Source organism: Acipenser ruthenus, chromosome 11, assembly GCF_902713425.1.
Source record: "Acipenser ruthenus chromosome 11, fAciRut3.2 maternal haplotype, whole genome shotgun sequence".
Taxonomy (NCBI): domain Eukaryota; kingdom Metazoa; phylum Chordata; class Actinopteri; order Acipenseriformes; family Acipenseridae; genus Acipenser; species Acipenser ruthenus.
The window spans coordinates 37645238-37717326 of NC_081199.1; the positions used below are offsets into that span (position 1 = coordinate 37645238).

The 72089-nt window shown below is 36.3% G+C and overlaps 2 protein-coding genes across 5 annotated transcripts; one reads left to right on the forward strand and one right to left on the reverse strand.

Moving 5' to 3' along the window:
* The first annotated feature begins 746 nt into the window (after positions 1–746).
* Positions 747–28227, forward strand: LOC117426479 (ly6/PLAUR domain-containing protein 6-like). 3 transcript variants are annotated; one of them, XM_034044072.3, is made up of 6 exons: positions 749–971; positions 8260–8372; positions 21872–22054; positions 24561–24659; positions 25520–25650; positions 26340–28223. In XM_034044072.3, the coding sequence occupies exons 3-6, from the start codon at positions 21937–21939 to the stop codon at positions 26505–26507; spliced, it is 516 nt and encodes a 171-aa protein (XP_033899963.3). In that variant the 5' UTR covers positions 749–971; positions 8260–8372; positions 21872–21936; the 3' UTR covers positions 26508–28223. The 3 variants fall into 3 exon arrangements, with proteins under 3 accessions (XP_033899964.3, XP_033899963.3, XP_058889831.1); XM_034044073.3 differs by lacking the exon at positions 8260–8372 and having other exon boundaries at positions 747–971; positions 26340–28224; XM_059033848.1 differs by lacking the exons at positions 749–971; positions 8260–8372 and adding an exon at positions 22577–22799 and having other exon boundaries at positions 21966–22054; positions 26340–28227.
* An 18176-nt stretch (positions 28228–46403) lies between these two features.
* Positions 46404–51904, reverse strand: mmadhcb (metabolism of cobalamin associated Db). 2 transcript variants are annotated; one of them, XM_034043752.3, is made up of 8 exons: positions 51800–51904; positions 50818–50855; positions 50497–50641; positions 49957–50171; positions 49285–49393; positions 48887–49017; positions 47768–47854; positions 46404–47531 (listed from the first exon to the last, which is right to left on the reverse strand). In XM_034043752.3, exons 2-8 carry the CDS (start codon positions 50824–50826, stop codon positions 47337–47339), a joined length of 891 nt encoding a protein of 296 aa, XP_033899643.3. In that variant the 5' UTR covers positions 50827–50855; positions 51800–51904; the 3' UTR covers positions 46404–47336. The 2 variants fall into 2 exon arrangements, with proteins under 2 accessions (XP_033899643.3, XP_033899644.3); XM_034043753.3 differs by lacking the exon at positions 51800–51904 and adding an exon at positions 51618–51742.
* Between the last annotated feature and the right edge of the window lie 20185 nt (positions 51905–72089).

Below are 72089 nucleotides of genomic sequence, written 5' to 3' on the forward strand. Positions count from 1 at the left end.
TAAATGCTGTAGAATTAAAACTGGAGGTGCTTAAATATGCATATTGCTGGGAAATTGTATACCTGGTAGTTGTAATAAAATGCTAAATCCTCTGTAGGTTCCAAAACAACACCTGGACTAAAAGCTTATTAATCTTAAAGCAGCAAACTTCTATCCCCACTTGTCCTTATTTGCTTACCCTCGTATTTCTATCAGCTGATACTATCTGTACTTTACAACAGTTTACATCTGTTAACATGTTTTGTAGTTTTATCCAACGTTCACAGATAACTATTAATATTGGCAAAAAGTATTAATAACTAAATGGCAGCGAATAGAAACAGAACCTAAATTTATCACCATGCATTACAAATTAAATGACGTGTTGTATATGTAAACGGAATTGTATTTAATTATTAAGATATACATTACTGATGAGAAATGTGAGCAAGGAACTTTTCTTTGCTTACACATTTTTGTGTAACCCAGAAGCAGTGCAAGATAAGCTGGTGGGCACAGAGGCGTCCGTTACGTTAGTACAATAAAACATGAATACATAGGGGTGCCCAAAATAATTCCAAGACTGCAATGACTCATTTGTCTCTTAAAAAAGATCTAATCAAGACACATTCTTAACCCAACTCTCTTCTCTTTGCAGGGAGTGTGATGGGCTGCAGGTTCGTGGGTGTGTCGCAAGATCCTGGATTTCATAGCAGATTGTGCCAAAGGCATCAGTTATCCACCAATACGGACGCTCTCCTCCAGCGATGGTCACGCCTTGTCAGGATCCTCATTGGTTAACCTTGAAAGCAGCCAGAGAGCGATTGATGATTGCGTGCCCCACTTGAATGACAGACTCTGAAAGTAAAAAGCAGAGACACCTCAAATAATAACCCATAACAAAACCAACGCACGCAGAAGTGGATGTTTGTTTTGACCCGTGGAATACTAGAAGTAGTATAAATAAAGTTGAAAATCAGGGGCATTTGTAGGTAAGTCATCGTAATGCATCTCAAATAGTTTTATGTGTGGCAGGATCGAGTAAACGCCCGCGATGTTACTTATTGTTTGCATTGTCTGTGTAGGCTATAATGCATCTAAAGAACAATGGACTCATATTACTCAGTTTATTTATATTGAGTAAACACCTTTCTTTGATAATTCAAGTTAGGCGGCATGGAGATACAAAATACAACAATAAACTTGTTATTGTGTTTTTCTTGGCAACCTCAGATTAACTATATTAATTAATAATTGATCAATAGATTTTATTTATTTATTTATTTTACGCAATATTTTGTTGCGATCGATACCCATACTACATTGTGTAGACGTTTACTTTTTGATAAAGAGACGAAGGTTACAATACACTTTTTTTTGTGCGTCTTTACGTTTGATGAATAAAAACTAAGATTTGTAAGTGAATTTGTTGAAAGATGGGATGTGCAGTAACGGGAAGGGATACAATATTCTCTCAATATGCATGTGGAACAGATGTGTGGTTTTGTATAGGCTATGTTTTGGAATTCATATATTCCTTCTAAAATTGTAACTGTGTGTACTTGTGTGACCAATAAGCATGCACAGGTTATTGTGACAGTTAACAAAAGTGAAAAAATAAGCCTGAAGTGTACGATGGGCATTGACATCATAACAGGTCGCATGCAAATACAAATCATATTAAAACAGTTTAACACAACTAATTAAGTACTGTATTATTACATTTGTAACGGTACATTTTTTAATGTGTATAGTACAGAATGTATTCACTGTTATGTCTTTGTATGAAAGTAAATATTCTAATGAGAAAACAACGAGTTTCCTATATAATGTATGTAGGTGAATTATTACTGCTAAATAACTACATATGTTGCCCTTCATCTTTGTTCTGACTAAAAGGGCCATATTAACAAATCATATCCCCATTTTATGTTTGTGCGATGACGGGGTTGAGAGTGTTCTTGCAAGATTATCTGGCTCCTTACTGGAATTTACAAAAAAACAGTCAACATGGGATAATCTGTAAAATATGCCACAGCACTGATATCTCAACACAGTCAAACTAGTATTAAGTACCACCAGTATTGAAATCACCGGGACATATAGATATGTTAATGAAGACCACTTTTACACAGTACCATCGGTCCTCATTATAAGCAGGATTGGCTATACTGTACTACCTTTTTTGTGTCTACTCTACAGGAATTATTAGATTTAAAACCAAATAGACCATCTATGCTATGTTCTTAATAAAACTATGTAGTATTTGCGAGAAATGCAAATAGTTGATCTATGTCTTTCATCATCAGTAATTGGGTTGTTCAGGGTATAGAACGCTTCATATGAACACCATATGCTTACCAGAGCTTCATTGAACCTAGTGTTCAGGGTCTGTTGTAATTTTTTAATAAGCTGATTTGGGTAAGGAATTAGTCATTTGAACAGCTTAATTTTGGAAAGTGCTGCACATCATAAAATGTGCTGGATCGCAATATTCACTGTACTGTAATTAAATGTGATTTTGAATGGTAAAGTGGGACTACAGAGAAATGTGTGGTGTCTGAAGCTGTTACATATACAGTGAGTGATTTAAACCATGTCCGCACAGTTTATATCAATAGCTCATCTGTACCTCATTGAACAGGGAACACAGCATACTTTACTGCCCCTAATATACATAATTGGCGAATTTCTGATTCATATAGCCTGCACAATATCACATAAAAAACTGGCATAAGTTTTAAGTTTCTTATATGCCAAGTATTCTAATCTATAACCTTATTTGATAAACAGAGCAGATGGAAGTGGTCTCAGCATGTTACTGTACCAGACAATGAGGGTCAGCTTCGTATACGAGACACGGTGGCAGGAATTTTAATGTAAATATATCTCTGAACAAGCAAATTTGCACGTATAAAACTGATATTTACATTTCTGTGATGGAACATCAAATCACAATACACTCTGTCTGAAGCTGAAGCCTGAAAATTATACATTTCTTGGTGTTTTCCTACCCACAATGATGGTAAAGCTCAATTTTCTATGTTTTGAACTTCATAGCCGGCGTGAAATTTCACTGGTCTGATTACAAACGCATCTAACTTGACTGGACGCTGGGAATCTATGTTGTACATATGCCTGTCATTATACATGTCTAACAAATTGGAAATGTATAGAATGGCAGCATATTCATTTAGAATGTATTAAATTACACAAATGCATCCCGTGTTCAAAGAAAAATGTATTTGGTACTTAATGGGTTAACATGAACCCTAACCATAACATCATTTATCTGGCATTTATCAATCAATCAATCAAGCAATCAATATTTATTTTATATAGCGCCTTTCATAGTGGACCACCACCACAAAGCGCTTTCCAAGATAGTGAGGAACAATGCATAATACATTTTATGTGAAAATGAGACTTTTTTTTATTGTACTTTAAATCTTGTCTGAACTGACAGCGATAATGAGAAGAACCAGGACGTCTTCCATGTGAAGTGGTAATGGTTCTTGTTCTTCATGATTTTAATTAAAATAGTAACTTTTCATGTTGATATTTAGGCTCTCCACATTTTTGAAAATGATTCTTTTAATATTCCAAGAGAAGCTTTTTTAAATATAATATATTTTTGCTATTAACACAATTAGTACATTACTTTCAAAGCAAAAACATCTTTTGTTTTTACAAAATGAGACAACTCATAAGGTCAATTTATGTACGCATGTGACTTGTTTTGCTCATTGATAAAAAGGTGAATGGACATCATTTAGGTTTCATGCACCAAGCCAGAATACTGTGTGTCTAGTGAGAGGATGCATGTCAGGAGATGACAGATTTATGAAAGTGTTTAAAAGCAGTGGTCACACATATAACTCATTCATGTCTTGAAATACATCCTAGTAGGAAGCGTGGGAGCTACACAAACAGACAGCGGTTTGATGCATAGCACCTACAGAGGAATAATGTGGAGCAGCTGATAAGTGAGAAGTGTGTAGCATGCCGGTTGTATATTGATTCTGGACTGCTGTAAAGAACAGCTTATACGGCAGGATTTTTGTAGAGCTGTGTTGATAAATGAGAACAGTGCACAGGCAGCAGAGCGCTAACCTTTAAGCAGATGTTGGAGTCCCTGAGGGGGCATTCCAGACCTATTTAGCTTTTACTTATCACAATATGCTATACCTTTACATGGGATCAGCCAGTCTGAAGTACAGTACATTACTTTCAAGGGGTTTGACCCCAATTGTACATGGATTTTCAGTCATTATGAAAGTAATAATACATAGATGTGTATTGAGGATGTTTATAACAGCATGGCATTTGGATCAGGGTCCAGTTTAGCCTCAAGTGCTGTATACAAGGTGAATAGATTGCAGCTTGTAAGCTCAGGTTTTAATCTAAGCACACCTTTTATATTTTCTGTTTCTTTATGTGTGATGATACCCTCATGTGGATGGTTGCCTTGTGAGGGAGGCAGGCTTTTATATGTACTTCAAAGCAGAGATGGACAGAGCGATATACAGTAAACACCCACTTACAGTATACCCTCATTCCATGCCATTGGTAGTTTTTGATGTTTTAAAAGGCAAACCACTAAATGTGGCTAAACGTTTTTACTTGACAGCTCAAGCACTTAACAAGAACATTCTTTGAATTTATAATAGAAATACCCAACTAATGAGATGATAATTCCTTAAATGACGGTTAGAATTTTTTCAGATACTCTGTGCACTACTGTGCAACACAAAATGCATGGCATAAGACCCTAAGGTGTATGGAAGGTATATTTAGGTCAATTAAATTTCCAGATACATGTATCGCCTGCTTACGCTGCTCTGTTTTGATAACTGATAGGACAGTTATGGGGTGGTCTGTTGCCTTTTAATCCCATTCATTGCTAGAGCTCAGGAGACTCTAAAACAGGGTCAGCTCAAAGAGTTCAATGACACTGCATCCATGTTGGTGAACAATGCATTACATTGGAAGCCTCAGCAAAGTGACAGCACTTCTTTCAGTGCAGTGTGCAACACCACTGCAAAACAGAATCATGAAAATATTTTTCTTTAGATGTGGGCGTTGGTACATCACAAGGCATAAGTGCACTGCAAAACAGAGGTAAAAAAAGAAAAAACACCCACACAATACTCTACCAGCAGATACACTGATAAAGGCAGAGTGGTTATCATACCTTGGTCTGGGCTATGTGACCTTGTAACCCACTCATTAACACAGTGTGCGAAGTACAAGGATCGACAACAGTGTTTTTCTCAACAACTCTTTTTAATGAATAGAATTCCAGACCATCCTTACAGAAATTAGTGGAACTTCTTCCAAGTGGTTTTGTTTCCATAAGTCAAAGATTTTAGAAGCATACTGCTACTGAGTTAATTAAAAAAAAAATCTTGATAAGCTATTGATATTCCTTTTTATTGCCAAGGATTTTTGGTGTCTTGTACTTTTAAAGTGATTGTGTTCATTTTTTTTATTTTGATTGCTGCTGTAGGCTGAAAAAAGGTCTCTTTATGTATTAGTGCATGAACATGACATAACTGTAGGGGATTTAAATACTGGAAAAAAATATGTCTGTCACTGGAGGTTACCCCCAATGTATCATTATGAGCAACATGTAAAAGGACTGCTGGTTATCAATTACAACAAAGCATGACCTTGAGTAAGAAAAAGCTCTGACCCTGTGCTTTAGCTGGTCTTCAGGGTGAATTCCTGTAGCTCCAATCAGTTTGAGATCTGCACAATTCCAAGTGATAAATCAAGCTTCCAGAGTTCAGCTGTGCATTGCAGGAAGAGGCTTGCTTTTACAGTTCTGGTTCCTGTAGTGTGGGGCTCAAAGCAGTGACAGTAATTCAGTGACTACTGTAGTCATTCTAAAAATCTCTGTGTGAACAGTGTGCCTTACCAGTATTATCCCGAGGATGAACATCTATTTTGGCTGACCTGGTATTTTTTTTTTTTTAATACCCAGTAAGAATTTGTCTACTTCCACTTAGTAAAAGCAGCCAGTCTGACATGAAACTGATGATTAGATTTAGGGTTAAACAAGTCATCTGGCAGTGAGTCAGACTACTAACCCAAACCAAAATCCCCAGTTTACAGCCATAGGGTTTGTGTTTAGTTTAAGTTAATAAAATTGTGTCTTGATTTACTTGTCCAAGTGGTTTTATACCCATTTCATAAGGGGGGAACATTCAGACGCCTTGTGGCGTTTCTAATTCTGGTGCTAATTAGCTTTATTTTGCGTGCAGTTTTTTTTAATTTTTTTTTTTACAGATTTATAGAGCAGATGGATTTAATTTGTAAGCAACCACACGCAAGGTTAAAGGTCCTTTGCACCCTGGTGTGCACCTGCTGTTGTTTTATTTCAACACTTGTAAATATACAAATCAAGCACGTATGAATAGTAAAATAAAAATATATATTAATTCAATTTTTGTTTGTATTTGTGCTTGTCTGAATGTACTGGTAATTCTGACCATCTTGATGCTTTTAAAAAAATATTTAGATCAAAGCGTAAGATGCACAGTTAATTGAGGAACTGCTTTGTACTCCTGCATTTCCAAATGAAACTGGGGAATTGATGCAGAGTAGAACATATCAGCTTCCAGGCTTGGTACTTCTGTAATTAAGCCGAAGACTGCCTTTAAATTCAGACATTAAAGGGTTTTCTGTGAGCAACCACTTGGGTAGACAATCACTTGGGTTCATGCAACTGAACTGAATATATATTGTTTAAATTATTTATACATTCTGTCTAGTGGCGGTCTTTGTAACTAAAACACTAAAAGGTGATGATTCTCAGTACAAGTCTGGGCAGAAAGCTGGATGCATACAATAATACTTTTAAGCACATGGAAGAACTCCCAGGAGTTAATACCTGGGCTGTTTGGTGAAATGTTTAACCTGAAACCTCAAGCACAAGCACCCTGATAGTGAAGATTTCTCCTCTTCTGTTTAAAACAGACATATTTACTAACATTTCAGCTCTCCTGCATTTATCTCCAAACAGACTTTCCTTTTTCAAGTCTGAATACCAATGATGTTCAGATGGAAGGCTTGCTTTAACTGTAGTTATCCACAAAGAGCATTATCTTCATATGTAACAGTATAGAAGTAACCGACCGCACTACTAACCTGTAACTGGTTTTATTATCTCATTGAAATCACTGAACTTCCCAGTGAACACTTTCTTTAGATTGTATGTTTTCTCTTTTTCAAACTCCCTGTATTCTGCTTCGTCATGGTCCTTTTGTGTGATTTTGTCCCCTATTTTAAAAATATTTTTTTCCTTTTCCCTTTAAATTTAAGTTATAAAATAATTACATATGTGTACTGTTATTTTTTTCTAATTTCCTTTTCAATGAACAAAACCTTCCCTGAACAATTGAAATTGTTATTTCATTTCCTCAAGACCACCATGTGTTATTCTACATCATTATGTCATGAGAAAGGATGCACATTGATCAAGAGTTCTCAGAGCAACTGACAACTACTTTAAGATGCATTGGCTGTGCAGTGGATTTGTATTCTGGGGAGGTCATAGCAAGGAGATCTTGATTAACTGCAGGACACTTTTAGCTGATATCTACATAGTTAACATAAGTGGATGACACTTAAAATAACCGTCTCCCTATGATTAATTACTGTAGGGTTAGAATAAGGTTAAGATTTTAGAGGAATTAGTGTGTTGAGCTTTCTCGTTTTAATTTTGGGGAGAAAGACTTTTTAGATATGTAATTGTCAGCCAAACTTATAAAGAGGGTGTTCTTACATTGTAACTCTGCCTGCTATTAGACTGTTGTGAAAGCACAAAAGAAGAATATTGGCTGGTTTCGCAGACCCTGATTAGCTCTAATCTTGGACTTCCTTACTTCAGATTAAGTATAGTAGTCCAAGATTAATGCTAATCAAGGGTTATGACATCAACCATAAGTGACAGAAATTTAGCTTGCTAACAGTATGAACCCAAATGACCCGTTCTTGGATCTGTTTGTCGTTTGCTCTAAAGCAAAGAACATAAATATAAGCTGTCCATAGTGGAAAATGCACAGGTCCCAACAGGAAAGATGTGAAAAGGGTTTCCCTTTAGTAGCACATTGTGTCCAGTCAGGTTCCAAGCTGCAGGAAAAGCCTAATTAGCTCTTTTGATTTCTAACACGTCCATGGCTCTCACGAGGGTACAATTCCCCTGGCACTCTCTGGGGCTGTAACAGTATAGCACTACTTTGAGCCTGACCATCATTCTTCTTTTCATATCTGCAGGGAATTCAGATGCCTTATGAACCCTTCAGAAGGATTAAGCCTCCCGTCTTTTAAGAAAGGATTCGACCCTCAACAGCTGGCTACAAAAAAGTGACTGTAAAGGCTGCAAAGAGGTCAGTGATAATGAATTCTTGTTGCCCGGACACTAAATTTAAAACATGGTCCTCTTGAGCTAGTTGGAAGTTGTAGACAGAACATCCTGTTGATATCTCAATCCTAACCCTGGAACTTTCAGTTGTGTCTAGCTATGAGACCACCATGTGATTCCTTATAGAAAGCAAGGGCTTCGCTAAAGCGGAATGCCACAGGTCAGGATCTGACACTAACACATCTAACTGTGTCACAACGGTTACTCCAACACAGTTAGTCTATAAACCGATGAAAAGTAAAGGTTGGTTCGACAGTTTGTGCATTGAGGATCTTGCAAGATAAAGGTGAATAAGGAAGCAATAGTAATTAGAAAAAATACATGTACTGTACAGTACCACTGTTTATAAAAACAGCAGTTAGTAGGAATTTTTCATTATTTCTCATGCCATTATAAAAGGCATGTGTTTTTGATTTTTTGTTTGTTTTTTTTAATTGTCATGATATCTCCTCTTAAAGGTTTGCATAGTAGTTTTGCAGTTTACTATGCTTATACCCCATATTTACTATGATTATCTATGGATTTTACAATGCTTTACCATGCATGTGGATATGGGGCACTTCCTCAATTAAATAAAGATTTGGCTGCCAACAGTGAGAAAACATAATAGTACAAAATTCGAATGGACTTAAAAACATTGCAATCAATTTCATTTATGATTTAAAGGTAAAAAATAACATAGGCCCAGACCAAATCAAAACTTTGATAACCCGCTAATCGCACTTAACAAAACTGTATTTAATAGCATTTTCTTTTTATGAGTAGAAGAAATAAGATACTTACAAAAAAAAGAAAACATAGAAATTAAATACAGTTTTGTTAAGTGCTAGAAGCGGGTTGTCAAAATTTTGATTTGATCCGGGCCATGTAACAGATATCATGTGCACATACCTGCTGCTAATCTGTGCCAATACATCTGAATGACTTTTGCTGAGACACAGAGGTTTATTTCTGTATGTAGGGAGGCTGTGAGGATTAATTATTCCTTCCACGAGTCTCAGATAAACTTTTTTTTTTTTTTCTTAAAACCTTTTAGAACCATTTCCCTCATGGTTTATTATTATTATTATTATTATTATTATTATTATTATTATTATTATTATTATTATTATTTAACACTGCTGAAGTGAGAAAGATATTTATCAAAATTATGTAAAGCTACTTGATATCCGCAAAACACATTTTCCTTATTTTAATCCAGGAGCAGTTTTTACTTAAAAAAAATATATATATATTTTTCTTATTTTATTATCTGTGTGTGTGTGTGTGTGTGTGTGTGTGTGTATGTGTATATATATATATATATATATATATATATATATATATATATATATATATATATATATATATATATATATATATATATATATATTCATAAACAAATAAACAACAACAAACAGGCAATAAACAACCACAATATGTGATGCATTAACAAAAAAAGGGTGAAAGAACAAAATAGAAAAACAAATAACCCACAAGTATTGATTTTATTCTTTTATTTTGTTTATTTCCTTCAGCGGGACTAAATACTTGTTTTTCCAATACAGCACTACATCGTCATTGTACAGTCAAGTGCTGACTCATAAACTCATAAAACAAACACAATCAGCAATGTGAAATAAAACAGTTAATCTGTTCCATGTCATTTTAATTGTTATCTTTAAGATAGAGTAATACATTATTTAAATAGTTTCAAACTGTCAGTTTGAAAAAAGGTACCTAATTTCATGGTAATGAATCTGCAAGAAACAAAAGTAAACTCTGGGTTACCCAAGTGATAGGAAATTCTGAACAAAATATATCTAATTGAAACGTAGGTATCTGCTGCTGCTTTTCTTTTCTTTTTTTAGGGCATCAAACCAGGTTATTTATTTCTAGAAATATAAAACTTTATTAGCTGTATTTATATTTTAATAAATACAATAGACTTTGTTGGTTAACAAAGTTAGTAATCGTAGCATGAAGTATCTTGCCCGTTTTTAATACCTCTCCCAAAAACAAAATAATAATTCCTAAAAAAAATAAAAAAAACCTGTCCCCTGTGTGATTAAGAGTTACACAGTTAATCCTTCTAATCTTCGTATGCAGCCACAAGGGGATTATAAAATTATACACTTGACTTAAAGTACATCAAAGAAGGATCCTGGAATATGCTTAGTGCACAAGCAGAATTTCAATCTGGTCCACAATGATTGGAACTGAAGTGGACTTTCCTTTTCATGAGGTTCAGCATCATTAATTGCCATAAGGAAGTTGAGAGCTTTTGGGTAAATTGGCCGTAAACAATAGTAATTTCTAGCAGTGAAATTTTGTATCCTATGTAGTAAAATTAGGTTATTTTGTTTCTATTTGTGACCGTTTTGCAAATTAACAAAAACAAAACTGTTTTAATTTCCAGTAGGATTCTTTAAAAAAAAAAAAAATGTGTGTGTGTGTGTGTGTGTGTGTGTGTGTATATATGTGTATATATATATATATATATATATATATATATATATATATATATATATATATATATATATATATATATATATATATATATATATATAATATATATATATATATATAAACAAAAGTGCCAGACTTTATGCAATCTCAGACTGTATGTACAAATGTTATTCATTTAATTCAATAATCTTCATATCATATCACACTTGTACATGTACATACCGGCTGAGAGGTTTCTCCTTCCCAGTCATTCTGCTTGTACAGAATCTAGTTTTACAGCTGGGTGGGACTCAGGTAGCTGCAGGTAAAGTAATTTGACTCCCTGAACTGATTTAGATCAATACTAGAACTAATCTGGATGCAGCAGTTTTATGTTGTGTTTAGGGTCTAACAGTGTGAGTGGGGATGTTAGTGCTCATTTGACCCTGGTGTTTGAAGATCTGGGTGTTGTATTGCTTGTGGTTGTGTTGCAGAACTTACTGTAGATTTACATTTTTGTTTTTTTACATAATGCTTTTTAGCCTCAGGGCTTTTGCAGAGCTGAATGGTGGTGTCATATCCTCTGCCAGCATCATGTTGTATCGGGGACTTGGCCTCGTTTGAATACAAGGCTGAGCAAACCTGTTTCATAAAGGGTCATTGTGAAAGAATCACCTCAGCACAGATGCATCCAGCGCTGAACACTGGTGTTTGTTGGAAAACAAATCTCAGCAAAACCTTGACCAGTCCCCTTACCTTTCATTAGCATTACATTTACAAATAAAAAAATGAAAGTCTGTTAATTGCTGAATTGTGTAATCAGTGGCTCACTTGTCTGTATAACACAGGAGGTTTAAATAGTTTTGATTGTGTAGCCTTGGCCATTTTTAAGACCCTTGTTCGACAACTTGCTAACAGTTTTTTTATATATATTTTTTATTAAGTTCTGGGTTTGGTTTTTAACGAGATTATTTTTAACATAATCTTAATTGTACCCTTTTGATAAAGTAGCATAATTTGCAAGTGAATGCAGTATTCATTTTTTTTCTAGGCAGAACTCCAAACCCAGTTCGTTTTCATCTTAATAAATACCTATGGCTGTTTACTCTTGCCCGGAGCACATTAGTAAAATGTAGGGAACTGTTTTCAATTTCCTACCCTTGCGTCATGCTCTTTTGACTTGTCATACGGGCAGCTTACAAACTGGTTATTGATGTTTAAGTGCTTTTTGTTGCCCTTTTTTGTTTTTCAATGTATTGGCATAATGTAGATCTGCATGGATAGTTAAACCTGTCAGAAAACAATCCACCTCTGTATGCTATTATTAGTGGCAACAGTCCTATTACATTTTCAAGAATGTAGAAAAGAACCAACAGTTACTATCCAAGCACCTTTTAAAGGAAGCATTATAATAAAATACCTGTTTTAAATCTTGCATCCACTTTGGCCTAAACCAATTAGGATAAGTATTCTGTTTAAACAGCAGCTCCATTAAAAACCCAATTTACACCATTAGTTCATAAAACCTGCAAAGTACGCACTGTCCCAGTAAAAGGGGCTTTAGCAGGAAAGTACCATTTCCCAGTCTAATTGTGAGAATGTGTATTAAAAGCAGAATTGAAGGTGTTTTTAGACACATGCCACCCTGCAAATCTATGTGAAGTTTATGAAATGTAATTTAGGAAAGGTAAAAAGTTAATATCTACATTTGTAACTTAATAGGAACACTACAACTAAAGTTAATAGTAATCTTAGAATACCCCTATCTACTCGTAATTGATTATACATCAGTTGTTGAGTAAAGATAATCTGAGTTGTATTGACTTATTTAATCAGTTAATCTTTCATCAAGTTAACTGTGTGAAGGCTGGTTTACATTCTTAAACATTCAACAATGAATGTTGTAGACATCTGTCAGTTGTAACTAGTGACTCAACAACATGATTCTGTTTAGATAATGGCAGTTAAACTGTTGGTTGAAATGTAATCTGTTTAAAAATGTTAGTGCTGGGACGAACATGGGATTTTCATGTTCGGATATTCGCTCATAATTTAAATATTCGTTTGGGTATTCGTTCATTTGTCAAAAAGTAATAAAAACCATGATATTGCTCAGAATGCAGGCAGAGACAGCATGCAGCACAGGCTACACAAGGATTCCAAATAGTAGTTCAAGTTAAATGTTGTTTTGTTTATTACCAAAATAAATAGTACATACAATTGACACCACATTTTATTTATTTCTTACTTTTTTTCATTCCTTGCCATTGGTGTTTCTTCGCAGTAAACCGTGGCCATCGACACGCTTTAATAAAATAATAACATGAGGTGTACGTGTGCCTTTTTGTGGCTGAACAAGCAAACGAAAACTGAAAGTTAACTTTTGAACACTTCAGATAAAGCAAAAGTGGAAATGGCGTTGTAAAATGAAAGGGGGGGAAAAATTCACAGTTTTGGTTCTCGTTTATTACATTCCACATAATAGAAATCCTGTTTTTATCCTGTGTTTTTTTATTTTATTTATTAATCTCACATATCACACAGAGCTCCTTTTCAATTGCCATTTTTTGAACTGTAGCGCAACTTCTGGTGAGGTGGTAAATATGTGCAAGGTATTTTTGTCATTTATAGCGAATACGAACATCTGATTTTTGTATCCAAATACATGTCAAAAAATACTCGTTCGAATATTTGGATATTTGTCCCAGCACTAAAAAATGTAAATATACTGATATATGTTAAGGATTTTTAGACTATCATATTACAGGTCTGGACTAAGCAAAAGCAGACAAGTGGTTGTATGTGGCTTTAGCTGTGCCTCCCAAAATGTTTAACTTTTTTTCAGTAGAGGTCTTCAAAACAGAATAGGCCATGGCTATGACAAGAATGAGTGTTATGAGAAAATTCAGTATCATTCACACTGCATTCCATTTTATACTTTACAAAATGAAGGGAGCTATTTTGTAATAAACCATTACATAATGTGACAGGGTCACAGAGTGATGACGTCCCCAGACCAGACAGCTGACAGAGACAACACAGGCAGGGACTCGGGTGAAAAGCGCACTCTTGCGCCGTTTTTAAAACAAATCACAAACACAAAATCCAAACAAATACTGTGCTAGTCTGCCCAGCACGAGTAGCAATTGCTTGCTTTCTTTCGTTTTTTGATTATGATTTTCTCTGCACGCTCTCGTTCTCTCCTCTGAACACCCCCCCTGAACAACAAAAGCTGCAGGCTTTTATACCGGTGACCATCTCCAGACTAGCAATACATTAATCCATTAATTAATCTGGAGATGGTCACCTTCTGCACTGGGTTTTTGTTTGCATGGCCAACATTCAATAATCACTGACTGCCGACCATGCATTCACACGAGCTGTCTGGCAGAGGACGAGCTGCTAACACCGCCTATGCCAGACCACCTTTAAACAAAACAATAAAACAGTGTGTTTTTAACTAAACACAAAATACATTTCCTTTTTAAATCATAACACATTGTTTTCTTAAACATAAAACACTACAGTATTTACAATTCTTTCTTTTAAAGAATAATACACCAATACATTTCAAATCATAACAATACATTCACCCGTGCTTAATAAACAAACATATATTTACAAGCAGGGCTTTGCACTGGCCTCTCTAATTATGTGCAGGGCTTTTCCTCTGTCCTGCCACAGGGTCAGAGTTCTATTATTTCTATTGGAAAAACTCTGGATAGTTACAGTGTGGAGAACTGGGTATCGTTATGTTTCACCCTATGTTTAGAACAGCGTACTGACCCATGAGTACAGCAGAGCTAGAAATGTGGTAGGTGTGGTGGTTGATCCAGTATCACTGTGAAACACACGTGAAAACAGAAGCTTTATCATTCTTTCATTCAGCAGCAGCAAATGATGTCACAGTAGGAATGCTGGTTAGGTATTTTTTTTATAGTATTTCCCTTGCTATAAAGAAGTTTGCAGCTCAGAATAAATTCCATTTCCCACAGAGATAATCACAGCAGTGGTGGAATAGGAAAGAAGCCTTGATGACATCCATACAGTACTCAGCAGTCATAAACACTCGCTGGAACAGGCTATAACACTATGCAAGTTGTGCCATGGAAAGCTTTTAAATAGCTCAAAAGCTTACACAGGAAAACAAAAAAAATGAACAAGTTGTGTATGTGCGTCAGTTCCAACTTTCTCTTTTCATGTTCATCAAATGTTGTGATTCATGAGACGGGTAGGAGTCCTCCTGAACAATATAGTTTTAATTGGGGATTATAGATAGATGAGCTCTGGTTCTTATGAAGGTAACCTTTCAAAATCTCATCTCCTGATCACCATGCCTACACACAGTTTCATCTGTACATATTTATTTTTTCTTAATCCTTTTTTTTAATGATGAGGCTGGCAATGTGTCAGCACATGGTTATTTAGTCGTTAAGATATTGCATGACAACATAACACTTACAGTTCTTGTCTAGTGTTTGCAATGTTTCATTCACATCGACAAGGAATCAAGACTTTTATTCTCTTTGTTGTGGAAATGAATCCGTTCTACATTCTATTTACATGCTTTGCATAATTTCTTTAAAAAAACAAACACGTAGCAACTTCTAAGCCGTAAATAAAGTGGATAAACTTGGCACAAGTTACTCAACTTTATCTTGGAAATCATACCAGAAAAAAAGTATAATTATATCCATAATTACCTGAATTAATTATAAATAATTTTAACTTTTAAATCTTACCTACCAAATCTTAAAAATGTCTTCAATTAAGAATTAACTGTAGGTTTTATATGATTGCTAATTGTTGCCAGGCAAATAATATTCCTCTGAAAACCAGACCCTTTTGAATTTGTACTTCTTTCTGCACAATCCAAGCTTTAAAGCTCTCCGCATCTTAACAGAAACACCAGCTGTTGAATTTTAAATGGTACAAAACCACTATTTTTTATTTTTTGAAAACATGAAGATTATTTAATATTTGAAACCTTTGTTTTTCAGTTACTGCTTCATTGGTTTTGAACCCTTATAAATACGATTTCTTACTGAAATTTGAAGAAAAAAAACAAGACACAAAACAATAGGTTGGTTGGAAAAACAATTAAGTCAACATTTCAATCTGTAACTCTACCCTCTTAAGAGTTTGTAGCTAAAGTGCTTTTTGCTACCAGTGACCGGTAGTTATTCTTTCAAGTTTCACTGACTAGCTCTCAGTAACCGTCACACCTGTTCCAGAGGTTATAGAGTTAGCCTTAACTACTCCACCAGGACATGCAGCAAAAGCATTAAAAAGAAAAAACATAGAACCTCTGAGAAAAAAGCGATACAAATCAGAGGTCCCCAGGCTTTACCTGCAAATGTGAAATCAGACCCTTATCCCAGCTTCAATGGAAGCCTTTTTTTAGTTCCAACATATCAGTAATAAAGCTATGGCCAAAAGTTTTGCATCACCCTATAGAATTAACTAATTAAATTTCATAAAGTCGAATGAAACATGCCGAATAATGTTACGTTAACATATTGAATTATATACCGCTTTGTAGTTTTCCATATACTTAATGAAAAACTGAAAAAAAATGTGTAATGTGTAAATCTAACAAGAATTACTGTACTACTATTATGGCTTCTCTAGACTTTTGCAATATCATTTTGCAGTTTCTTTGATTACATGATGTTATATAAAATATCTAAATTATGTTCATATAGTTGGTTTTTTTTAATGTCTCAATCCTAAAATTCTAGGTGATGCAACACTTTCATTAAACAATTTGCTGACACACATTTCAGAGCCAAATTGAAGATGTCTTTAGAAATGAAAAGTCTGCTGTATGTATTCAGTGGATTAATGTTAGCTATTTCTTGAACTTGCAAGGGCTGTACATTACTTAATTCCTTTTGTCAAAACTATTCCCAGATATAGGGGGATGTTTACAGAACTTTGTTGTTCATTTAAAAAGACCTTACTATAATAAAGTTGATTTGGTGGAGGATGCAAGCTACAAAAAAAAAAAAAAAAGAATTTAATTAAATACGCAAATAATACACAGATTATGGTATTAATGTGTATGGATTATTGGGTTTTGCCTAGAGATTTGTTGTCATCATTGGGACTGTCTCTTCAGATGTATTTATTTATTTTTCTGGGAGGCACTTTGGATTTTCAGCAATGTGAGTGTGCTAAAGCATTTAGAAAAGTTTTTTAAGGAAGTGGAGCAGTTTTGGGTGAACTAACATACTGTTAAACAGGTCGTTTAGGAGATTTCAGTGACCCACTTTGTACATCAGAAAACAATAATGAAAACAGGATGCTGGCAAGAAATATTGTGTTGGGTCTAGGAGAATTGAGGCTGTTCAGTTGACTGCCCAAAAAATGAGGAGAAAAAAATGCAGTTCTTGGAAAATGTTTATTATTATTTGTTTATTTAGCATAGCTTTGTTTCATAGTTACACATTACAACCAAGGTGGTCTTTTTACAATTCCTGGTCACAGCCAAAAGGCACATTGCTGGAGTTTAATGACGTGTATACTTGTAAATCTGTATCAGGAAATATACTGTGTCTCAGGAAATAGTAGCACTATTGACCTGTCAACAGGATTGGTTGACAGAGTTTTATTAGGCTCCTTACAGAACAGTAAACACTAAACTGACAGACTGCTTTGTAGATATAAATTCACATAGCATTGTCTTCGCTAAACAGAGTGATGGAATATACCAGGACACAGCAGCTATCAGTTTTGATGGTACAGTAGATGGAGGGGTCACATGGCTACTCTAGATCCTTATTATAAAATAATTGTAAATTAATTAGCACTTCGTTGTGCTTTCCCATCACTAATAAATCTATCTATCTAGCTATCTGTGTATATATATATATATATATATATATATATATATATATATATATATATAAAATATCCCAACCATGAAAAACATATCTCTAATGCAGTGGAAGTCCCTGTGTATACTTTGTGTTTACTGCAGGTCTGTGATTTTCAATCTGCTTTCTTTCAGCTCTTAGCTCTGGGCACTAACCAATAGAATCAATCTGCCCCCCATTAGCTCACTCACAAGAGACTTTAGGAGGGAAGTTCAATTAACAATACCAGGGATATTAGATAATCTCCATTCAGGACCAGTGCAGCACACTAATTATGTTTGACAATTAGTAGCATGGCTTAATTGTAGAGTGATCACGAACCCTGTAGCAATGCCTGCTTGATACTAAGAGAGAATGGAAAGGAAGATCATGCAGCTGTTGGACCTCTGAATTTATGTGACCTTTCCCAGCGTTCAAAGAACTAGTCTTAAGATTAGGCTACTGTACAGTGATCATACAAGTGAGGGAAGAATATGGTTTTGATCTGAAATAACCTAGTCGTCTGTGTTTTTTTATTTTTTTTAAATAAACTAAAATATGGCTTAGATAATTGCATTTTGTATGAAGTATTAAACTCTTCCATGGTTTTAGTCAACCTGGTTTCTCAAACTTACTGTTTCAGGAACCCCTGTGGGCCCGGAGTGGGCTGTGAATGAAACCTTTTTAAATATTTCAGAGCTTTCAACTGATAGCAAGATATAGTTTTGCACATAGTAAGGAACTATAGAACAATATTTTTTTCTGACAAGTGAAACCAATACTTGTGAATAAAATTAAAAGTTAAAAAGTTTCTTATACTGTGCTGTTTTTGGCTCGGTGACAGAATTAAAATATTGTCTCCGACAGTCCAAAACCCAGATAAAAAGGCTCGGACAGTCCATAACCCAGATAAAAACTTACAGTAGCAGAATGATATTTCATGAGAGTAGGCAGAAGTCCAAGACTGTTCTTACTCAAGTATTTTTTATTAAGGATATAGTTAGCCACTTAGTGAACAGACACAGTATAGGCATGTCACAGCAATGGTTTAATAATGTTTTTGTTCTCATCCTGGCATTCTCACTGACATGTTTAATAAAATAGTAAATTCTGTTGATGCCCAAGTGAACCATTATCTTACTGGCTCACTTAAAGGCAACTGATCAAGGAATACTCTCTTTTTCAGAGAAGTGGGCACAGTGCCATTGCTGGCAGCTTGCATGTGTTGAAATGTTTTGTACAGGTTCGCCTGCTTTGAAAAAATGAAATGTCAGAACCTAGATAGGTTTTCTTATCTTTATTCATTATTACAGCACTTCATGGAAAATAAATTACTTCACAAGAGTGGTAATAAAATAATAAATAGTCCGAGCTGGATAAATATAATTTTTATAGGATGTCGGTTTTAGGATGCCGCCGTTTAAAGCAGTACAAGGCAGAAATGCAAATTACAAGTAGACGTGAAAGACCAAAATATGTAGAACAGCGGTCAGACAATTGTCCTTCATGAACAGCAACCAAAAAATACCATTAAAAAATACATTTATCATAATATGTGCTTTTTTTTGTGGAAGATATGAGACTTCTGAGGTGATAGTATGTGGTAGGATTTACTGTATATTTTTCTTTGTGTTTTGCTGCAGGTCTCTTATAGTTATGATTGAAGTTAACAATGGATAAAACATTTCCTTGCTCACTGTGGTTTAAAGTTAGACTGTTACTAGTCATAGCTGAAGGTCACTGATTAGACAAACTAGCTGTTTTATGTAGCTCACTGGTTTTAGAGACAACATACACTGTTTAACAACCTCTTTAATACCTTAATCATCTTTTTGTCGCATAATGCTTGACATTTGCCACCAAAGTTTTAAAAGTTTAAATGGTGCACAGTTCGTCGAGGGTCACCAGACATCTTTGTGTGGCATATTTGTGTTAGATTTTTTTTTTAAAGGAAAAAAAACACGTTAATTTGACAACACTAAAATTAATTTGTATAATTCACGGTGTCTTACGCACTTCCAAATTTGTTCTCATTCTGTGAGATTAACGTGGAATCTTCTCCTTTCAGATCAGTAGATCTCTTACTAGATGTAAGCAAAGGTGATTGCAATAAACCTGGCTTGCATTTTGAAATCTGGCCTCATGGTCTGTCCGTCCATTTTTTGTTGTTGCAAAAGTGGAGAGGCACAGTATAAATGATAGGGGTCACAGGCAAGGCGAATGCTAAGCTTATGCTTTCTGCTCATAGAACATATTCTAATCCGAGAGAATCAGTCCCTTTTACTGTGGGCACTGGCATGGAAGTAAAGAATGTTGGAATTTGCAGCTCCCCATACGAAGTAGGACTGCTATTGTGCTTTGGTCTTGTGAAGGCAGGGATAACATGTCCCCTTGCTAATCGAGGTTCTGCAAACTCAGTAATTGGGTAATTGGGTAGAGCAGTCAGTGGAGCGGACTGAATATGAGAATAATGTTGATTTAAAGCTCAATATGTTTTTTTTTTGGAGGTGCTGTATTGTCTTGGATAGGGATTATAACCTGATGTTATAGGTTAAATAACCTTTGAGTTTCACTCTAGGTTGCACAAAAAAAAATCCTGTTGATAAAAAATAAATGTAATCCTGTATCCTTTACTTCTGTAACATTCATTTTTGTAACAGATGAAAACCTAAGAGAACTGTTTAGTCTGAAACCCGAGGGGAAAGAGACTTGCTGTGTTTATTCTTCCTGGGTACACTCTATCAGTGGCAAACACCCTTTCCTCAAGACAAGACCCTGATAACCACTACAATGTAATAAATACTAAGTAACTGACATTTTTCTTGCCGTATAAATATATAGGCTACTTGTATTTAAATGCCATTGTTATCACTGGGGCTGTAGAACATTTTGTTTCACTCTTTTAGTTGGTTTAGTTTTTTTAGCAGATTATCTGTACCTAATGTAAAAAGGCAATATTCTTTTCCACATTGTAATATCATTACAAATTACTTTTTAATGACTTCTGTAATACGATACAGCACACTTCAAATTCCTGATAGCACTGTATTACTTAATCCCCTGATTATGATTAAGACCACTTTTCGTCTCTTACACCTGCAATCTTCTGCTCTCGAAGACAGCCATGTAGCAGTTGTCTCTTAAGTTCACTGTTTAAAAAGATTACCACTGCATGAGCTTGGAGATTTAACATGTATTTAAATGTGCTGCTGTGAGAGCATTACTTGTGTTCCAGAAACAATGTGGGTACAAATATGCCGTCTTTTAAAGCCAACAAAACGTAATGTTAAGTGAATTATTTGGTGCAGTTATACTGTCTGAAAAAATAGTCCTATTGACAATTTAGAGTAATAGCTTTGAGCATATAGCCCTTTTATTATTAGTTAAAAGAACGGTTTTGTTTCATAATCTATTTTCAACACATAGAGTCCCATTAGACAGAAAGTGAAGGCATGTGCAGGGCTGCTTATTTCCTGAAATAATGCTTCTGAAATGGAAAGTGTCACAAGACAAAAGTATCATCTTTGCCAAAGTACACAGTTATATCTGTATGATTGTAATTCCCCTCCCATTGCTGCTAATGTGAACAATACAAAACAAAAAAGCATAGCAAAACACAAGTTTCCTTTAAAATGCCCTTTTTATTTGATAGATTCAAGCCGCTTTAGTTAGCAGTGATGAATAATGACTGTGGCATGTTATTAATGAATTAAGGGGCACTAAATCAGATTACTGACAAGAGGTCATTTTAATAAGTATGATTGGATTGTTCCTCTTGTTCTGAAGGACCGTTGGACAATTTCCAAGATTTCTCAAGGTCTTTTATTCCAGGGTGATAATCACCCTTTGCTAGGTGTTGCTTGCATCCCGGCTTGTCTTTTGGGGTGTCTGCTGGGAAAAGCAGAACAAAGAGCAGATGGAAGCTCTCTTTTGGCAAGTTCCTGCACACACCCATAGTAAATGACCATTTCAGCAGTGCAGTGCTGAATTACAATTTATTTATTTTTTTACTCAAATGTTGCAAAAATGAACTCTTAAGTTAGCATAAGAGCTTACCATCTTCATAAGGTAAATCAACTAACCTTAATAAACCTTCCTTCCTTTTTTGCTGTTTGCTTTAAGATTATACATTGCAGTGCACTTTATCATATGGTAACTCTTTCTCTGTTTATGTGCCCAGGTATCCAGCAGTGAAGAAGGTGTTGACTGATTTGGGTAGCTGTATGTGTGAGGCCACACTCTGCAATGGAACCCTGGCCTGCTGTGGCCTGGGTCCTGCTGCTAAGCCTGATTGCTGATTGGGTGAAAGCAGTCCACTCACGGGAGTTTACAGTGCAAGACATCATCTACCTCCATCCTTCTAGTAAGAGACACTCATACCTTCTCTGAACATTGTTACAACTGTTTTTTAAATGTGTTATCATTTAAAGCACATTTCTTTCAGATTTAACATGCCTACAATTAGTAACAGTGATAAATAGATATTTAACTTATTATGTCAATGTACTGTAGATTAGTTAATAAATTAAAATATTATTGTGTTAGGTCAGTTTAGCAATACAGCTGGTTCAAACCATTTGTGTCATAGCACACCTGCTACAGAAAATCACGCTCTTGCAGTCATTAGACATACTGGTTTTGTTACCCTACTAAAGTACTGTGAAAAGACTCCTGGGTTGGCAGAAAAATGATTATAGTCATTTGCCTTGGCTGGTAATTTTAAACCTTGTCAGTGTAACACCATTTGATTGTTGAAGTCCTGTAAGCCACACAGGCATGAATGCTCAGACCAGAAGGCTCCTTTAAAACCAGTGATTAGCTAAGGATATTATTACAGCCTGTTAATGGCCACTGTGAATCTGTGAAGTTCATCGTTTCTCTGAAGGACTGCCCATACTGTTGGGGCCAAGGCCTTGAAGCAGAGACTATAGGGCTTACCAACTTCTGTGATCAGCAGCCAAATGAGATTTATCTACAGCTGCGTCAACAACTGTGTGCAGCTCAACGGTGCTCCAATCAATTCTTTGAAGTGATGAAGAACAACATTTCAAACATCTCTGTGGAACCTTCACACAATCTCTCCCCATCTTACCCCTTGTCAGTTGTGGGTGAGTGAGTGGCACATAGCAGGCTTCATTCCAGTGTCTAGGCCCCTTTATTTACCCCCCATCACATAAACAAAATGCTTCAAAACTAATGGCCATTTCCTCTGCTCCCGAGACTGGCATCCTGTGACAGTAATTTGCTATGGACCACGGGTCATTGAATAGGGTAGCCAGTGAAGGCAGTTTTCACTTCTTCCCATTTCAGTCCTTATTAATTCATGTAACTTGGCTCCATTTCCAAGTTTAATTAATATCACTGTTGATTTAATTAATGCTGGGACTTATCAGACCATAAAGAAAGTATGTTGCCTATGATAAAATTGTAGCAAATACAAATATAGTTAATTAATTGGCAGCTCCCCTCTAGTTTAGTTGAAGTCTAACTGGCTTGGGCAAGATGTTCTGTACAGCCTCACACAAATAGGACATGGCTGGGCTGTTTCTAATATGAATTAGATAATGTGGCCAGAACAGCAGACTAGGTTTTTTTTTTATATGTCAGCTGCTATTGTGCATTTTACACACAAAGGCATGTTACATTGTGTTTAATAATGTTACGAGCAAGTCTATCCCAGCTACTAATTGAGAGAGCCGGAATTATGGGAACAAAGCTTTTTCATTTTGTTTGCCAAGACAATCAACCATTTACTGTGTTTTCTGGGGTCCGATATGCAGTTAAACTATATTTTATGTTAGATATATAACATAACTTGCTGAACAAAATGAACATGTATTTATCTTGCTACTGTAGTTAAGGCACTGTGACAAGAGAAAAGGTGTAAAATATCTCTATGGTTTAAACTGTACTAAACTATAGATTACCATAATCTAATTTATAATGATGAGCGAGTAAGGGATGTGTAAACAAAAGATTAGGGGTACCATTTAAAGTCTCAGAAAAGAGGGAAGTCGGTATATTAGAGGTCAGGCTTTCGATCGTACAACCCTTATTCTTTGTGAAAATGTATCTGCAAAGCGAGTTTCTCATCCACTAATCACTAATAAGTAAACTGGTCACATATCAGTTTCACAGCTCAGTAGGACCAGTGTAACCTTGTGTATTTCTGTTTTGACTATGTGAAGCTACATTTTGCCAACTGCAGCCATGCTATGGCAACTCACATTCCTTTCCCTGACTGGTATGCAGACAGTTTTCTCTTTAATATAAGAGAAGTTTGGACCACACCATACCACAGCCCTACTGGAAATGGCATGGTTTATGTTACAGATTAAAATGCGGCTATTAAAGATTTTCATAAAAGAAAACAGCACAAATAGCTTCATGGCAGCAATGTCAGCTTGCTTACTGTGGGTCTTTGTATAGTGACTGAAGTTTGGATGACCCTTAGACTCACAGCTGTCAGAGCTACAGGGAAACGGAGGTCTTACCAGATTAGTACATTGATAGTAGTAAATGAGCATAACGACCCGCTGTGTGATCGTAACAGATGGTTTATCCATACAGTTTCAGTTCTTTTGAAACTGTTCAATGAGTGTCGGGTGGAGTGTTGTCTTTTCTTGCATCAAAAGCATCAGGTTTATAACCTGTGGGACACATTCACAATCAAGATTGACTTTGATTACATGAGGTACTGTATGTTGCACTAAACTATTTGCATTTGAAATCTGCGCAAGTCCCAATTCAAATAAATGCTTGGATGTTATGAGCCCTATACAGTTTTTGAAAATGAACCCATACTGTAAAATTCTAGAGCACTTCATGAATTCTCTGATTAACAATGTATCATTTCCATTTTGTTATAGCCACCCCATACCCTGGTGGGTTCAAGTGCTTCACGTGTAAAAATGCTTCAGATAACTATGAATGCAATCGATGGGCACCAGATGTTTACTGCCCACAAAGTGAGTACATATGTGTCTCTATATGGATAAAGCAAAGTGAGAAGGGTCTGAGTCTGTCTTCCCATGATACATGAAGAGCACGAAGAATATTTGGTATGAAAGTCATAAAATTTAAACTGTTTGCACAGTTATGAAAACAACCATAAACAAGATTTCATATGAGAGGTCATATGACGGCCATCTCTTCGCAAAAGGGTTGTTATTTGCGTTGTTGGAATGAAACGTCTCGGAACATACTTTAGATCTGTTGATATGATGTCTTTTGGTCTGATCGGAATGCCAGTTAATGGAAAATAAAACCAAACCCGGACATATTTGGAAAATGACTATCATATGGAGCCATTAGGATTTTTTGTTATACTCGCTAGGATTTTTATTTGCTTCAAATACCAGGGTTTTATTTACTTGAGGTTACATTAAGTACAGGAAATTGCCACCTCCGTGTTGTGTTTTTATTGGATGTTTCTGCTGTGTATGCCTGACAGTAGAATTTCTATTAAAAACAGCACCCCCAGTAAAACACAGAAATCTCCACCCAATCCTGACAAAAGGGAAACCCGTTGTATAGTAATTTCCATTGAATATAAGCAATATCTGAGTATATTTAACAGTTTAAACATGCTAATCAGGCTATGCATATGCCTCGTGGAAGCATCTATATGAATCATCCTCTACTTCAAAAATGTCTTCTGAAGGCACTAGTGTCTAAAGTCTTTTTCACTTTTACATAATAAGCATTTGTACGACTTTCTAAAATCATAATTGGTTGTGTTGTTTCACCGTGTTTATTTGAACACTGTGTGACATGTCTGAGGAGTCGTGTTTCTAAATTTCTAATATCTTCTTGTGCCCCCAACCAGCAACAAGATACTGTTTTACACGTCACAAAATGGATTCCAGTGGAGAGAGTATATCAGTCACTAAGCGCTGTGTAGCCCTGGAGGATTGTTTGTCTACGGGATGCACTCAGCCTAATCATGAAGGACATGAGGTGAGGAACACAGGGGCAAGACAGATAGCGGAAATGTAAGGCAGCCTCTTCAGTCTGATATGAAACGTTAAATTGACACATTATTAAAAAGAAGCTGGGCTATATATTCACAAAATTACACCAAGACAAAGCAGACACACGTTTCAGGGTTTTAATAAAAGACAAAAGCCTGAATAAAAATAGACCAAAAGCAAAAGGGGGGTGCTTTTAAAACAAAGAGAAAGGCTAAGGATGAATAATTGTTTTCCAGAACTATGGCAAGCATTAATGTAAATGTGAGAAAGTGAGAAATATGGCCTCCATGTTACATTGTATGTATATGTATGTATATATATATATATATATATATATATATATATATACATATACTATACATCAGTCTATGCAAATGTATTGGGAATTGTCTCTGAGTAACTATTGCTTTTGCTGTACCTCTGTTATTGAATGTATTTGTATTTGCTTGCGATTGTAAGTCGCCCTGGATAAGGGCGTCTGCTAAGAAATAAATAATAATAATAATAATATATTAATTTTGAAGGGCAGAAAAATAAGAAACCTAAGCTTTCTTAATCTTATGGACATTTCACAGGAACACAGCTATGTTTAGTCGATGGTGAAACGTGGTAGTTTGGCTTCTGCATTCATATCAGATTGTGACAAACTGCCGTTTTTAATTTTTTTTCACACAGGTCTGCACTTCTTGTTGTGAAGGAAATATCTGCAACTTGCCATTGCCAAGAAATGAGACAGAGGCAATTTTTGCAACAACTTCTCCACTCAACAAAACTACACAGCATTTTCACAGTAGCTCATTAGTTTTAACCTGTATCAGCATCATGCTCCTGATGCTTGTGTAGCTGATGCAAAAGTGAAACTGGCTCTGTAAAACACCCTTCATATTATTTCAAAGTGTAACTTCTTATTACTGATCATGTGATGGTTTACAGTATTTCCTTCAAGGATGAAAATGTAAAGCTCAGGAAAGTACATTTATTAGATGATATAAAAATAGAAACCAAGCCACAGAAGTCAGTTACTGTGAAACCCTGATATGTAGTGCATTAAAGGGTTAATCACTTTAATGGACCTTATAACAGTCACTGGAACCCTGTATTTTAAGGCAAATTTTGGTCACATTCGCATCCTGCCCCTTCCCACAATGCTCAGTGGTCCAGGATTGGCACTTTGTGATGGGTCAAGTTAAATTATATGTAAACAAATACCGGTATGCCTGTTTCACAGTTGCATCACTATTTGTAATGCAACTGTTTAATTAAGTGATTTGTATATTTTCTTTCCATTTCTCCTGTACAGTTTATATAGTATTTATTTTTGTATAATACATTTATATTAGAAAATAAAATATACTAGAAAAAAAGTGTTTTAGGCACCAAAACTTAATTAAAAAAAAAAAAAAACATGTTTTAACATGTGGAATCACTTTTGTATTTATTAGCAATATATTTACAAGAATGCCAACTAACGTTATTTCTGTGATGCTTCCATCTTCCCCTTTTTGCGATATGAACAATATGAAGAACATTTTAAGCTTTGCTTCAAACACATTTTTATGAAAATGCTCCTTTTTTCCCCATGCTGTGGGATGAAGGGATAATGAAAAATTATAGTTACTGGATTTAGAGGCTATGCTTGTTATCTGCCAAAAGCTACTGTGAAATTCTCTATTTATCAAGATGCTACACCTCAGCATTGGGATGTTTGTGGCACATACAGTAGTGGATTCATTACTTAAAGATCCCTAATCAAATCTATAAGCACAGTACCGATCTCTTTATCAATGTGTTGGTACCTGTATTCAGTGAAGCTGTACAGTATATACAGTACCTGTCTAGGACTGGTAAAATTGTAAATAATAAGCACAGACTCATTTGTTTTTTTATGTAATGTTAATGTAAATATTGTAGATATTGTAAATTTACATTGATACGTTGCCAGTGCTCACATTACAAACATTAAAATAATATAAAAAAATACACTAGTTGTGGTTTTATTTGAAATAAAAAGGTGTTAGTTGAATAACAGTTGTCAGTGAACTGTTGTAAGTGAATCGTTGGAAAGAAGAACCATGTACATGTGCAATGTCAGCAGACGTTATGTTCAGCTGTGAATCTAGTTCTAATAGAGCTTATTTTTGTCTATACACCATCTGCCACTACGTCACATACAGAAGGGTAAATATGATCATGAATTGAACAAGGGGCATTGTTTCACTTAAAATCTGAAAAGAAATTCAGGTCTTGGATTGCACATATACGGTTCTTTGTCTGAATGCTGCAGCTGATGACAGTGCTTTAAATAGACAGGAACCAGTAACTTTTACCAGCCCAACCCACAAATGGATATTATTCATATATGTAGAGTAATCTGAGTATTAGAGAATGACAGTTCTTAATAAAGTTGATGTAAAGCCCTAGTGTTAAATATGGGCAACAAAGTCTTGGTTTAAAAGCAGTAAGTGATACATTGTAAGCAGTGTAAAGTAATGCCATCCATTTAACTACCTGGGAAGTTCTACCATATCTGAAGCATGTTAAAGGAGGATATGTATTTGGAAAAGACTGAAGTTTTAAGTTGTCAATATATTAAAACATTTTGAGAAACCAATGAAGGCATCTGTGCTATATAGTGTTGTTACTGATTAAAATGTTTACTTCACATATCTAGGATTCACGCCAGAAAAAACAATATTAACATGGTTACGTCTCACCCGAAAGACAGAGCACAAGGAGGTTAAGTGAGCTGCTCAGGGTCACACAATGAGTCAGTGACTAAGGTGGGATTTGAACCGGGGACCTTCTGGTTACCAGCCCTTTTCTTTAACCACTGGACCACACAGCCTCCTTCCTTAATAGGAAGCCTAGTATCTGCATGATAAGCTGTGTGCCAGCTTCAGTAAAAAATGCTATCACCCTGCTTGCCATAGACCTACGCTGCTCTTCAAACTGTATTCAAACTCTTCCAGAAAATATACACACTGGTCCTGTTCCAATGCAATGTCATCAATTGAGAAGGGTAAACGACATCAAAGAATCCAGTCCTTGATTACTGGTGTTACTGTCTCAAAACAAACAAGTTATCATGTAAATATTGACAATATGAGCAATTTAAAGTAAACAGAGAATGAGGAATGGAGGTGATTTTACTTCAGCTTTCATCATATTGAATAGACTTTCCTTCCCCAAACAACAAGCAAAAGCAAAGGAGGCTGTAAATATTGAGAACCTAAAAGTAAAAGAAGGTAGCAAAACAGCAACTGAAAGGGAATAAGTGAGCCAAAGCACTTCCTTTCTTTATGCTTCGTACTTCAGGTTTCTGCAGAAGAAGTTTCAGCTTTCCAGTGACGTTCCTTAGGGAGTTTGTTTTATTTAAATGGGTTAATGTCAAGAACATGTCACCCATTTACAGAGCTGTTTATTGCTGGTTTACGTTTACGTTCTGGAACACTGGTTCATTGAGGTACTGAAGAACATTTAACGTGGGCCTTTTAAAAGAATAAATTGGTTGGGGGGTTCAAAGGTGACCTTTGAGAACCAGGGCACAGATCACTTGGGATGGAATTGTATCTGAGACCAACACAAACTTCAATGATCATTTTGACATCTCATAGTATTTACAGGTATCTGTATGCAAAATGGTTATATAGGATAACAAAGGCAATTCAATCATTTAGTATATTTTCCGTTTGAAACCTTAAACATAGTGAACCTAAAAAAAAAGTCTTTACAATGCAAAAATGCTTGCGTTATTTTTTCTTCTCAATCATTCCGTCACGTCCGACTCTTCAAAGCTAGGTAAACTAAATCAACATTGGCTTTGGGCCCCTGGACCTGCTATATGAACCTTATAAACCCCTAAAATATAAAATGTATGAAATCTTGCTGTAGTGGCAGTTGTAAATGAGAAGGCTTTTATGGGATTTTGTGAGGATTTTACAAGTTCTACAAAATGTGTCTGCATTCAGAAACATGACCCTGGAGGTTGTAACAGCACAGGTCAAAGGGTTATTTTCATGGCTGTTTGTCAGTGCTTCAGTGAGTCCACTGATTGAATGAGTGCATGAAATTCAGTTGACTTTGTAGAAACTGTAACTGCATTCGGTTACAACAAATTCAAAGTAGATTAAAGATTTTAGATTTAAGAGATGAAATAATACATTGTTTCATTGGGGTTTAAAGCCGTGAAGGGATCTTATATTTAGAGGCCAAAATAATTTATGTCTTCTTTTTTCTTAAGATCTTTTAGCTGGTGTTAATAAGCCAAAGCTCAGTTAAAAAGACCTTCTGAAATGGATTAGATTTCATCAGCAACTGGGTGTTCATTTTTAAGATGACCTTTAGCTTTCTACAGTTTCTAACAGTTTTGCTTCATCGGTACTGAATTAGGTCCCACTGACAGCTAATTTCCTTTGAAGTACCTACCCCAGCTATCATCGCATTTGATTCAATTTGTAGGTCAGGCACGTTTTCCCAGCGTTATGGCCTTTTCTTCACTGGATGGCGTTTCATTAATGATTGCACAATCTGGATGCATGCACTGCCATAATCTGAATTAAACTAAATACATTTTTTGACCAGAGATTCAGAAAGTCCAAAAAAACAAGTGAGTTAACCATTATCTACATGAGTTCAAGGGTTGTGGTCAATTGATCTAAATACCGCCACTGAGATAATAACAATTATGTGTGCAAAAAAATCAAACATGTTCCAATTCATGTGAGTCTCTTTAATGCATTTCTGCCCCTAAAATGATGTTACAAACTTGATTTAGATCCACCACTCTCCAAGCATCCCCTAGTAGTAGTTACGGCTTAGCACCATATTGCAATAACAATAACAGGGAATACGTTAATTACAGGAAGTAATGAAACTGAATGGGAGCTAACACTGTTAAGCAATCCACAAGAGAATGCACAGGAAGGTTCTCTGTCAGCAGAAATGTTCTTTTCACAAATAAAAGGAACACACTGGCCATTCTCCAAGGTGAAGGGAGGTTGTGATAACCTTGGTGAGCTTTTGATACTTCCTACTGCTTAGATCAGAGTAAATCATCTCCATACAGCAGGTTCCTGTAATGAGCAGCAATTTCCTCAGATTCTGTTAGAGATTTCACAGTCTTCCAGCTTACAATGCACAGCCCTAAAATACAGTGATAACCAGTAGTTTCTGTCTGGCTGCTAATACGTTTTTAATGATTATGTGCAGTATGGGACCAGCTAAGTTGGGCTAGTTTCAAAAACTCAATTACACAACTTACAAATAACCAGTATTGTGGAAGTGTAATCCTGAATTTCCAATTCTAATTTTACTTGCTGCTTCATGCTCAGTACCCCCAGCAGGTAACTGGTATTGTCAGCTTTTGGTGACCAGTGTAGACATTCCAGCTAGCTGATGTATTTCCTCATTAGTAAGAGTAATATAATAATTTATATCCTATAGAATAGTGGTTGTCAAATATTTTATTTATGTCATGCTTATAAGTGACTGTGACATGATTTTAATAGTGGCTTCCAAGTCCACAATGAAAACGCAATAACACAATTATAAATATTAAAGCCATTATAGACCCCCACATATCCATCAATGAATGCTTGCTTTGCAATAAGAGTAATCTACCACAACCAGTGCCTGCCAATACCACCTGTGTAAGTGTGCTGCATAGCTGCCAACAAAAGGACACAGACACTTTTAAAGCAGTCAGTCTTCTGATAAATAACACAGCTTGGGAACTTTAAGTAATATCAGAGACTAGTCAACATCAATACAAAAAAGAGAAGGGAAATTAATTTTCATCCATTATTATTATTATTATTATTATTTGTTTATTTAGCAGACGCCTTTATCCAAGGCGACTTACAGAGACTAGGGTGTGTGAACTATGCATCAGCTGCAGAGTCACTTACAATTACGTCTCACCCGAAAGACGGAGCACAAGGAGGTTAAGTGACTTGCTCAGAGTCACACAAGGAGTCAGTGGCTGAGGTGGGATTTGAACTGGGGACCTCCTGGTTACAAGCCCTTTTCTTTAACCACTGGACCACACAGCCTCCCAGCCTCCATAGTCTATGGTAAGTTTTAAGTCTGACATTTTGAACTCCATGGTGAAACTGTTTTGAGTGACCCAACAAAAACAACCTTTTAATTATTAATACAATTCTGTTACTACAGTGTATACTGTAACTTAATGCTTCATTCAAACCCAATTACTGGCACCAGTATGTACTCAGTTTGCTATTGAACTAAAATTGCACCAGGTACTTAACAGTTAATACATTCATTTCTAACTTGGATTGTCTTTGGGTATCTGTAGAGAATGGATTCTTGCATAAGGTTAGGCACCTTGATGAATGCAATTTTTTCTATGGCTAGCTAAGAGGTAACTGATGAAAGCTGTTCCTAAGCACCTGCAGCTGCTATTAAAAGTTATTGTATTTCTTGCTCTTATTGTATTACTTGTATTGTAACACTTGAAATGTATTTGCTTACGATTGTAAGTCGCCCTGGATAAGGTCATCTGCTAAGAAATAAATAATAATAATAATAATAATAATATTTGTGCTTTTGCTTTTTTTTGTGCCAAGTATTTGTCATCAAAAAAATGTAAACCACAGCCTTTATGACCTCCTCAATGTTTGTTTTAGCTGTAATACATATATATATATATATATATATATATATATATATATATATATATATATATATATATATATGAATGAGAAAGTGGAATACATAGTGCTGTTAAAACTACTCTTTCTACACTGCTTGTTGCTATTGTTGAAGGGACTGATTACTGGTAAAGCAATTTATTTAAAGGTTTAATATAAAAACAATGCTACTACCGTTGATGCATTGTTAATGATACAAAAACAAAAAGGCTGTTTTACAAGGTGTTATGCTGCGTTAAGAGGATAATGCATATATGTAATCTACCATTTCCAGAAATAGTGGCTGGACTTTAGTTTCTTCTGCTGAAGATATATTTGTTTTAGGTGACTTGCAGGCAGACAACACAAAGACAGTACTGTATTTGTTATCCATGACATTTTTCCCATGATTGTGAACATGTGGAAATTCCACGCTTGTCTCTTCAATCGTGTTGCAAACATATCGCAAGCACATGTTCAGATGCTGGGGGAGCCCCCAAATTCCAAAATACATCAGATGGGTTTCAGCACTGGCAAGGTGGGCAAGAACTGCTACATACTTTTATATTAAATGTGTAACAAACACATTTACCAACCAGTAATTGTCATAGATATTAAAATGTATGCAGAAAAAAGTATTATACATATGAAACAAAAAATATTATTTGCTTACAGCTCTGTAGTAAGATTATTATGCTTTGCTTCACAAATGCCCAGTCAGTTGCTTAATTACATCAAATTCCTGAAGTCAAAAGCAAAACGGCTTATTTGATTATTGGGGATTTAATGAAACTATATTACACTCCATCAGAAATATAAGCAGGCGAGGTTACACAGGGTAAGTCTCTAACAGGTTTGCTGAATTCTCACACTTCATTCGCCACACACCAAAGTGTGTCACGGATTCCAGGACTAATTTGTTTCAACAACCTTGTGACTGCAATGTCTTTATTCCGCCAGGTTCACTAGAAATGTAGTAAAACTGTGAGAAAAATCTAAAGACCGCCTGGCTGGAGGTCTAGATCCTAGTGAGATTGTTAACTTGTTCCTCATAAAGAATCTGTTGTTTCATTCAGGCAAAAAACAAAAAACAAAAAGAGAGACATGAATAAGCACAGGGTGATCTATCCGTGTTTAAGTATGAAAGAAAATAAAGTCCCACATTTCACAAACTGCAATGCAAATGTATCCAATTGCTCCAAGCCAAATCCGTTTAGGGTTGAGTTTGAAGTGGTTTTGTAACTTATTTATTTTCATTTCTAAGTTGCAATGCCATTAGCTGACATAAGAAAAGTGTAACGTACAGAAGCTTGTAAAAAAAATGTGGAACAAACATTTTCAGATTTTGTACTTTTTTAAGTACTTAGTTTCTTCCCTTTCATTTGAATCACTGTTTCGCCACTTTTGACAGTTTGTTGAAACAGTACAATGCCATGTTCTTCTCTTGGTCATCATATTGAAGATTCCAGTCAGCACAGGTGTTCACAACAGCACAGGTAAAGAATCTGACTTTGTTTTCTCATTTCTCGAGTATTGAAAACCTGCACAATTAAAATTGTCACCCACCCCATTGTCTATCCTACACAGATATGGAGATGAATCCCCTTCTCAACAGAAATGCAATACCATTTTTGCATCATGCAGATGGATTGTGACGATCCCTGATTTTCTGTTCTGCAACATGTCAGAACGATGATGCACACTGCTTGTATTAACCATCCAAAAAGATCCAGGTACATGTGAATGCAAGGAAAGGAACTTTCATCGACAACCTGCTACGGGGTTCTTGTACGGTGTTGGGGGCATGGTGAAGTATGAAATTAAATCCTTCACCTTTTTTCTCAAAAAGGCGTTTACATCTTGTACCCAATGGATAAAGGGCTACATGGCAACCTACTGTATGAAACAGTAGCCTTTTAGAGGGACAGAAAGCTTGGGCTGGTGGTGTAGACAATTGGATTATAGTCTAATCTGAGGTTATAAAAAACACAAAATGGGACCCAGTCCAAAATACTGTAGACCTTATTGTTTTTTTTTTTTTTAATAGTTATTCATTCACCCTTTACATTCTGCATTGTCCAGTGACTCTGGTTCTGATTAATATAAATTATACCAATAGCCTGCAGCCCAGGAGGCAGGGGCAATAAAGGAGGCATTTTTAAAGCTCAGCTGGGCTAGACTAGTCCCTGGTCCTTTTGTTTATAAATGGACATGTCATGGGTAGTCCCCCTGTATTATTCAGAGACCTCACATACACTGCTTGTGCATTTCCTCCAAATCCGTGCCTACCACCTGACCCACATTAACATTTACTTGGTCCTGGCCTGCTTACACCATCTTCACTAGTGCACTCAAATTGTGTGACTGTGTTATAATAAGGCTGGTCTGTTAAAGGCAAAGTGCTAAAAGTTTAATGCATGATTAAGTTTTACCACTGTGTGTGCTTAGAATGTCGAGCAGTAACATGTAGACCCGTATACAGTACGGTAACTCAAGGGTCATATTAACAATAAAACCATTTAGGACAATGAAAAAGCCATTAGGTACAACACGTCTGCCTACAGTTTGATCTCAACTCCACATTCCTGCTTCAAACTTCCATAATCTTCCCCGGTAACTTATTCCACCCTTTGTTTAACTTTTAACTAATCATTTGTTTTTGTCAGTGCCTGGATCTAGTTAATCAATCCCCTTAGGTCATTTCAATGTCTTTTCCAATGAGGATCATCCAATCTGAAGGTTTTGGCAAAGGTATATAGCTCTTTGTTGTGCTTTTATCACAGTTGAAACTTGCATAGTTGTTTACTGTTTCAAGTTCATAAGGGTGTATTCTTCCATAATCTTGCTGTTGTGGATGTGGCTGTAGGAGTCTGTCAGGATATTGCTACTAGACTAATTGGAGTGACTGTGTTCCAAAAATAACAGTATCCAATTTGCAATCAATCAATAAATAAATAAATAACACCTTTGTTGACATTTGTCCATTTACTAAAAGAACAGAATAATAATATGATATGTTAACACTTACAGCTGCCAAATTCAACAAACTGTTAGTTTTGTTTAAAGCAATCACATGACAGAAATACTTTAACCAATGAGAGTGCTCTTTTCAATTGTTACATCATCCTCTGCTACATGGTCTCGGGCAAAGACACAGGTAACCAGAACATAAATAGTACAGTACACTGAAGACAGCAGCAGATGTTTTAGATCATAGCACACAATTCTGTGGGTTTAGTAGAGGTTCACAACACAAGATATTAAACTGATGGATAATTTTGAATGTGCCTAACTAACCTTGTATATCAATTCCTCATCATGGAATATATTGTTACTTATTACATGCAATACATGCTATACATTTATGGAAAATACAGTATTGACTGAAATGATTGTGTTGCCAAAATGAATCTGAGCCACGGCTGCTGTGGAGTTCTATTGGCATGTCATGTGGAACCATGCATTCAGCCTTCTAGTGATGGACCTGCCTTCCAGTAATTCTGATCTCCCTAAATAGCACAGTTTTCTATGGAATAATTGTTTAAGCTAAAATTTCTTAGGAATTAATGTATAAAAATAACCATTAAGGTAACCACACAAACCACCAAAGGGCCTGTTTTTCTATTGGGCCCTGCTTTAAGCACGCACCATGGGAAACACACATGTTCTGAGATTAATAAATCAGCTTTGTAAAATTGTTGTTTTGGGTAGTTTTCTTCTAGATTTATATCATTCTAATTGTGTTAATTTGTCTTTACTATTAAACCTTCTTGAAAATAGTGCCTAATATTTGTATACATATATCCTTTTTTTCTTAAATGTCTTTTTTAAAAAAAATATTACAGTATCAATGTGTTTCACATCATCCTGTATTGCTGACATCGATATAAAAAGGTTGCTTTAGAATGCTTTTAGAACAGCAGAAGAAAACAGAGAACAGCTTGATTTTGGTAACTTTTGTTGAGCAACAAAAGTTGGTCGTGTTTGTTAAACAAAACCTTAAGGGGAGTTTGCCTGCTCTGCATGTTAATGCTAACACCTGTGTTTTTCACTTTGAATCTGTGAAGAAAATAATCGAATCGTGTAGTTCTCATGAACAAAGATTGATAACAAAGGCAGAAAATCTGATTAGATAGGCTGGCTCTCCTAGTCTGAGAAGGGCTGTATCTGCAGAACACAGGCTTTGCTGTTCTTATCCTGTTGCCGTTGGCAAGAGTTACACACTTCTTTCCCCGCATTCAGTTCCTGCTTGTTTAATTTCAGTCTTAAATTTCTGTCCATCTAGATGGCTGATAATCGCAGACTACTTGCTCTGCAGTGGAGCTGAAAAGCCATCTGTTTTAAATATGTTTGGATTTGTAATCTCAGCTACTCACTGCAAACTGTTCTTTTTGAGAGTGTTGTCGCCTAACAGGATCATGGGGTCCAAAACATATTTATAATCTACTATCCCAGTAAAGAACCAAGACTGGATTCTGTTGTCTTTTTAAAAATAGTTTATAATGATCCAGCTTCATTGATTACGAAGTGAACCAAAACCAAAAAAAGGGATCCACCACATTTACTGTAAATACTGTGTTGTGCACAGTTTACCCAGTTGGTATTTATATCAAGCAACACTAGCAACACTAGATTCAGCAGTTGTAAATGTCACTGAAAGAAATTTCCAAGAGCTCAATGGTATCAAGTTGCAATGATCTGGCTTTTAGTCTGGTTTCACAGACCTTGATTAGCAATAATCCTGCACACGCTAATTTTAACCACTGTAATATCAGCTTTCTCAATGCCCAGAATCTTTGTTTTGTTCTCTTGAGCTAAATATACATCACATAAAATGTGTATATGTAATAAGCTTTACATAATACGCAAGTGGCTGTGGACTGGCTGCCAATTAAATCTGTTTACCTGAAGTGCCTGAGCTGGGCTGGCACAGGGCCTTGAGAAATTATTTGATAATGGTATAATAATCTGTAGACTGTCTTGTTTCTTACATTTTGTTAAGGCATTGCACAAATATTGCACAGAATTGCTGAGTTTCAAAACATTGGTGCGTGTGACAGGGCTTTATCAAAACTGGACTATGGACTGACTGGACAGGCCTTGAATTTGAAACCATGAAGCACCTAAACAGCACCTCCTGCTGGAGCACATTGGATCCCTGTGTAGCAGGGTTATAGTTTCACCAGCGTATCCATTGAAATATTACGTTAAATTGTGTATATTAGAGTGGCCTCATATGTTCAGCCTGTGGAATTACAAGCGCTGGTGGGTATATAGATGGACTGATCCATTATAGTAGTAGTAGAGGATCTTAAAGTAAAAAGAGAGACATCCAAAGACCTGAGTTTCTAAATTAAAAAAATACTGCGAGATTGAGAGTTAAAAGCCTCTATTTTATATATACTGTGGTCATCGGTACAATGAGGGCCACAGGGAACTGCTTCTAAATTAGAAACTTGGGTCAGTTCTTATGCACGAAAGCACCCTCAATGCAATCACCTTTAGTCCAGACTGTGATATGTGTGTTGGAGGGAGATTTGGTTATTTTTTTTCATGCCTTTTTTTATCTATGATACAGATGAAGACAATAAATGACTATTGGAAGTCAAGATTGGTCTAGGACTGATTCATTCTGAAGCAAAATTACACAACGCAAAAGAAGACCCGCTACACATGCATAGTGTATGCTGAGTATTGGAAACATTTGCTTATTATTTTGGACCTAATACATCATGATGATGGATTTAGTATTTGTAGAAAAGTGCAGTAAAGAACTGATATAAAGGTAACTAGAGACAGAATTTGAACCCTGCAAGCCAGGTTTAAGAAGTAAATACAGACTTTGCACAACAGTTTAGTCTCAGAACCTTTTTTTAAACCCACTTTCTTTTCAGCAACTTCAAACACGATTTTGCACTTGAGAGCCAGGTTGATATATATTATTATAGTACAGGATTTACAGTATGTCATGTGAATACTGGTGTAACTTCAAAATGTGCTTCCCTTGAAAATGTGTTAAGCAACTATTTATGGTGTCCGTAGAAAAAAACATGTTAAAATGTTGTTGTTTTTTTCCAAATGGTCACTTATCGTATGTTTTATTCAGCTCAAATATGGATAATTGTTGAGGATTCTTTTAACACCGGTACCTACAAAATGAAGGAAATCATACATCAATAACAACACTTTTTCTTTTAATATGCCTGATTTGTTACTTCATCTTAACTTTGTCTCATAGCTTTAAGGCAGAAGCAGTTAAAGTTATCAGTGTCAAATTCACACACGTTTTCAGCCTGAATTCTGCAGTGTCCTGGATAATGTGTTGTTAATAAGCTTAACAACACATTATCCAGGACTAAGCTAAGGTTAGTTGGACTATAATGGAATGTGTCATTCCAAGCCTCAAGAGGACCCAGTTTTGTAATATTCAGAGTCTGGGTTAAACCTATTGCCCTCTTTCAAAAGTAATTCCGATCAGCATTGAGCTGCTAATATTAGGATTAAGTATTATTAGTAACTGATAAGGGAGTCTGAAGTTTCAACAAATAAGAAATTAAACCTTCTTTGACCTTACACAGTTCACCTTTATTTTAATTCACTCAAAATCACCCCTCAGTCTCCTACCTTCAGCACCTGTCAGATGCTGAATAACTTAACTAGAGGTACATTGTATAGCTTAGATTTTCATACATTGCTTCATCCCTTTCTTTGCTTGATCTCTAACTCACTGCCTTTTAACCAGAGACAGGAATCTTGAGTTTGGAGCTCATGGAATTCTTGGCTTTCATTTTCTCATCAGGAGGCCACTCTACACTTGCTGAATTGTCTGCTATACCTGCATTATCAAATCTACACGAAGACCTTTTTGGAAACAATGGCACAAATAAAATGAGCCCTTCAGTCAACCGGGGGAAGTGCTAATACCAACCCCAAAAAGTATAAATAAAAGAAGCACATAAACTTTAGCCTAATTTCATTTCATAAAAGTTTCTTTCTAGTACTACTGACTATCCTATGATTGAGCATTTCAAGTTATGGACAAAAAATAGAAAACAACATTATTTTCTCTTACAGTGCTGTTTATCTGTGCTTATGAATAGTACACTTGCCAAAAGACTTTTCCAATTAACAGTGAATCCCCAACATTTATATTTATAAATAAAACACAGTTTCCTGAAAGGAACAGAGGTATGGGGATCTTCAACCCCCCTCTGGCAATCCCACTAATGTCTGGTCTAGCTTTCAGCTTCACTCTGTCAAGGTGGTGTGATCTTTGCCCTGTGGTGTGCTGTCTCCTTTATGTTGAGTATTTGGCAACACATATCCTACTTACCTCCATTCAGTCTTGAACATAACTATCAGGCATTTGTCATATCTAACCACATTTTTGTCATCTTCCTTCACCTGGCATGTCTCTCTGACATCTCATTCTTTGTACTGGGAACACAGTTTGCTGACTCGGAAACCGGAAAGCAATCAAGCATGCATTGTTCTGCAGAGCCCCATCATGGCGATATCCCCTATTGCTATTACTTATTGTCTGTTAGGTGTCCTCTTGGAAGAATTTTGTTTAAATGTCACCAAACAGTCAACTGAATGAACCCAAGCTGTTCTGTTCACAGCAAGACCCAAGTGCTTTCCATTTTGCAGACATGTAGGTGTGAGCTTCACTTCATGTGAATACTGGTGCTATTTAAGTGAATTATTGGCTTGAAAAAAATCAAGATAATATAAAAATGTATGTCATCATTATTTTTCTCTGTCGAGGACATGCTGGAGGTTAATACAGTATATTAACGTAGTTTTATTTTGTTGATGAGTAACACAAGATACAACAATATGAATATGTCAAAGATATATATGTTACTGGCAAAACTACTGAAAGGTAAACTGGTTTGAAAACCCCCATAAGGTCTGTCTGCAGGTCTGGGGTCATCTACCTGAAACTACAAGGTCTCCTTTTATTGCTATTTCTGTTGAAAGACACCTTAATTACCAGTGAAGGGTGGGCCTAAAATCAAGATGGCAGACATGAATGCCTCTAATCCTGGATCTTTACCATTAACCTTTATGTTATTTTAAAGGATGGTATGTGGATGAGGCACTTATTTTACTGCAGGAGTCACCGATATTATGTCTGGTAAGTTGTCTGTCTTTCTGCACTGGTGGAGCATATGATGGCCAAGGTTTGGTTTGTGTGATAGGTTTCATCAAAGGGGGATGGGTGTAAATCTGTTGCATGGCAACACTTTAAAAACAAAACAGCTACAAGAGACACCACTGAATCAATGACATTATTAACATTTATATACACATGCATGAATTTTCAAAGCAAGCTTACATGATGTAGCAGAGTGTATTAGCCCATTTGTGATGTGGTGGTTGGGGAGTTTTTTTTATTGTTTTATTGATAATGTATACACAGGACCTTCTGCTAAAATCACATGTTGATAAACATAAAGATATAGTTAATGACTTGTTTTGCTTCAAAATGGATAAACTCAAAGGTGCTATGAGAGAGCAGTGCATTTTAAGGCAGATTAAAGACAAGCAAGACTAGTTTGAAAGAGTTGATCATTTGAATGGGTCAATAGGTTGTGTGGTCTTTCATACTTATGATGGTACACATGAATAGATAGATAAGGCCATAATTGTATCAAGTTTCCAAATAAGCCCAAATGTTATTTCCCCAGTAGACCCTTGTTAGTCATGCTTTTGCTTCAATTATACTTCCATAATGATTCTTTGTTGGTAGTAGGCTGGCTTTACAGAGACAGCTGTGTTGGAAGTTGCCTGGGAAAGTTTTCCTTTATTGTTGATAAATAAAATCTAGATCTGAAGTTTTAAAAGTTGATTTGAAAAACACATTGAGTCAACAGTTAAAAATCAGATAATTTGTATCATATATTGTATAAATGACACAGTCAGTATTTCTATTTTTTATGAAATGGGTTAAGGGATTTTAACACTAATGTTAGCAAGCTATGAGAGTATTCTATACATTCTTCCTAGTTTTCTACAATTATCAATATTCTGGCTGACATATCTTGTAAACGGTGGATTAAAGGGTGACAACATAAATATAAGCCAGTGTTTCAGTGATTCGTTTTGAGTTAGGTTTAATGAAACTAATGAGAAGAGTTTCATTATGCACACTGTATTACTATATAAATAAACCGTAACAAACACCCCTTGAGCACAAAATTATTACGTGTGCCCTTAACTTTTTCAGATGTTTACAGCCATTCTGAGTGGTCTTCATTGTACAAGTTCATCAGTCTTTGGAAAATGCATGGTGGGTTGACAAGTCTAATGACTTTGACTGCCATCCCCCCTCACAGTAAGAAGTTTCTTAAAATACAGTGATTCAGGTATTGAGTGATCTTAAGCTGGGTCAACACCTAAGAGACTTTGCACAGCCATGTTGCTGTGAACCACATCGTCCACACATCACTCACTTTTTGCTTGTGGGAAATAACAAAAAACTTGTAAAACAGCCTCTCAGCAAAATGATTTTTAGAATGACACCGGTTTAATGAATTTCTAACCATTCATAGTGATTTGTGATTGTGTTGCTAACATTGCAGTTACAGTAGATGTAAGATTGGAATCTGCTGTCTTTATTTTATGGGTTCACATTTTGGACACTTTATTAGACACATTCATTAGATACTCATCACCTCCAGCTACCTTAACTGCAACTTGCTCAGTAGTAAGTAAATGCAGAGGAAGTTCGTTGACTTGAGGAAGTATTTACAATCGCAGCAAAGTTTCTTAGGGTTTTTTTTTTTTTTTTTTTATAACAATGAACTTGACCTTTATTCTTTCAAAAATAACTTTGGAGGAAATCTACAAAAGTAAGCTTTTCTTAGTTTATAGATTGAAAAACACATTGTTCAATTGTCAGGAATATTATTATGATTTCCTTCTTTAAATCATTTCAAACAGTACTGTACAGACAAAGAAGACAACCTATACACTTAAAAAAAAAAAAAATCCTAATAAAGTGGCCACATCATGTAGCACGAGATGAAAGGATTCCTTATTCTCCAATATGGAATCTCAAATCAAATAGATTTTTGGGAAAGCCTCCTGTCCCTCCTCCTCCACTCCTCTTATCTACTTTCCCTACACTGGAACCAGGTGATGCAGCACAGCACAATTAAAGATAAGCATTTCCATACAAAAGTAATGCAATTCAAAGTCTCGGGTTGTCTGATGCCCATGAGGATCTTGTAACAATCCTATTAAACTTGAATTACTCTGGGAGCCAAGGCTAAGCCTACCAAACTCATGTCATATCTGTGTGTATAAATATTCTTGATCTCTGGTTCACTGCACAGTCCTTTCATTCTCTAGAAATGTCCGGTACCGGAACAAAAAATTCAAAGTGTTAGCTCATGAAATAATCAAGGAACACAGGTATAAGAGATTTAAATCCATTTTTTAAGTTAGGAAGGCTTATTATAGCAGAATGATTACTTCAGCCCCAGGCCTTTGTAAGGTAATTAAAGATTGCCTGGGGTTACAAGCCCTCGATTCTCCCAGGCGGTCATTAATCCCAGGAAATGCCCTGGACCTTGTGACTGCTTAAGTAACACATGTGTAATAAGAATTTCCGTTTCTATAATGATGATTATAATAATGCAAATAATGATAATAATTGTAACAATAATAATGACATATTTCAGTCATTCATTCGGTTCTTGAGAGATATGAAAAAGACCAAGAGAAAAATGCAAAAGATACAAAAAAACCTGGCTTGCTTAAATCAATGCAGCTTTAAAAAATATATACATGTGTATTTCATTGTAACTATATGGAATTTAATCTCTCCTTGGGAACCACACATTAATCTTATTAATAAAACATAATAAAACACAAAAACAAAAATAAAACAGAGTAGACAGAGGAGTTTCAATGTGTATAATAATTTTCTGCATCAAAGACATAAAATACAGGTGAAGTGTGATATGTTATTCGTTGTTTTATGCATCTCTCAAAATCAAAGATGAAACATCGATGCTTTCAATAAAAGTAGTTAGTAAGAACATAAAAAGACCAAAACTCTTCTAAGAAAAAATGAAGCATAATATTTAATGCGATGCTGCCTGAGTTTCAATGTACAGCAAGATTCTTGACCCCCAGCAACCTGTATTTATTACAACAAATAATTAAACAGTCACAGAAGGCACAAAACATTTGCTGCTTATACAAGGTGTACTTACCTGAAAAAAACAAAATCCTGTCTGCGTTTACTGGCTGGTAGGAGAAGACGACAGCTTAGTTCAGTTGGGCTTGCATTAAAAAAAAAAGGAAAATTGTAAAGTGAATGTCTAGAATGATAGCCTTTAACAGCGCTTGAACCTAAATGATTAAGAAAAGCCAGCACAAAGAGGTATTTACTTAGTGGAAATGAAGTATCATTGGATCTCTAATCAAACCCTTTTCTGCCATGAAGATTGTGGTGGATTAAGGTTTGAATGAAAGGCAGATTTTTTGTCAAACTGTCTAAAGATGGAGTCCTGTGTCCACTGGTAGGTTTATTGGCACTAAAAGCTCCTCCTTTACATGTATCCGTTTACAAACAGCTGGGAATAATCCACCTGTCTGATCCCTCATGAACGAAGCCAAAAGACTTTCTGAAGGCCACGTCTTTGAACTTGTGATATATGTCAAACATGCAGTCTGTCAATTGGTAGATTTTTGTAACATTCACAGATGAGAAAAGACACCAAGATTTATGAAAAAAGAGATCCTGTATAAACCCTCCTTCAAACATTAGAAACAGAGAAGTAACCTAATCAGATATTTGCCAGTACATATTAAAACCATCATCGCAAGCCCAAGGCTTCTCTGGAGTAGAACTGGGGCACACAACACAAATTAACAGTTTATAGGTTCTGAAGAGTGCCAGCAACCCGATATTCTAGCTTGCTGAAGGTGTTCCATTTCATTTAAAAGTTAACCCACAAGGATAAACAGCCTCTTCCCACAACCTCAAATCTTAACCCACCAAAGTCTCAAGGCCAAAATTTCCTAAGGTTTTAAGGACAGGGTACTTTTCTGCTTCCCTATTCAACATATTTGGAAACAATACCTAGAATTTCCAAATCTTTAGAGCAGCCAGACAGCTTTTGCTAAAGGAGAAGCACATTCCGTTTTTTCTTTTGTTCAAATCTTATTAAATTAAAATGGATTCCTTTACCGCTGGGTACATCAAGGCGTGGTACTTTGCCAATGTTGAGTAAACAGTTGATGACGTTTGTCATACAAGACAAAGGCAATACATAATCACAAAGTGTACTGAGGTGCAAGTTCTCTGCCAGCCAAGTTAAATCCGAACTATTTTGCATAACTCAACAGCCATTAGCAGGGCACTGTATTAAAGGATAGAATGGGTGGAAATTTTCAAGCAGAATTCAAGATTCTATTTGCATTCTTTTAACAAAAACTGCACTTGCAGCGTTTTTTTTTTTAAATTGTTTAAAGAATATCATGTTTTATTATCAACACACTCAATTTTTCATCAGCGAATTTTTCAGCTGCAACAGCTAATGCTTGTCTATAATTAAAAAAAAAAAAACTCCTTCCCACCTGAATACCAGCTACACATTCTGAAACCACAATCCCTGGTGGCTTCTCTTTCAAAACTGGCAGAACAAAGTTTTGAGTGCGTCAAGCTACACTTTAGAGTGCCAGTTCATATTTAGTCAAAAAGAGACACATTGTTCATGGGCACAAGGAGAGCATATGCAGTCTCCAACTCTTGTGATACAGGCACTCCCACAAGCTGTGGCACACTCGCCACCTGGTCACGCAGCGAAGAAACAATTTAAAAGCAGTTGGATTAGTCAATATCATGGTGGACTGGGGTACACCCCGTCCCTGTGTTGATTGTATTATTTTGTATTATTATTATGTAAATATATTTTATTTGCACTGTTGTTTTAGGTTGGCAGGGAAGGGTTAATTGCCTCTCCTGCCAAATTAATTAACATGTGGTACTACTGTGAGTACTGAGGGAAAGAGAACCACCACCAGTGAAAGGACTGCCCAGAAGTCCAGGATTGGTGTTGGTTGTGTACACGGCACGGTCATATATGGCAGCAGTGCCCACAGCCTGATGGATTCTCCTGGGAGCTGATGGAGGAGGTCCCTGTTCCAGAGGAAGTGCTTCCATGGTGCCTCACCTGTGCCGAGCCTAGGCACTACACCATGTGCTGCCTTGTTCACGCCCCCCTTCAGTCACCTGCGCTAAGGAGGAAGAAGGGGAGGGGCGGCTGTCCTCAGGAGAAGCAAAAGCACCAGTGTGAACCCAAGCGTCCAGCGGCCAAAAGGGGGGAGCCCGAGCATCCAGTGCCCACGAGGGGGGAACCCGAGTGTCCCAGCGCTCATGAGGGAGGAGCCCTGCTGTCCCCAGTACCACCGTCGTCACCGCCAACTACATAGCAGGAAAGCCGCTGGGAACCCTACCTCTGCGTACTTGAAATCTCGAGTTGGTGCCCCGTCTGGGCACTGTGGGCACTTCCCGGCCAAATGCCCCCTGCAGGAAGAAGGGGAGAAAGAACAGCGGCCAGAGTGCCCCACACTGAGGTCAGTGTTGCTGTTGTCTCCAGCGCCACTGGGTGAAGCCCCACTGCCTCCACCACCAGAGGAAGAATACCCGCAGCTCCAGCATCCACCACCTCTCAAGGGTCAGCTCCTGCCGTCGCCTCCCGAGGGACTGCTAATGCCCTGTCCCACACCGCCTGGGAATGCCAAGCCCGCACTGCCTGGGAGTTGGTCAGTGCTGTGGCCGCTGCCATTGCTAGAGTGTCACATGCTGAGGGCAGCATTGCGCCTACCAGCGCCACCGTCACGTCCGGAGTGCCCAGCGCCTCTGGTATTGCCGGAGTGCCCTGCCCTTATGTCAACATTTCCGCTGCCAGCGCCATCACTGCCGGAGTACGTAGCGCCACTGCCACTGCCAGCGTTGCCAGGCCTGGAGAACGCTGCACCACTACACGTCCGGAGGAGCCAGTATTTCTGCTGTCAGCATTTCCACTGTCAGCGTTGCCATAGCTCTTAAACTTAATAACTGCACAGCATATTTGGGACAAGAGGTTTATTGTTTGTTGTTTGAAGATCTCCAGATAAAAAGCTGCCTTCAAAATTGCATTAAGGTACAGTTTCAAGTTAATCCATTCTCATTTAACCATATTGTATATTAATTTACTCACATTTACAAAACCCCCAGTGAAAGTGTTTTGTTTTTTATCATTGAAGATTTTAAGGTGACTCTCATATATCACATTTTTATTACAGAGACAATATGGTCTTACCCAGATTGTAAAACAAGGCCACACCGAATATTGGCTTTAGAAATTGTGACCCTATCTATGCACACTTCCTAATACAATTGAATCTACAGCAATTTCACAAAATTAATGAAATACAAAATAAACCAATATGCTAATTTCAGAAAAAAAAATCCCAAATTGTTCCCATTTTACTAAATTGAGAAATGTATTTTTGTCAGCCAGTTAGTGCTCTTTTTTTTTTTTATATATATATTGAAAGCAAGACTCCAGTCAGTTGCTCCTTTGTATCAATATGGTTGATTTGAAGTATTAAATCCTCCCCCGATTTGTAGTGCGTTTCTTTATGTACACATTACAAATGTTTAGACTATTTAAAACCTCAAACATATTTAAACTTGGCAAGAACAGTATGTGATCTGTGTGTATGAGGCTCTTGGAATACCTAAACTCTTTAATACAATAATGATTGTATTAATTTCAAACATACATATAATTACCTTTTGTCCATATTTCTGTAAGCTAAAATAAATATTACTTGAGGGTTTTTTGGAGTTTTTTAAAGCTCAAGACTTAAATCCTAAGTAAAGAAACATTCTCTTACATACATGTTTGAAAATCTAAAAAAGGAGGGGAGGAAAAGAAAGGGCTTATCGCTTGCTTGTCAGGAATATCAATTACTGAGGATGCACATAGTGATATACCCCGTATCCATCACAAAGCAGTTAGTTTCCTTGTAGTTTCTTCATGACAAGGCTATCTGTAGGTGCGTTTGTGAACAGACTCCCCACAAACACATGTGTTCCCCAAAGTGTGTGCTGAATGACTTTGCAACAGCCCAGGTCCTCAATGCGGAAGCCCAAATGACGGTAACGTTCATCTGTTTCAAAGAGTGTGTTGTTTGTGTATGATCCAAAGAACTGTAAAAGAAACAAGAAATTTTTTTTTTGGTCAATGATTGAACATACAGAGAACTGACTTTACTTAGCGGATATGTAAAAATGTAAATTCTTAACTGCTGGTACCATAAAAAAAGCAATTTAATTCTGCAGCCAGCTCAAATTTGAATAGGATTACTCAAACACATAAGCTGTTTTAAAATTTGAGCGGGATTCAGACTTTCATGCATGGGTAATTAGTTATGGTAAATGCCTACCGCTACGCCTGATGAAGGGTCTATGAAATCAGCCCAGTATCCCTCTGTCCGCAGGGCGTAACAAATCTCCTTGGCACCATTGATAAACTTAAAAAAAAAAAAAAAAAAAAAAAAAAAAAAAAAATCCTTTTCAGCAATGCAAATTACATAATTTCGTAAGGACACAAAGCACTGAATTTTCAAAGAATAATTGTCTGTACAAGTGCAATGCTTTAAAAATTAAGAACGGCTCAAAGACTTTTTAGTGTAGGGTTGTGGGTAGGCTGTCCTATGCTTTTAGGACACTGCTAATACCTTTCTGGACTTTCCAAGATTCTGCAGTCACTGCCCAATTTGTTTTTTTTTCTTAATTTTAACTTACAATATTTGTTATTATATGGAGAACCTGTATACACCTCTAACCCCGTTTGCGATACACCTCTAACCCCGTTTTTTTCGTAACAGCTTTTTAAAACATTTTCCTGCTGTAAGTCGTTCTTTTGAACCTTGACAAAGTACATCATAGTCTTGTTTCAGTCAGGCAAAATATGTTTGTTGGGCTTCACTAAGTAACTGCCTCAGCACTCGTCAGGAGAACTAATTTTATAGAATCCTTCTGCTGTTTCCAACACATGAATGAATCTTGCATCTGTAGCGCTGCCGTCATGGCGTAGACCACAGCGTTTAGACTGACTCATGCATCTTTATGCGCGTGTGTATATAATGTACAGTGTTTCAGAGATAAAACTCGTCATGGACCACTGATAATTGAAGTCACGAATGAACGTTTGATAATGTTGGACAGGGTCCGACAATGGACCGGATAGGAATAACTGCAATGTCAGACCAGGTCCGACAATGGACCGCAAAGGGTTAAAAGGAGGACTAGGAATACCGTATAACAGGTTAATTGTATTAGTCTTTTACTAACTAATCGTGCTAGATTAACCTTTAGAAAACCTTTTCAATTGGCATATCTTGCACTTTACAAACTCACCAACAAAGCATTGTGGCATGTGATCAACTCGTATTATAGGTGGGTAATGAGGGGCAGGAAAAAGTAAATTGGGAAGGTAGTGTAAATATACAATGAAACAGGGGAAGGCAGTTCATTTCAAGCACAAAAGAATAAGCGCTTACTTTTTCTAGTAGCTGTTCTCGCTCCTCATCCACTTCTTCACACCAGGAGGTCATGTCTGCTTTGGTTTTCTGACTTACTGTTACAACAGTCATACTGTTGGCAGGGGCCTCTGGAAACATTGATGCAAAGTCTAAATGACAAACCAAAAGGCAATGATAATTAAGTGACGAGACAAACACTGGACACAAGATAAGCTGAGGGAAGCTCAAGGAGGTTTATCATTTGTTACGGTATACCCTGCCCTCTAGTGGATTTCATGAAAATGTTTAACATCAATGAACACTGATTTTTTTATTTTTTTTTCAGCAATGTAGTTATATGCATATGGCCTTAAAATAAACATTTCCTTTTGTCAGTGATTTATACCATAGTATGAGTTGAACAGAGTGTCATTTACCTTTTTTTAGCAGCTCTGGGCAGGTTTGTATTGCGCATTCCACATGTGCATTTTCAAAATATTTTTCTGCCTTGTTGACCTGCTGGGGTCTGGGAGCAGCATCATTTTCCTGAGGAATGCAAGGTAAAATAAAATGACCTTCATCAGATCTAACAAACCTTTGTGGGTTTCCATTGTTCCATAACTGCATCAATCTACACATACTTAATACGAGTCTTTCCTTTTAGATTTAAAACCTGTACAATTTTGCCTATCAAAACTGTAGTGAATCATGCTCATGTGACCTAGAACAACATGGTTGACTTACTCAAAATAGGCGTTAACAGTCTGTAGCCTTTAGATAACATGTTCTTTACTGTAAAAACAAATGGGTAAAAATGTCCCAACACTTGTATTACTGTAACTAAAAGTGCTGAATATCTTTTATAGAAAGGTTCTGGATAAACAGAGGACAAGTTCAAAAACTGGGTTTGTTAGGCGCATCAGCTTGGCAGTGTCTCTTTGCGGACTATTCAATAAAGTACTATGGTTGTGAAGTGCGTTGGTGAACCGAGGGCCCCTGTGGAACTGTCAGTATGTGTCAAAAGATGCAATATTCTAGTGGTACAAGGGTTTCTGCTGATGTCACATTCAACAATCTGTGCTCAGAAACTAATTTAATCTTCATTTTACCTGAATCCCATTGACAAACTGTGCCAGTATAAACTCGTGTCTTTCGCTGTTTGAGGGCTCAGCTAGAACATCCGGTACAGTTCTGTGCACTCTTTTCTTCTGATCAGCAGTACCCTCCAGGTGACAGTCAAACCCTACGTTTCCAGGCAGCTGAAAACGCTGGTCCTGAGGTCCAAAAGGGCCCATTTTCTCATCAGGCCACACTGTTCTTTGACCTAGCACAAGGAAATAAATGTTTTAGTGCAGCCTCCCAGCATCATGTGAACTCCCATAGTCTGCAACATGTGTGTCTAAAGCAAGAACAGGAAAGAATTTCATACACCTACGCTTACTGTACTATTTGCCAATGAAGTGTAGAGATTAGTCAGAGGTTCTCAGTAGTAACTGTATTTATGGAAATACAGTGTTGGGTATTTTTCAGCATTAATCTGTTCTCTCTGACATACACAGGACACTTGAATAGATACCATACTAGTAAGTACATTAAACTGCTAGTTTGGCAATCCAGAAATACAGAATATCAGTAAGTGTCCCTCTTACCCATGTCAAATGGTGAAACAGCAATATAAGGTTCATCAGAACCAGAAGATCCTGCAGCAGAAAAGGTTCTGGTTCCTGCTAGCCTCCCGACCAGTACATGAAGCCCTGGAAGGTAGGTCACCAGCCTGGCTCTATTACAGAGCGCCTGAAATAAAAAAACATATGATTACCGATAGCAACAAACAAACACGGTAGAGTATAACACATCAATCGTTCCAAACATGCTTCTGTTATCAGAACAAAAAAGACACTATTTGCTGCCAGTAAAAAAAAACATGTTTTTGTTTTGTTTTTTGGAACAGTATCCTAAGTTATACTTACACTGGCCATCCTGAGGGGATTTTATTTTGTACTTCCACCTACAACAAGATCAAGAGAAAATACCTTTGATTATTTGAAGTAAGGCTGTTAAATGAATGTCATACTAACTGTACAATTGATGCTAGGCCACAGGACATATTCATAAGTCAGGCCAGCACCAAGCTTATCACAAACAGACAGCCCCTTGGCGAGCTACTTTTGTGAGGGTCCGTTACCTTTCTGTTAACATAAATTTATCAAAGAACACCAATTAACAACCTTCTGGGAACCAAACCAGGAATGTTTAAAATGGCCATAGCTGTAGCTGTCGGGTTATATCAACAGGACATAAAGGCTACAGTAAAAACAAAATGTGTTTCGTAATGCATGTTTGTGGCTAAAACCAGGATACAACTGGGGATCTGGCTCCCTCAAATGTAAAATAACACTACTGTGAAGTGTTAAGCTGTTTAAAAACAAAACTGTTTAGTGTTTATTTTTTTAAACAAAACATTATATATAGGCTTGTCGGACAAAAATAAAGCCTCGAGTCGTAGAATAAATTTCAGCTTACACCAAGTCGCTGCCTGCAATTACTCCGTCTTACAGAAACAGAAATTGAGAACAATAAACAGTTTGGAGTCGACAAAAAGCAAAGAGAAAATGGAGATATGAGAACAGAACACGGAAACATACTGTCGTTACTACTATCTAACAATAGTTATTCTTCTTACATACGCACTATATATCCACGCAACTGACATTCAGACTTCTGCGAATTGTATTTTGAAAATTAATCATTTGTATTAATAAAATACAACCTTGTTTGTAATCTGACTACTCCCCCAATGTTCTATCCATTGACGTAGATAATCTGGTGATGTAACTTTCTTTGTTCAAAATAATTTCTATACATATACAGCACTAATAACGACAACTACTAGTCAAAACACGTTTGTTCTAATTTAAATTATATTGCGTTCTTTTTTGTTTTATTCCTTACCTGTATTTGTTTTGACCTCACATTTATCATTACGTTCACCCTTCACCACGCTACGTGTACGTTACCAAACACGCCTCACCCACGTCTACGGAGTGCCAATAGGGTCACACAACGGAACCTCATTTATTTATTTATTTATTTATTTAAAGATATTTGATCTTTTGTGAGTGTTTTTACGTTAGCAAAATGGTATAAGTGGTCAGTTAAGTTAATACTCCATATTCCTGGACATACCAACTTAATATTATTATTATTTATACCATAATTCAAAACCCACATTCACATTCAAACCTAACTAAACGAGTCAAACTGAGAACATCAATATCGTTATTGTACCACTAGGGGGCACCAAAACGCCACAAGTGAAAATCACACCTTTTTTTTTTTTTTTTTTTTTTAAACAATAATTTAGAATGACACCTTAAATTACAAGCTCTGATTTCAAATCTGTTGTTTGTATATTATTACTAGCCACTTTAGTATTAGCCAAGTGACTGGCACATAGTGTTTTATTGGTTACAATTGTCAAGTTGCACTGTATACTGTATACCGGCCTTTCAAATCAAACCAAACTTTTGGAGCAAATGTGGTAGTCACTGTGGAAGGTGAGGTTGAACTGAAATATACCGGTACTGCTGTTTTCCAATTCTTGTCAGCAGGGGCGTTGGAAATAGGGGTGCGGCAGCAGCCCCTGGCTTTGCATGGCTTCCATCATATACAGGGGTTACAGTTTTATTCAATGGCTTTCAGCACCCCCACTTTAAAAATTGTTCCAGCGCCTTTGCATTGTCTTTTGGAGAGTCTTGCTTGCAGTTTATTAGTCATCAGCAAGCTAAAATAAAATGTTTTGGATCAATGACTGTAGTTCTCACTAATTAACACTAGATGGTAACAAAGATCTGCTTCAGCAAGCCTCTGTTAGGCAGGAGTTCATGCTGCAGGGCTGTAATTATTCTTCCCCACGGTAAAAGCAGGGGTATGGGTAAAGCATATTAACCATAGGAAATTATGGTAAATACATAGTTGAGAAAGGCATGGTAAAACTGCAAAGTTACCATGTAAATTTACTGGTAATTTTTTTTATAAGGGCCTACAGTCATTTTACAATCTGATGTGAACCCATCACATACACATCAAATGTTGCCTTGTGTATGCTGTAATGTTTCCAACAGCTTTCCATGCATGTTTCTGTCCATGTATAACAAGCAGCGATGCGTGATGCACTGCCACTACCAATTCTGAACCCATGCCGGTGAGATGAGCTTAATATCTCTAACTGCTTGTGCAAACGAGCTTTGCTCTTTGGGGCAGTGGTTAGGATGCTCGCTTGAGGAGTGTACATTCTCGAGTTTGCGCCCGCCTACAGCTTGTTACACATGGAGAACTCAGATTCATTACAGGTATGTGAAACTGCAAGAGCTGGGCCTTAATAGCAATCCAGATATAATAATTAAACAAGATATAAGAATTTTAAAAAGCTGTCCCGTGCAAATAATGATGATCGGTCATTTTGGAAAATAGATCAGACTCAGGGTAAAGAGGCTATGAAGGACTATATAATAAGAACACGCAATACGTTGTGCTTGTGCTAATTTGATGCTAGAGAATGGGGATCTTTACAGACTGACTCTAGTCTCTCAGGTTTCAGAAAGCTTCAAAAACACAGTAACTTTAAGGTGATGCCGTTACTCACACTCTCAGCAGGTGAACAGACACAATAACAGCTTCTGGTTTTCATGAACTTTCAATATTACATTAATTAAACCCAATAAAACCTTTTAGAATGGGAAGTGAAGGAGAGGTAATAATTATCATTCTGATCCGGTTTCCCATGGAGACCATTATTGCAGTCATGGTGCCTCCTATTGAGATTTGTTATTACTAATAAGCTTATCTGTCTGCCTTTGCCTCTCGCAAATTCCAGCTGAGCGTTTTACAGTGAAGTGTTTGGATAACCAATTATGAATATCTTCTCTATGCTCAAAAAAGACTGGAATGGAACTTGCAATAGTATATCACACCATTCATCCAAACAGGATGTCACTAAGCTTTACAAACACTGGACCAACAACTGAAATTCCCCACCTTCATATAGAAATGCATGCAGCGTATTGAACTTCAGTAAATGCACTTGCCATATAGAATACCAGCAGTGAATAACTAAGAACGCACATTATAAAAAGATAAGCAATGAACGATTAGGTAAATGTAGAGGAAATACAATTATAAACTATCCCTTTAATATGAATATTTAATATACATGACAGCATTTATGAGCAAGTGATTTATTTATCGTTGTTGTACAACATGTATTTGTCATGCTTAATAAAGACAATATGACGTATTTTTGGAAGTTGGCGCAGTTATCTACCATGTGGTATGGGAATATTAATAATTGTGCAGGGTTGGTAAATAAGCAAAATCAATTACCATTATTACAGAAAATCAAAACCCTTGTACCTCACCGACAATGAGACTTTATAGTATAACGAGCATTATAACATTATACCATGGCCAGGATTTCAACGTGCACGCTCAGCCATCACAAATATCTCACAAAATAAAATACATCTTTTGTATAGTGCAGCATGACTCAGGTTGGTCATACGGACTGACACCTACCTCAAGTCCTCAACAGAACAATAATGGGGATCACTCCAAGGGGTGATTCTTAGCCCTTTACAATGGCAGCTGCTGGTGGATGAACTGCCATCTGGCAACGGCAAACCACCAAAGAGCTGTGCTGTGGATCTGAGCTAGGAATATTACATTATTTTCATTATTTTACATACAATTTTGTCAAAGAAACAACATACAGCATTTTCTTCTCTCTCTTTTGAAGAAACTGGCAACAGAATAAGGAATCTCTTGTACAACAGAACATAAATTAATAGCAGAGCACACATTTTTTTAAGTTAAAATACTTTCTTTTACTATGCTTTTATTTTTAACTAAATCATTATGGCTCATCTATAGTATTTCAAGGAAGTATGTTATGAAGGCAGTCATCACCATGTGTTAAAACTGTAATACAAAATCACAGTAATAATTACTTTCTTCTGTGTCAGAATCAGCTCTGGTAACAGGAAGGGATTTTAATGCCTCCATAAACTTCCTCATCAATCCTCAGGAATGCAAAGACTTCAAAGAGTGTTTATCCACAAGCCAGCATATTTATTGCTAAAGCCAAACAATGTACCTGCAATTATTGGTTGTGTAATTTTCCAATGACTCTCCTATTTCCCTCCAGTGAAAGTGCAGCTTTGTATTGCTTCACACTTGGTTCTTAGCGTGCAGAGTAGCTATTTTTAAAACAGTAAATTTCACTTCATTTTTTTAATTTTTTTTTTACAAGGGTACAGGGATAGGGGCACATTAGGGTACCAACCTACCAAAAACTACTAATTCAACTGTTATCAGGTTTAGGGTGGTAATTATTACACTACCATTAAAAACATTCATAATAGCCCTTATTATTCTCTGAATAGTCACCATGGTGAAACCATTCCAACTTTTACTGTACACTAAAGCTGAAGCTCTCACTCACTTTCCCTATAATGTTATCTCATTTGCAAATCCCATTCTCATTAGAAGCCAGCACAAATATAGCACAGTCAGATTCTAAACTATGTCTAAACTATGGCTCTTCAGTACCACTACTATCACCATTGTTATAAATGAACAGATCCACTTAGATGCAGCTATCGTTTATGAGGGATGGTATCCACAAGTCAGACAGATTCATACCTCAGCCAACACCACATCCTGCAGCATCTGACAATCATTGGAGGTATCCAATGAATGTATTGGTCAGGTGCACCTTTGAGATCTGACACATGTGTATGAAAAATAGAAACTATCACACTCCCACAATCATATTCATAGATTACACTTCTATGCATTAAAAAATAATATATATATATATATATATATATATATATATATATATATATATATATATATATATATATATATATATATATATATATGGCCATCACCCTGCAACTACCTGCAGCATATGGCTGTCACATGCAAGCTTGTTTTTGCGGGAAAGCAAAGCAAAACTACGATGGCTCATCGAGGATTAAATAGAAAATGTGTAGGAATCTCTTTTTATTTCTTAATATTGTGTTGTTTTTGTATACATATAGCAATTTACAGCAAGTATATAAAACTGTTGTTGATCAACATGGACTTATCAGCTTTCTGAAATATGGAAGAACAAAAGAAAGGTACCTGTTTAATAAGCCCAGAATCAATAAGCAGTTCGTTCTATTCACCAGACCCCCCACCACAGCCAGCACAAAAGGTTATTCTTTTTTTCCAATTTAATGGGTGATGATGATGAAGAGTCAATAAACCCTTTGTGGTTTTCACAGAAGCAGAAGCAATGGGGGGGGGGGGGGGTTGGAAGGCCAGGATCCAACTCAATTGAATGATGTTAAACCAAGAGATCATATTGTTTCAATTTGTGCCACACTTGACCTTGAGTGCTCTGCCCACTGTATGTCCACCTGAATCATCTGCAGCTTAGAAAATCGCAGAGCACAGCATCGAACACAAGAAAACAATATATTAAAAAAAACCTTGCAATACCTTGCTGCAAGCATTAGCTGAATACAGCGAATTACTGAGCCTTCTGTAAAAGACAAATCACTCTCAAAACTAGATGAGCTTCCTTTTTAGTTTTCTAAAACAATATACCATTAGCGATATGAAGCTGGCTTTTTATTCAAATCTAAATGAAATTATGTTTAAAAGCACTAAAAAAGGGTCTATCTTACACATTTATGTGTTCTTTTTTTTGTCAACTCTACAGATAATTTAAGAGAATACGCTTACTACCAGGCCAAACCAAACTGGTATTTAAAATTATGAACATATTGCACACCTTTATTTATGCCATCAATTGTGTGTCGTCTGAAACGTACGCGAAGGTTTTGTGTGGAATTTCACTTTAACCAAACACAAATGTGTTGTCGTGTTTGGGTTACTGTCTCTGCACAAACGTGAGACTGTGAAAACTTGGCATAGACTGTGTCAATAAACATCCAAAATTACATCCTGAAAATATTTTTTATGCCCACATTATTTTGATGGACTTGAAGAAGTTAAAGTGCTTTCAAAGGTTCCTTTTGACCTTGAGAAATCCCAACTTTAGAAAAACTATGACTCAAACTGCCATGCTTTATTGCTTTTCTGTCAGGTTACAAGCCAAAGGAATCAGCACTTTTTATGACTTTTTTTCTTTTCTTTTTAATAAGACAGAGCATGTTCCATAATATACAAGAGGCTCTGCAATAGTTAGTGTTGTACTTGTTCACAAATCATTAAATAAACAACTTCACTTTTAAAACTTGTCTCACAAGAAAAAAAAAATATTTAAATAAAAATTAAAAAAATATATATATATATTTAAAAAGAATAAAAAAATAATACAGTATTGCTACAGCCATCATAAATATTTAAATGTGGCTGGGCAAGCTTTTCCTTAATTAAGTTCATTGGTACACTTCAACAAAAATGATCAAAATTAGTCAAAACTTTTACTGCAAATAATACAAATTAAATGTATTGCAAGAGAAACATGGAATATAATGATAAACGTTAAAACAATATGAGCATATTTTAACATAAAACACCAGGTTAAAAAAAAAAAATCTAATTATCCCATTTAGTTTTTATAGAAACGGAATGACCACACTGGTCAAGGTCTCCTGTGTGTGTTCCTATAGTATATCTAGGAAGCAGGGCTTTTTAAAACATCTGGGCAGCATTTAGAGTAATAAAAACAAATGTGATGTTAAAACAATACTGAAACTAAAAGGCTGAGTCTGTACTTCTGGGGGTTTATTGTGGGAAATCAGTAACTCAGTACATGCACATAATGCATTAAACCTCTCCCTTTATTATTCTTGGTATGAAAACTCCCACATCAATACATATTTTTTTTTCTAAAGCAGTATTTCTTTTACTCCAAACAAGACATTTTCCCACAAACCAAACTCACCGCTTCGAGATCTGCCAACCAACTGGAATGAGGCCAAGTGGTGACCGGGACTTCCAGTACGCTTGTGTTTTACAGGCCGATAATTTAACTGTGGTTTTCACAATCGAAAAACAGACTAATTAAACTCGACACAATTGTTTATGGAATTAAAACCACTGAGCATATTTTTTATTCCACCCAACACTTTTGTATCATAACCTTAAAAGAGACATTTTTCTCAACAGACTGTAACACATCAAGAGCAACAAAGAAAAGATGCACATGTACAGTATTATAATTTTTAGAATATAACAACAACCCTGCATATAACTTTCCTTGTATGTGCTGTCCTTGTAAAACGTGCACATTTTATACACCAGCCTTTCAAAAACACTATACAAAAGATTTTTACCTGAGCATGTATATAACGCTCAACCTGTAAATAACATACATTTTTAGATTATTCTAAAATTACTAAAATGATGAACAATGTATTCCTAATTTTACGGTACCAAGGTTACAGCCCCTTCAGGAACAAATAACTTGGGAACACTTTTGAGGTCATTTTAACCTGTAAATTAAACATGGTACATGTTGCAAATCTGGAGATAAATCAGTTATTTTCAACGATCTAAAGTGCATATACACGTTTTCTTCTTCGTTTGAATAATTAATTTTTTTAAAAAAAGTTATTAATAATTAATGGTAGGATAAAACCCCTCTAAGCATTAATGTCATTCATGATAGAAACTGTGACTGTAAGACCAGGTCATTTATTGTTAGTAGTAGCCTTGGAACAAACAAAACATCTACAGACTTATTTTTATACATTCATAATCCGTTGAGATCCTTAGAATAGAGGTCAGGTAAGCATAGAGGTATTTTAAAACACAGCACTATTTTTTTTACCCTTTCTGGTAAAACTATTTTAAGCACTACATATTAGGCATTTATTATGTACTTATTTGTGACTAATTAGCACATAATACATCATGTATAGCCTCCTAATAAGGGGTTGTTAGGTACTTATTATGCTTATTCTCAAACATGCCTTACTAACAGGTTACTGGACATTAATAAAGGATTTGCATGCCTTATACTGAAGTGAAGACTTTTCTTGGCCATATTAGGTCCTACTAGCAGCTTGTATATGATTAATACCTTGGTAATAAAGCAGCAAAACAAAGTGGACCATGCATGGATAACACAGTCCCAGAGTTGGACTTTGTTTCCAATAAAGGGCTTATTAGGAGGATGTTGGTCACTAGAAAAGAGTTTTGCAGCCCCTATTCTGAAGTGAAGGTTTCATTTTCATTAATTAAGAGCTTATTAGAACCATATAGGTCATTAATAAAATAAGTACATAATAAATGCCTAATATGTAGTGCTTAAAATAAAGTGTTACCCACTTTCTTAAACTACCTAAACTGCTGGCCGACCCTTGAAGCATCTTATTCTGTTGCCAATCATGCTCAATCAGCGGGTCTTCGGTGTAGTGCTGTCAGTAAGACAAATCCACAGAGACTGTTGTGTCTAGAATTTTAGTTATGGGAAAAGACAGAGTAAGATGAATGAATGTTTTTAATGCTGCCGTATGCCTTCACTATTTTTTTTTTATTTATTTAGTCGTCGCCAATTATTTTACCCCGGTTTTCTCCCCAATTTAGCATGCCCAATTATTATCTGTATCCTCGGCTCACCGCTCGCAACCCCCCCGCCAACTCGGGAAACGGCGGCTGGAACACGCGTCCTCCGAAACGTGCTCCTGCCAAGCCGTCATTTTTCGCACTGCAGATCCACAGCAATGCCACCAGACCTATAGTGCCGGAGGACAACACAGATCTGGCGGCTCCATTGCAGAACCACAGGCGCCCTATCGGCCACAGGGGTCGCTGATGCACGGTGAGCCGTGGATTCCCCTGCCGACCTAAGCCCTCCCTACCCGGGCAGTGCTCAGCCAATTGTGCGCCGCCCCCTAGGAACTCCTGGTCACGGTCGGCTGTGACATAGCCTGGATTCGAACCTGCGATCTCCAGGCTATAGGGTACATCCTGCGCGGAGCGCCTTTACTGGATGCGCCACTCGGGAGCCCCTATGCCTTCACTATTAATAACCTTTGAGTCGCACTTTAGGACAGCTGCAACTCCCACCCTTTTCACTGTAAAGAGAGACAAGCACAGCCCCCCACCCCAACCTAAAAAGTTTACTCCAATATACTGTACCACCATGGCTAAAAATTATGATAAACCACAGGTGAAGGGTCCAATTGTAATGTTTGTCTCAGAGCAAATTCCAGCTTTTGTGCATAATAATTGTTTTTGTCAATATGCAGTCACTATTCAGAGCTACATTCGTTTTCAACAAAAAAAATAAGTTCATAAAAGCAGCAGTGGTTATCAGTTATGGTTATAGGTGTGAGGTTTAAACTTTTCTGGGGAGTGTAACAGAAGAGCTCGGTGCTGTTCATTCAGATTTCCAGTACTCCCAAGCACGGATCAAGAAAAAAAACAACCCCCTACACTGATATATAACGGCAAATAAAGTCCTGCTTCTGTGCTCTAAGTTGGGATCCCATACGTGTCACTTGGCTGGTTCAGCACCAAGGAGACCTACCGTGAAAGGATTCAACCCCACTCACTGGACATCCAAGTGCAACCAGGATGAAGTGTAAGGCATGGTGGCCTGGAACGGACTGTCTGCTAGCTGAAAGAGGAGAGGCTAAATAGGGAGGTATTGGCTGTGCTACATCCTGCTTGCTTGTGAAAGGCAGCAAAAGCAACTACTGCAGCTGCAATTGAATAGAATAAAACCTTGAGACCGATCCATCCGGTCACAGGGAGCCACACAGATTTGTTCAGCAGGCCGCAGGTTGAGGGTTTCTGGAAAATCCTTTTAAATTGAACTAATAGAAGTCACATTGAGAGGCACGAATGTTTTTAATCTGACAGTGCATTTCAGGGTCCTAATTAATGGTAACAATCAAAGAGGATTTTTTTTTGTGATGACTGTCAGGTAGTGTTACAAGATCAAATAGAGTTCAATAAAAACTTTCAGCCGCAATCCTACCATATCTATCAAATTAAAAAAAAATACTGTTGCAAAATATACAAAAAACATACAGTACTGTACATACAGTATACTGTATTTGCTGTGTGACAAATTACATATTCATGGTGATAGATTCAGTGTACAGAATACCTACCATAAGTAAACTTGACAGCTTGCAGCATGGACTGGATTTATATATTAGATACAGATGCAAGTGTCACATGCATTTGATCTCATCAGGCAGGGATCACAATCGCATCACTCTTCAGTGGTTATCCAGATGATGCCACGCACCAGTAATAACACAGCACATAGTGCATGTCTCCAAGAGCCATTGGTCCTGATTACAAAGCATCACATTTGTCTTATGACTGTTCAGTGTTGTTTTTGGTTGCTTGTTTTGTCTTCATTTTTGTGTTAGTGAATGTGGTAAGTCATAAAGTTGTTTTGCCTTAATATTGTTATAGTGTTTTAACCTAGCACGCTATGCACAAGTTACTTTATATTCAATAGTTTTGGTTAAATGTGTGTTATCTGAACCCAGGAAATGGAGAATGTGGCTGGAATTGAAGAAACTGTGAGTGCCAATGGATTCCTGAAAAACAACGACACACACACACACACGCACGCACGCACACACACACACACACACACACACAAAACTACTTGTTATACTTTATTAAAAAAATAATAATAATTGAAAAAAATTAAATAAAAGTCCTCAATACCATTGCTAGTTCAACGGATACCTAATTTCCTGTGTTTTTGCTTGATCACTTTCGCCAAACCCTTATAGAATTCTCAAAGGATTGACTATCATTCTTTTCAAAAGAATACACTTAGAATAAGCGATCTAAAAGTTTACCTGACTTAACTTTCACAAGGTCAAACCAGAGACATTTTTCAAAGTAATTGGTTTGTCACCATAAAAGTGTCTGAAAGGAAAGGGGAGGGGGGGGGGGGGGGGGGGGGGTGTAACACAGGGCTTGTTGTGGTCAGTTGAATGTAATAAATTCAGATGGCAACATAATGTCCAAAAATATTTCCTGCAGCATTTGAGAATGTTACATTACATGTGAAAGGTTCCTCAAAACAATCACAGTACAAGGCCACAGACTGCATAAACTGTCTAATGATATCAGTCAGTTTTAGTAGAATGTAAAAAACATTTAGGGCCATGCTTGTGAATGTCACTATGCTCACATTGTAAAAGCTATATTTGTAGGGAAAATAATTATATATATATTTTTCCAACTTTATGTATGGTCATTGCCATGTTGCATCAAATTAATTAAGAAAGACTGTATTTGCTGTATTGAATTACTCATAAACGTAAGTATCTCTGGTAAATATAATTAGATGTATTTTTAAATTGCAAATAGGCAGTATGTGTTAGTATGACTAGAACTGTACAGCTTGAAAAGTAATTGAGTACTTCAACTGGAAGGCTATGTGAGTTCCCATTTACAGTTTATTTCAAGATGTTAAATTGTAGACAGTAAACTTTTGTGAAAAAAAATGCTTCCTCTGCAGACACGGCATTCACTGTCCTATGCATTTTAAATGTACTTGTCTTACTTTCTTATCAATGATGCACCTTGTTTTTTTGCAGTCTATTTTGTCTGTTGTTACAGTTCTTAAACTAATTTACTTATTTTTTTTTTAAACTATCTGGGGTCAGATACCATCTGGTAGTTTCTTGTGAATCTCTAGCATACACTTTCTTTATATCTGATTGAATATCAAACATCACTTAATTATCTGGTAATATACAGTCAAGGAGTATTATAAAGCTGCCGTGGTAGTTATATTTTAAGTATTGTAAATGGAAGCAGTTATTCTAAGAACAAAGAAATGAGTGTAGGAAGGCCCAATCCCATAACACAAGTTTTTTGGCTACTCTTAATTGTCTTTTTCCAAGCCATTCATTTATATGGACATTGTCCTTTTTTATGTGGTCATTAACTGCCCACAAGAAGGTGTTGGGGAGGGAAAAAAAGCCACTGTGGCGGAGTGTCCCGCCCCTATATACATGTGCACTGTTTTATTATTATTTGTATTATTGTTTGCGGTGCGGATAAAACCCGCCGCCATTATCTGTTATTGTTTTTGTATTTTAAAAACCTTGTGAGGATGCGTGACTGATCAGCTACTGATTATTTAACTAGCTGACAGTCACGCATCCTCACTAAACTCTGCAGATTGTGGCCGAGGGGTAATAAGATCATTAACGGCTAGTTAACCCCTCGGCCAGAATATAAAAGCCTGCAGCTGTCTGCACTAAAGGAAAGCGTGTCAGAGGCGAGATGTGCTTTGTGGAGAGAAAAACAATTGCTATATTTAAATATACTTGTTTCTGTTATTGTTTGTTTGGCCAACATGCCTTTTTGTTTAGTGTTTTGGTGTTGGTTTTGTTTAAACCTTTTGTTTTGGTTATTTAATAAAATAGCTGAGCGCCTTAGCGCTCAGTTTCACCACCATCATTAATTGTTTGGTTTCTGTTACTTCCTGGTCCGTGACGTCACCACCCATGCGCCACACAACAGCTTGGTCACAGCCACACAACATATTTTTGCTTTGGCTGGGGATGGTTACATTGACCCTAATGTCCTTGAGAGTGTTGATCTTAAAAGGATCCGGGATACCAAGGATGTGGAATGTGCGCTTGGAAGTGCAATATCTAGATTATTATTAGTAGTAACCCCACAAATATATAATAGGTAAAATATATAAAAAGATAAAGTAAGACAGGGTGCTTCAGGTATGGCTGTGGATATACCATGGCACATTAGATTAAAGTTAGTACCCTGAACTGCAAATGGTACAGTATGATTTTATCTTTGTATCATCTTCAATTACCATTCTGAAATTATCCTGAATGGCTCACTTAAATCAATGTTCTCAATTGCTCAATCTAACTGGCCATCTTTCTTGCAGGCCAGTGGTTTTCCAATGGTTTTGAAATTACGGTTTTCCAATGTTTTTAAATGAAATTATATTGAGGTCTATCGTGAAATGAGATGTACTGTACTTTTGTACATACGAATCCTTGCAAAAAATGACAAAATCTGTGTCATGACATTTATGCCTGTCTCTCAGCACTCACATATCCAGCATTGTAAGGATATTTAAAAATGTCTCATCCAAGTCACCGAGCAAACGTCTGAGGGGGTTATGTACCACACTCCTGCAATGTGAAAGCAACATTCATCGAGTGTTTTAACAGCTTCATGCAGGGCCCTTTGGTTGTCAACAGGCTTGTAACAAGTCAGGCAAACAGACATATATGTGTCAAGAGACCTTTAGCTAGTCTTGTGGCATTTACACTGTCTTACTCTCCTGTTTTAACTCATGCTTGAAAGTTTAGAAGCCCATTCACATCTTGTCTTAGTGTCTCTAGGCAGCCACACTCTCTGTGACCGAGCTTCGATACTGTACACAGGAGTAGAACATGACTGCTAACTTAATTGCACAGACTTATTCTGTACAATTATTTATCAGCAGAATAAAAAAAACGTGGAGGCCTCCTAATTCACGAGGCGTTAACTACGAGAAGCTGGTTTAAAAACTTGACTTAATAAAAAGGCACCAATTATTTCACAATTAACAATTTTTTGGAAACTAGGATTTTCTTATATTCTAATCTGTCCCTCTATTTTTCAGGCTGTGAAGTGAAAACCAACAAAATATTTTTGAAGCTCATTTTATTTCATTTTATTTTTTGGGGAGGAAGTCTGCTGAATATAAAGAATCCAAAACATCAGAAGCATGTGTAGATAGTATTCCTTGGGATCTATACTGTTTTTCCATTTTCTAAATGAATTACAGGAACATTGAGTGATTAAGTGGGAAAGCTGTGCTAAGAAATCATGCATATTTTACTGGGAAGGGTGTATACTTATCTTTCAGTTGTATCTGAGTATAAAATAACTAACTTGGAATTTGCAATCCGTGTATGTGTGTGGTCTAGTGATATAATCAAATACCATTAGGTAATCAGTCTGAAGTAAAACTGCTACCCATTGGACAGGTTCACATGAAAAACACAGTGTTCTATACATTTTCAGAACCAAATTTTAAGCTCTTCCTGCTTGTCAGATTTCTTGTGCCATCATACAAATATAATGATTCTTTGAGGAGAACAAGTACAGCCTAGTTTGTTCCTATCTGCACATTAGTAAAAAGTCTGCTACCAGGATCATACTGTTAAGAGTTGCAGTAAAAAGCTCTGAGTCTTTCTGCCAGTAATCCTCACTGTATGAGTAGGATATCCTGTACACCAACTTGAAGTCCATTTAATTTAATTCCTAAAATGCGTATCCCAGTTCTATAGCGTTTTAAATGAGTTCAGAGGTTGGATACGGTAGAAATAAATATTCTCATGGGATAAGCTTTCATTTCACTGCCAAAAACATCCCAGCTATCCTGAGTGATGTATTATTGGTCCCCAAAAATGTTAAAACTCAAGAGAAGCTGACCAGAAAACATCATGCTTTTATTAAAAAAAAGAAGAAGAAAGAAAGAAAGAAAGAAAGAAATGCAGCTAACAGGGTTAGACTATTTTCACATGAATGCATGCTTTCTGAGGTGGAAACAAAACCTTGGAAACTTGTGTCTTTTAAGAAATCCAGTAGTGCATTTTACATTGTAGGCACCATGTGTGCAATAAGAGCTGTGTTTCAATATACTGTGTAATGGAATGAAGTATAGTTATTTAGGGTACTTTTGAAAAAAAACAAACAAAAAACTATTTTAACACTCCCAAACATTTAGTCACTTGTCATTGTGTCAGGAAGCATCACAGTAAAGGACAAATCAAGAGAATTAATCACATGTTTTCACGCAGATACAAATTATTCAGGATATGTTGATATACTGTAAGCTTCACAGTACTATTGTTAGAGGCTGGGGACCTTAACCGCTGGGCAACAGAGTCAGACATGAAACGGTCAGCAGATAATATTGATAACCTTAGAGCAATAATAGCCATACACAAAATACTCACCTCATTTGTTTTTAACCACCCCCGTAACATGCAGACAGATATGTATGACAGATAAGTAATTATTTTGTATAGACTTTGATTAATTGTTCCAACCAGCTCCTAATTTACATTATTGATCTTGTTTTATACTGTCCACAAAAGGAAAATAAATTACCTTGTATATGTAGTTTGACTACTGCTGAAAATACATTTATTTCTGTAAAATCCTGAATAAACTAATATGAAAGAGCTGAAAAGTGAATGAACTAAACCTTTGTCTGAAAGAACTGAACCATTATGTGTCTGTAGAATCTTCAATGAAAAGTAGTCAATTTTGGTACATTTATTTGAATACAGTGAATACACAGAGCTAAGAAATAGTGCAGGCAACAGTATAACTATACAAAAACCTACATTGTTTGTACAGCTTTGGAATTAGGTGTCTGTATGCACTTTTTTCCCTGATATCAACAGTTTAAATCCCTTACAGGAGGTAAATTCAATGCAGTTAGAATATGAGATAAAGGCGACAACAGGAAGCTAGTGTTTTGGATGTAGGTGTGTGTTTCCCTAAAGAGGTGCTGAGATAACATTACTTCATGTTGTGATTTTAATAAACATTTCCTACAGTAGGAACTTCAGTGTTAGGTATGTAGTAGGTCCTTAGTGACAGGCAGCAATGGCAGGTAACCCTTGCCTTTTTAAAGATGCAATTAATATGCTTAAGTCTGAAATAAGTTCATTTGACACCCCTGTTGTTTATGTTATGCACATAGATATTCTATATTAAAACATTCATTAGGTTTCTTTTTTCAAACTGGCACTATTTGGACAGGAATGGATTTAAAGGGCACATAAGGACCTTTTTATTTTATTGTGTTACATGTTCCCATGTGTTGCTACAACTGTTTAGGTTTGTATTATTATTTGTAAAACTATTATTTGTAAAACTTCACAGCTAGCCAGGACCAGGTGGGTGAAATACAGTGACTCATTGGCTCTTGAGTTGATTGCCAAAATACCACTGGCCCTCAGGGCTTCATTTTTCATGTCAGTTGAAGGTATTTCTGCAGACTTGTCATGGAAGTGTTTATTTTGGGATTGTCAATGTGCCATACTTTGGCGCTATCCCATGAGAAGCTCAGGTCACAGTCTGCAGTGTTATTCCTGGTCTTTCCAACAGTCTATTAATTATTGATTTTATGAGCTATGCATTTAGAAATATAGCTCTGTAAACCTAACAATTCATCATGAACAGATGCCATTTTCAGTATGACCATATTTTTTAAGCAAGGTGTGACATAAGTGTTATGGTGTGACTGGCTAGTTTGGCAGGGAAGATTGTCTGTTTTTCAGAATACGAGCAGAATATTCAGTATACTACTAGACACAGAGATACTCATAATATGATCATTGAAAAGGATAAATTAAGGGAATTTGTAAAATGTATGATTTGTAGAATGGTTTTTAAGATCTTTTTTCCTGACCAATGTTTATTTAAAATGGTAATATCGGAATTACCAGTCAATTCAGAAAAGAAATACCTGCAGATTAGTGAGCATTACAAACTAGTCTCTTACTAGTCGACTTTATTAAAGAAAACAAAATGAATAATATTCCTGGAAATGGCTATAATTAAAATTAATAATAGTTATGTATATTAGGTATGGCTGTCACTAATTATGGTAAAAATCCAGCTTATTGTGTTAGCATTAATCAAAAGGTTTCACTAAAGGTTTACACAGGTTGCTGGGCAAATAAACAGCAAACGCTTGGAGATCAAATGCCAGGAAAACATCTGGATTGGTGTTAAATTGTAGATAACCCTTCTTTGCCTGTTATAGCTGACCCCATTACAGCAGAAAAAATGAAAAAAGTAAACATCAAACAAGATTTTAATTCCCTGATGTGTCCAGAATAGCTCATATGAAACCACGTGGCATTTGACAACAGAAATGCACAGTAAAATAAATAAATAAATAGAACAAGCACACATCTGGTTCTTATCTATATGAAAGTGAGGTCAGTCTTCAAATTACATTATTTACTCTTAATAACCCCTTTTTTGCTGAGCAGCATTGGGTGCCAGCTTAAACATAGGAAATCTCATTGTTGATTTCATACAGCTGGTAGAATCGCAAACTGAAGAACAAACTATCGGTAAATTCACTTTAACTCTGAATATTTTCAGTGATCCAGACTAGACTAGACTGTGTTATTTTGGAACATTTCTCTGGTGGTGAAAAAAATATAGATTCCACCAAACATAACTGTATAGAATACTGTAACACACTGTGTTCATTTTGAAGGTATGTCACTATTTGGATCTTACTGAGCTTACAGATATATTTGATATTTTGAGGATATTAATGAACACCGGAAATCCTGCAGCAACAATTACTGATTGAATGATTGGTTTACTAATAATAAAAAAAGTATTTTGAGAAATAAATTAGCAGACCTAATGCTTTCTCCTTTGTCATAGTACTGTGCTTTTCTCGTATATAAAGACATTATGGTTAAGCTGCTACAGTATGACTCATTTCTGTGGGTTGGCAGGTTGGTTTTGTACTGAATAATGCCCTTGCAAGACTAGATGATATGTAACTTTCTGTGAAAAGTGTGCCTCAATATGGCATGAAACACACAAAGACTACTGTCAAATGTTTCATTTGTTAGAAATGTCAAATTAAATTGCTGTAATCATATATAGCACAATGTTGCTTTTTGTTATTTGTTTTATGTTATTGTATTTGATTTGATTTGATTTTACTGAAATATGCCCCACGTTGGTTTCTTTTGCTATAGAGAAGTCAGGAAACACATTAGGCACATTACAGTAAATAAATATTTATAACTGAAACATGGCGTGTTACAAAAACAAAAAAATAAAACGTAGTGTGTTGTCTGAAAATAGCATTTGTCAATAGATATGTTGAACTGTAATACCATTCAAACAGATGTTTATTCTAATTGAAAAGTAGTCCCATGTCTTTATTTTTAACATGCTGTTAACAATTCTGTTAAAAAAAAAAAAAAAAGTTTATTACTTTACCATGTTAATATGTATAGCTCTCTAAAACATTACACAACTTTGATTTATTAAAAGGTTAAAAGGTGCCAGTGCTATTGGGTCACCGTATTGACCAGCTCAGTCTTCCAAAGGTCAGACTAATCTTTATTATAGGCCCCACTGTTTGGAGGATTTTAACTGCACACAGTAGAATAATAGAAATTGACTCTGGGCAAGAATGGTAAACATGTGCGTGATTGAAAGCAAAAATGAAGGGTCATCCCATCAATATGTTACACAGCAAAGGTTAATTGAAGCAAAACTTTCTTCTTTTTGTTCATTGTAAACAGTGCACTGTAAATAAGGGAAGTTTGTGTCTTGGCCTACTTGGTGTAAATGAAGCAAACACAGGAAATTGAATCAATTAACCTTAAAAACACTGAGCCCATCTGTTTGCATTAGATAACTATATTTGTTTGGTGTTATTTGGCTCTTGTACTGTAAGATGTATCAAGTGCCCCCAATCCCACACACATAACAGAGTGGGTATATATCGGAGAAAGGGATAGTATAAGGGAAAGTATGGGGAAAATAGGCCTCTGGTTCTGGTATTTGTTTTAGGCCGGTTAGATAATAAAATGGTCCCTGGCAGCAGTTTTGTACTAGTCTGAGCAATGCTGAATTTATTTCCAAGTTTATTTCGCTTAGCCATCGACCAGGGTAACCTGACAGCTCTGAGAACACCCAACAGATTCGGTCTAATTCATATCTAAAGTACATAGCAAATGAACATTCCAGTGACCATCCCAGTGTGTTCTATTCACATGTATCTCAGTTGTGACTCCAGCTGGTAAGTTTTTAAATCCACATTCTTATTAGAGGTCTACTTGCTGTCTAATTATGAACCCTGGGATGGTGGGTCTGACACAGATGTAAGTACAGTCTTACTCTGGGTTCAGTAGCGTGTGCTTTAGTGAACCAGACACAGGGCATCTTAGGTTTATTTTTTTCTTATCCCCAGGGCAACTGCCCTCCTCACTGACTGACAGTCCTGAAACCTCAACCTAAATGAAATCTGGAAACTTGCCTAGTTCTTATTATGAGTGCACAACCTTTGCTAGCTCATGAACTCACAGCACATGTGAGTCGATGCCCTAAAGTGACAACATCAGGGTGCCAGGGTTATTAACATGCCTCTCTCTCTCTCTCTCTCTCTCTCTCTCTCTCTCTCTCTCTCTCTCTCTATCTCTCTTTATATATATATATATATATATATATATATATATATATATATATATATATATATATATATATATTTCCCACACACACACACATGCACACTTGAACAATGCTTTCTTTATATTTATCATATGAAACTTTTCTCATGTGACAGATCGTCTTGGCGAGGGTAGAGGCACGTTCGTTCAAATTGGACTGAACAAATTCTGGGCACGTTGTACAGCGTTTAGAATTAGGGGGTGTGGTTAGCATTGTTGAAATGGGGCACCAAGGCTTTACATGGTAGTAGAATACACATCAGGGGTGTCTTGGCATTTGACACTTTTAGTATTTCCATTGACCATCAATAATAATTCTGAAGGTTTTTATTATAAGCATGTATTATATTATCAGGATAATAAGTAAAGCAACTTCAAAATCACCTTCTGTTACTGGGTCTATGTCACTATGACTGATGCACATACATTAGTATTGACTATGTAAAAAATGAGGACTGGTGCAGTCAAGGAATTAGTATTTAAGCTGATGGATTGAATTTGGCTAAACACAATGCTTGGTTCAATAAGCTGTTCATCTTCCCCCATATACTTCAAAATGCATAAATTGTTTTTATTTATTGATAAGGCACTGCTCTACATTATAGTTCCCAGGCAGCCCAACAGCTTAACTAGAGCTTATACTCTGTCAAATATTTCTACAATAATTAAAAAGTACTTTAATAAAACAGCTGGCAGTGGTGCTGATCTCCTTAGAAGAGTAGCAATAACAAGCAACACAGTCTCTTGACACTGTGGCAGATCACGCATAAACTTTACTCAGATGAAAGTGAAGAAATCAATCTAGATTGCTTGCATATTTGTTTCCACTGCAAAAAACTGATAGAGGTGATGAATGGATTTTAGATTTAACAGCAATTTGAAAATAATGGTTAAAATATAAATTAATTAAATAGACCATATTTTTTATTTTTGTGCAGGGTCTTCACAAAGCATTTTTTTTTTTTAAATACCATATTGACTTTTACATTAACATATTTGAAAGGATAGGATGATAGAAAATAAGTATGCAATTCAAATAAATAAAATATCAGAAATGTCCAAATAAAACAATTTATCAAAATAAACAAATCTTGTCATCGTCATGGAAATATGCTCTGTGTTAAAGAGTCAGCTCCTCTAAACTAATCTCAAATCTCATTTAGCACAATAAAATACTGCCCTTTGGAAATGTGGCTTAATGTCAAACATTTCCAATCCACTTTACGGTATAACGTGGGTTGGTTTTATTCAGTGTTACAAATGGAATTAGAAAAGGTTGAAATTAACAAGCTGTGATTCTATTACCCCTTTGACCGAACCTAGAAATCCATGCCATTTTTTTTTATTAGCATACTACATTAAAATCACAAAGCTCAATCACAAAAAAATAAAAATGGAATGGAAAAATAGATCACAGTAGAAATACAAATATGTATGGAAATTAAATTAATATACACATTCTTTAGAAGTATGTTAATATTTTCCAGTAGACATGAAGACAAAAGGAACGGTAGAGAGGTATTAACATGTAACATTGCAGTACCGGTAGATAATTGTAGTAGCTTTGCATATGTTTTAGGTGAGTGTATAGCATCTCTTTTTCTATTCTTTTTTCTCTCTTAGAGATTAATCAAATGGTAGTAATATGTACATTTCCACACCGAACCAATTTTAACCCTTTAAGGTACAAATACAAATGATGCTAACTTTCTTATTTTTGCAATAAGGTGCACGAAACAGGGTTTAAAATGTACTGACAGGGTGGATCTGGTCATCCAAATTGTCAATTTCCTCATGGTACTTGAGTCACTCTCAAATGTATTTATTTTAAGAAGAAACTGTTTGAACACCACTCAATTTTTTTTTTTTTTTTTTTTTAATTAGATGAAACTTTAAAGGCATTGGAGCTAGTAAAATAAACCAATAAATCTTAATATTTATATATTATTATCCATTGTTTGGTGTCCAGTTTAGAAGAA

Bases quoted from the DNA above. Each gene is read 5' to 3' on its own strand.
- LOC117426479 (XM_034044073.3), top strand. From the start codon at position 21,937: ATGGAACCCTGGCCTGCTGTGGCCTGGGTCCTGCTGCTAAGCCTGATT. The intron at 22,055-24,560 runs GTAAGAGACACT...ATTTTGTTATAG, and splicing joins CATCTACCTCCATCCTTCTA to CCACCCCATACCCTGGTGGG. The intron at 24,660-25,519 runs GTGAGTACATAT...GCCCCCAACCAG, and splicing joins AGATGTTTACTGCCCACAAA to CAACAAGATACTGTTTTACA.
- mmadhcb (XM_034043752.3), bottom strand. The intron at 49,394-49,956 runs GTAAAATGAAGA...TGCATTCCTCAG, and splicing joins AGTTTGTCAATGGGATTCAG to GAAAATGATGCTGCTCCCAG. The intron at 47,532-47,767 runs GTAGGCATTTAC...TTTCTTTTACAG, and splicing joins ACCCTTCATCAGGCGTAGCG to TTCTTTGGATCATACACAAA.